Here is a 70,917-nt window from a genome sequence, read left to right as displayed (position 1 = left end):
CATTTTTTATCCTGATCTTCCTGAAATATTAAATTACAAGAGCTGCAGTAGCAGGCTGCCCAGACAAAACTGTGCCATACATACAAATTAAAAATAAATTAAAAATGGCTCTGTACAGGAAAAATGTAATTCTTCCCATCAAAGCATTGAATGGACTAAGGAGAACATGTCTTTTATGGCTTATAGAGACACTTAAGAAGAGAAGGCTACCATTTGTCTTGCTAAAGCAATAACAAGTAATATTTGTGGCCGAATTACGCATTACTCTTTGCAAAGCAAGAAAGCCAGCTAGGACTTTTTAAACCAGTAACGTGGAAAAATGAAGATGATCCTTAAACCCAGATTCCAGGTACAAATGGGTATGGTGTGGAAGGCGTGGGGATCCAGACATGAAATTGCATACGCTGAAATTTGGTAGCTCAAACCCACCTCTGCGATAATAGCAGGGGGTCCGATAACTCGTCCCACTCTCAGAATACCCCAGGACTTCACACCCAGAAAATGCCAGGAGCAGGTGCAGAGTGCCCAAGCACTGCATGCATGTTCACCCATTTAGGTATGCAAGTGTGTATTTCTGAGAGCACGTTCTCCTGATCTGAATGCACTCGGGGGGAGGAGAAGGTGCTTGGAGTGTTATGTGAGTAGTGCTCAGCAGTGTACAAAACTCAAAATCCTTTGGGGCCAAATTCAGAGGTATGTCAAGCACCTGTAGCTCCCCTCCACATTCTCTAGAAACTGCAGGAGTCTGCTGGATGGTCAGATTTAGTTCTCTCGTAACAACGATTATTCACAAGTGTCTGGGAGAAATAAAACCTGTAGCAGTTTGTCATTGTTCCAAACAGACAAAAGGACAAAAATACTGAATCCAAATGAAATTGCTGGCAGGATTTCCTAAGATAAATCACAGCCTGGTACCTGTGCAAAATACCTACATACATAGTTCTTGTGGGGTAGGAATTCTCAGTTCTTTAATGACCACAGATAACAAGGACCCCCTCTGGACATGTTTTGAATGGTAATACCTGTAGTAACTATAGTAACTGTAACAACTATCAACAAAGTACCCCAAACACCTAGCTCAACTCCTGCTGTAGAAATGACTCAGGGGTAAGAGGGATGATTCAGAAGGTGAAATATTACTTCATGTAGCATGTGGGTGTTCTAAGGCTTCCATCTAAGGATCGACCTTGTTTAGTTTATGAGCTCTGACAAGATCACAGCCCTTGCTAGTAGACTGTAATACAAAGCACTGCACTAATTCACAGATGTCAGATCTGCCTCCTCAGATAAAATACACTGGTAATATTCAGATTTCTTACCGAACCCTCAGCCTCTTCAGTGGGTACAATTTAAATAGGCAAAGGGAGAATAAATCCAGGTTACATATTGAAAATGCTGCTGAAAATAGTTTAGGAAAAATAATGTTAGTAAATAGCAATGTTAGTACTATGTTAAAGTCTATTAAAATAATCAGACTTACGCATATATCACACCTAGTCTCAAAGCACCTCATAAACATTAGTTAAGCTAAATAACCAGCATTCCTGTGGTATAGAAGTGTTGCCTCTATTTCTCTGTTTTAAAGAGCTACATCAAACTTCCAAGGAAGAGATCACACATTTAGAAAGCAGCAGAAGACAGGCTGTGACCCTGGAGTCTTGGTGACATTTGTGCATCTGGAAAAGGTTAGGTCTCCTTTCTGACTCCTATTCTCCAAGTGAGGAAAACAGAAAAGTCCCCAGCAGAGCAGCTCCACAGGAAGGCTCGGGCTGGACACAAGCAGTTGAAGTGTGGCTCTTACACACCCCAGCCACATTCCATGAGCACCACAGAGACTGTGCAGGCACAGACATTGATGGGAAATTCCCCTTCCCCCAGGAGAGAAGGAGCCAGGCAGCTCTGGGATCCTGTTTGCACGTTGCTGCAGATTCCAGCTATGTGCCCATTACAGTGTCATCTTGCAGTGTAACTCCCAGTAGGCTATGGCTGTTCCCTGCAGGTGAACGTGTCCCTGAAATAAGTGACGTATCTCTAGTGGTTGGATGAGAAGTCTGGCAGGTAGCTGGGGTAGGTTGGCTGCTCCTGCCAAAGAGCTTGCTGTGGAGCCACCGCATTATTTTTTTCAGACACTAGAATCTGGCTATCATCATATTAGGGAGTATCCATGCACAAGTAGTGTCTTAATCTTACAAAAAAAAAAAGTTGTCATCAGGTACAAGAGCATAATTTCATGATTAGGGCTGTGCAAATAAGGTAGTTGAGGAGATGGACTTAAAAGAGCATCAAAGACATGTACAAGCAGCTGGATTTTTCAGCTGGAAAGGTGCTTGGAGTCAGCTGAGCCCAATTCCTGGCTAAGGTATTTGAGTAGGGCCCTGGCTGAGAGGGAAGGGTGGGAACATGTGGATGGCACTTCAGGGTGGTTTCACATCACAGGTTGGTTTAAGAGCTGCCAGCTAGGGAAGGGGGTCTTCTTCCCCCAACCTCTATGTTGTTCTGTGGCTTTCCTTACACCAGCTGTGGAATTTATGTGGCTACAGAGAAATTAAATTCAGGTGGCAAAGCTGGCAGAGACCCCAGATCCACAGAAGAGGAGAAAAAGATTTTCACTGGCTTAGCTTTGGAATCCGGTTTACAGTGACAACAGGAAAGTGGTAGAGCAGAGCTGGGGAAGGGCTGAGAAAGGAATGGATCAGGTCCAGCTCTGAGCTGTGGCTGGTTGTGAGATAGGCTGTGATTTCGGGTCCCAGATGTGCTAAGTCCCCCTGAGACTCTTGTTGTTGTTGTTGTTGTTGTTGTTGTTAATATATTTTGCATTTGGAACCTTTTTCTTAATTTCTTTCTCTAATCAAAAATACTTCATTTGACTCAACTTTGCTAATGCTTTGCTGTAGCAGAAATGACTGTCAGGTCCTGTGAATAACTACTGCCTTACCTGCAAAGGTCTTTTACTTCCCCTAACAGCCCTCTGGTTAAAGAGAGATGTGCTGGAAATATGCTCTGGAAATCGTTTTTCCGGAGATTGAAGTCTTTGATGGAAACTTGCAGCTCTTAAATGAATGTCCTTTTGTTATGCTGAGATTGCCTACAGAAATGCTAGCAGAAAGTCTTCAACTACCACTGTGTTTGTAGGGTAGGAACAATTTATTTGCAATAATAACAAGGTGATTCTCAAAGAATAAATCATCTCTGCAGCAAGCTATGCCTTAAGTGTAGATCATTGTTGCAGCAACATCTCCAAGTGATTATTTACCATAGGAGAAGTCAGTTAGCATAGCCTATGGAGCTCAGTGGCCCAGCAGCTGGAACATGCTGGGAGTAGTTTTCTTGTTATATTTTCTACCCTGACCTTTTCCTGGGGGTGAGGGAGAAACAGTGCTGTGAAAACTGAGATTATTTGTGTGTGGTTACTACAAGCAAAATGGCCTTTTCTGAATGAGCTGGGTAATTATTGGGGAAAGGGGAGAGCTTCATTAAATAACTATCATGTATGACTGGGAATGGGACTTGAGTTATCTTGCTGATAGACCGCCAGCTTGAAGCAGCAGTCACTGCAGCTTTTTGTCTTCCAAGACCTATGGGGTGGCTTTGGCAAAGTGAATCTGAGACTCTTGAATCAGCATAATGACAAGCTGGGAAAAGAAAAAGGAGCCCTCACAGCATATAAGTATGGAAATGTTCACCCACCTCATAGATGCTCTGTGGGCAAGTGAAATGAGGCATTCGTTTACTTTTTTTTTTTTTTTTGGTGGATATGTAACTAAAATGAAAAATACAAACTGCACTTGAATGCAATTGTAACATACGTTTCTGGAAAGAGTTATTAACTTCTGGAAGTGAAAACTGTACAAATCAGGAAAGATTTCAGTCTATAGTTTGGTGTAGTAATACAGTTGGTTTCTTATTAAGGCAAATCTTGCCTTCTACGTAAGCCTACCATTTTCTTCTTGTCTACTGTGGAAAACAGTTCTGCTATGAATTATGTCATTAATAAGCTGACTGCTCAGTTTAAAATGACTAGTTTAACTGGCAATTCTTGCTTTCTTTTCCACAAATTGAATAAGTAGTCCTCTTGAAGAAAATCATGGAGGGAGTAAAGAGTGATTTCTTTTTGGGTGTGTGTGTGAGACTATTCTTCCAGTATGATGTTTGATTTCCAGGTGGTTTGTCAGCTCTCTGAACTTTGGAGGGGGTGGAGTTGATGGGACTTGGTGATCCAAGGGTAACTCTGTTCCATTTTGGTTGATCATGGAATTTAGTTGTTTGTCATGAGTCTGGATTCACTTGGATGAGTTAATTTAAAATGTATTGTGCCTGTGCAAACGTATACTAAGAATTTAATTTTCTAGAACACCAATAAGAGAATGGAGAATGAATGAAGCCAAACTAATTCACATCTTCATTCAAGCAAATACCCAGATAATATATTTGAGCAAATGACTTAACAGTAAACTAAGCATATATCTAGGGACTAATAATCATAGATTCTCCTCTTAGTCTGCCAAGTGCATATAGCACTATATATACTCTGAATAACCAACAGGGACATGTATTACATGTACTAAAATAAAATTGAGTTGCAATCATGCTGCTTCCATCAGCTGCTGCAGCTGCAGCTTATTTACATAAAGGAAGGAAATGTTTTGAAGCTGTTTCCTTTCCTACCAGCACCAAGAGGACCAACTCTTTCTAAAGCACTGAAATAGATCAGCCAGTTCAAATCAACTGAAGCAGGCCTGAAATTAGGTGTTTGGATTCACATCTGACCCTGACCTTGGGCCTGTCTTGATTAAGGAAGCCAATGTAAATTCATTGTCTTATGCTGACTTGTAGAGGAGCAGAGTGGAACTCTGAGCTATTACAGAAGAATGCAGAATGGATCTTAATGTTTTCTTTCTTTATAGCGATGAGCAGATTTTTTTTTTTTTGTAGTTGTGAGTACAACTTTGCTGTGCCTTTGACCTGGTGGGGACCAGATAGCAAAATGCAAAGAGAGGGCTAAGCAGGCACTCACAAGCGCGCTTGCCTTGCCTTTGGGAGACCAGTGTTCAAGTCCCTGCTCTGCCACTGCTTCCGTGTGTCGCCCTGCTCCTGCTTAGGCCTATAGCCACAGAGGTACTTAGGCTGGTGACTCAAGGATGATGGGCAGAGCCTGCTAGGTCAGCAAGGTGCTGATGGGTACCGGGGTGGGAGAGACCAGCTCTGGCCACAGCAACTGGAGCTTCTTAAGGCAATATGTTGCAAAACTGCCTCTCCAGCCCCATCTCTGCAACTGGCGGCCTCGGTGGCAGGGTCGGCAGCAGGGACCGTGGGTACTTTCCTCCCTCACCAGCTTTTGGACCCATTCCAGCAGGGCACCAGTGCCGTGAGGGTGTACTGGGCTGCCAGGCCAAACGCAGTCGCTGGCGCTGACCCCATCAGTGGATGGGCAGGATCTGCCTGCAGAGGCACACAGCTCAGCTGCTGCAGCGCAGAGCCCCTTCACTCCCTGTGCCCATGGCTCCTTAGGGATCCTTGGAATGGGGTCAGCAGCGCCGTCTGCCCTCACAGAGAAGTTGTGAGGATAAGGGAATTAAAGGTCACAAGAGTACAGAAACTAAGTTAACTGGTGACAGACAATTGCCCAAGACAGATATCAAAATATAGCTTCCCTTTCTCTCATCTCCCCTAATTACACAAAGCATTTGAAAGACCTTTATTATTCTCTGTATTACACTGGAACATAATCTATGATGTTTGTAAGTAGGAAGTGACAGAAAAGCCACCACAGCAACAGGCTGATGAAAGAAAGATTGGGGGGTTTTTTTGTTTTTTATTTTGTTAGGGTTTCCATTATTTTGCAAGAAATACAAAGGCTTTCTCACATTTATTCCTGCTGGATTCCTTCTATGTGGAATTCAATGCTTCTCCACTCAGACATTAGTTTGTTAGATATACTTCAGCTAAACAGAAGGCCAGAAAGGTCTCGGGTTCATTTACTGCCCTAGAGATATTCATTCTCATGAACCACGGTGCTCATACACATGATAAAGCAAAGATGGAGTCTTCGTCTATGCAGCAGGGACTTCTGCCTCCCCAGTCTTTTGGAAGATGAGACATCTAAAACTCCAACTCAAATGTTAAGAAAATCAGGAAGTGAAAAATTACTTCCTAATAAAAAGATTAACTACAGACCCTGTAAATAAAGATGCGCAGTCAAGCAGCTGCTTCACACATGCACGGTACAACTGTAGGACCATAACTAAGTCTGTCTGCTTGGGGGTTAGCTGAAAAAAGACTTCAGCATAATAGCTACCATTATTTTTAAACATTTATTTTGTGATAGCACTCCAAAGTCAAGCAGGTCAAGTCCCATTGTCTGAGGCACTGTACAAACATGCTGCAGAGAGCTGATAGTCTGAGACGTGAGACTTTTAAGGTGGGTAAGACAGATCAGAGAGACACAGCAATATAACAGCAGCAGCGGTTAATGTCATGGCTGTATTCAAAGTGATGGTCTCTGCTCTTTCACCCCGTAAGAAATACTGGAGCTGTGTGAAGTCTCATGTGGCTGGCCTCTTGTTCCTTAGGCTTCTCTTTGTGTGGTTGGTTATTTTCTATGCATCTCATTTAGGGGAGTTTATGCCCACAGCATAATACAACCGCTTTATTCAGACACCTTCTTACCTCATTGTCTGAATGATAAGTTGACCCAGAGGTAGGCATTTGACACGAAAATCTTAAATCTGCTCCATGGAAAATTTTTCCAAGTTGGAGGCCACTGAACATATGGCCTTACAAAGCAGAAATAGTCAGGACACATCATTATAAGCAGTGCTCGTTTCCTCAGCAATAAGACGCTGTGTGCACAGTGCCTTCTAGTCTCATCATGATTCTTCTGCATGTATTATTGATTGTCTCTGGCAATGCATGTGGAAATGAAACAATTTTTCTGTTCCACTTTAAAGAGGAAAAAAAAGCACAAAGCTTATGCTTTCTTTTTCTTGTACTTTGTAAAGACCCTATTTCTAATAAAACAAGACATTCTGGACTGACAAGTCTTCCACTTACAGCATTTGGCTAAGCTCTGTAACTGTTAGCTGGGGTATTTGTTCTACTGCCATTTGACTTGGCCAGCTGTTAGGACTGCCTCTCAATCACACTGTTTTAATCTTCAGTCTCATTTCATTTTTTCTTGCTGCTCTGTGCTCTTGTTTTGATAATTCAAAAGGAAGGATTTCCATCAAGTGTCCAAAGTGTGACCAAATGCTGTTTTAGTGGTTTTTATTGTCGGGGTTTTTTTTGCAGTTCAAACTTCATTCTGCTTCTCTTCTGCAGGATCATAGGTCAAGATATGCAATGGCCCTGATTCATTCCCGTTTACTTCACTAGGAGTGTGTCTGCTAACTGAATGTGGGTCTTTCTTTACCTATTGCATTTCTTCCTACCTTTTTTTTCCCATGCACACACTTCCATCCTCTCAATTTCTCTGCACCTCTATTCACTTCTGATTCGTTTCTCTGTTTTATGGCCACTCCTGGTATAGGCCCTGTGACCCAACAGCAGTTACAGGATTTGGGACCGAAGAAGCCTAGATGAAAGCACTTCACCCGATACAGCTGTATTTTGTCACACCTGCACTGGTGGCGTGAGAGGGCATTAAAAACATTAAACTGGATCCAGACTGAAAGACCTGGCAGTTTTGTGATTCTCAAAGCTCAGCTGCCTGGGAAGATTTTAGTAGTTGCTCTCAAGCTCTCAGAAAGACTTGGGTCAGCTGAGTATCTAAAATTCAGCACGGAAACTATTTGTGCAGCCCTTAGTCCATGTGCCAGCCTCCTGAAGGAGGGATGTGTCAGCCCTTTGCAGACCATGAGGCCTCTTCAGTCCTTCAGAATGTCACAAAAGTGGCACCTGGTCCCTTTCACAAAGACAAGAGAGTTGGAGAACGTGCTCTCAGATTTAATCTGGGCCAGCAGCTTTAATGGAAATCAATGTTAATTAAAGAAAACTCATTCCTGTTTAGGATGAAGCAAATGCTGGTTAAGTTGCAGGATTAATCACTCCAGGGGCAGACTGGCATTTCCCATTCTCTCTTGCTCATGGGTAGAAACCACCCACATGTTTATAACTTCCAGCTCCCTCCTGCTGTGTGATAGCACGAAGGTGCAGATTTGTCAGTCTCTGGGGACCAACCATATGAAACTGTTTTCTTTGCTCAGTCATTTGCAGAGGGTGTTGGGAGCAGAGGTGTGTGGCTGACTTGCGCCTGGGAAAGCCAGCTGGTATTGTGATGGCTGCTTTAACAATTAGGAAAGAGTGCTATTACTGCTGTCTCTTGGGGAGTAATCCATCAGAGACAGCAAATATCTTTTCACTCGGTGCAAGTGATCCTCTCTATGTGCACGGAGCCAGGAATACCTTCCCAGCTCGCTGTAGAGGAAGTCAGGGCCTGTGGGAGAAGCTACAACAAACCACAAATATTGATTCTCCTGGGGAGCATAAGGGTGGAGGGGAGAGAAATCAAAGCCTCGGAAAGGACTTTTCCTTTCACTCCTGATAGATAAGGGCATGCTCACCTTGATTACAGCATTAGCGTAAAATCTCTGTGTCCAGAAACCCTTCAAGAAGTAGTTCTCCAACTTTACCAGTGATGCCACCTTTGAGCCCAATGCTCCAGCAAAGCTGATTCTGGCCCTGTTTTCCTCTTGCTCACCTCGTCCCCTTGGGCTCAGATTAAATGTTATGCTCTTCATGCCACGGCCAAAGAGAGTGGGTCTCAGTAGGGGTGAGAGGGAGGAAAGAGGTGAGGGCAGGAGATGACTTTCCTGAGGCTACTCCAGCCCTGATGGGAATCAGTCAACCCTCTCCCACCTGTGAGCAGCAATGCCTGAGTGAGCAAGTTTGGTTATCCACCCAGGAAAAGGACCAGCTGGCAGCTGTGAGGGGTGGAGAGGAGCCCTTCAGGGAAGGAAGATCTGTCAGTATCTGCTGACAAGTGGTGAAAAATAACTTACTAGGGCAGACCTTTTCAGGTACAATGAAGTTTGGGGCATTTTGTCAGCTAATGAAGGGAAATGGCCACACTGACAAAGCTTCCGCCTGAGGCTGCCCTGTAAAAAAAAAAAAAAAAACCCTGAAAAAAACAAAAGGAGAAAGGAAAGGAGTTTGAGTGTTTTGTTTGTTGGTTTGATTTTTTTTTATTTTGGTTTGATTTTTTTTTTTTTGGTAATTGCCTTTTTTAATTACAAAACCTCTGTTAAGAGTTCAGATGGATACGTGGGTGGATCTGAGGAAGTGGACAGGCACCTGGACCAGAGCAAGTGGCTGTGACAGCTTTGAGGAGGTAGCCACAGCTGCTAGGTAGCAAGCATTGGAGGTGCTGCTGGGCCTGAGGGATGAGGCTGTGTCTAGGATGGCTGGGGCTAAGCCGTCAGCCCTAGGCAGACGTGTCCAATTTTAAGAAATATGCACTAAATTGCTTCTCTGGTGGGAATAAAGGAAGGCATCCCTGGGGTAGAACAACAGTCAGGACTGGTGGAAACTGGAGTAAAAAGTGAGGCAGTTAAAGGAGGCAGTTAATGCAAAAACAGGTCTCATAAGAGCACCTTCACTGCAGGAGAACTAGGATTAAGAGGGTTGTCTGCTGTCTTCTGCCCTTCTTTTCCACTGCCTCCCCCAGTACAGCCGCCTGCTTTAGACCCTCGGTCTCAGCTCCCCAACCTGGGAGGGCTCATGATCTGGGCAGCAAGCCGAACTGATGCTGCTCTTCTGTAGAGGGCGAAGGGTAACACTGTTCAAATTTTCCCCTGAAGTGCTTGAACCCTGCCCCCATTAGAGCCTGCCAGAAAGCCTTCAGATGCAAATTCAGGTGTATTCACCAAACAAACTTTTCCCCATCCTGCCAAGATTGTAGTTTAATCAATATAGTGCAAAACCAGGTCCGTCCTACGGCTGCTTTCCGTGGTGCTAGTTTTTGCCAGGAGCAGAACAGCTCTGTATGGTAAACTCTGTGGTCTCGGAGGCTTGTTTGTGCCTAGGCTCCCTCTAGACTGGGAGGGGAAAGAAAATAAAAGCCAGGTGCAGACAAGGCAGACAAGCAAGGGCTGCTGATAGAACTGAGCACAGAGGGAAAGCAATGCAATTGAAAGTACTCCAGGGCTTACTTTTGATCCAGTGGAGTTTGGAACAGAAGAGATAACACCCCGTGGCCTGTCCTTGGCCTCTTATCAAGAAGAGATTGATGACTGTAGGAGTGGTGGTGAGCCATGGGCGTCTGAGACCCCGCACACTTTAGGCTTCATGTCAACTTTCAGGCAGTTCTAATCAGAATCTGATTTAAGGTGCAAGATTTTTTTTAGGCTATTCCAGGTATCTCTCAAGTTTTGTTCAGCCTTTAAGTGTCCTTTTCCAAGTTACACATTTCTTTGGATATTTTTCTACCAGCCCAAACACAAAAGGTCTCTCAACCTGGACAGAAGTGTCAAGATATTTTCTGGATGTCTCACTTGCAGCCTCCTCTGTCTTATAGTGAAGGCAACTTTCCCCTTCATGATACCTACAATGGATGATAAATTAGACTTGCTTTTGACCATTTGCTTGCAGCTGTAGAGAGGCTGCAAGATCTCACGCATTTGATATTAACTGAATTATCAAACCAGCTTTTCTGTGCAGCATAAACTGATATGCTAAGGAAGGGTGTGCCTAGTAGTCAAGCATTTTCTAGATTACCCTTCCATTTACTAAAAGCAAGTGATTGCTCAAAAAAAAGCTAGATTTTGTCTTGCTGTGCAAGATGTGCATTCCAACAGCTGCAGGTTTCTCAGAAGGCTTTTCAGAGTTATTCAGCAAAAGGGCACGCAAAATCTGGGCCAGGAAATTTTCTTGGTGGATTTTCAATGTCCATTAATAACAGCTCAATCACTTGCGGGATGGGGGACCAGACAAGATGGGGGGATAAAGGCAGAAGCGCTGAGCTGCTGGAAGGAATGCTGAGCTTCGTTGCACTGTGGTGGGTGAGAGGAAGAGGAGTCGAGTTTCCAGACTGACAAGACCACAGCACCAGTATGTGGCACAAAGCACTGAGCAGCTGTTGGAGAGGGACAGCATTTCATCGCATGCATTTCTGTGCCAGTGGCAGCCTGTGGGTGCCTCAACCACAGGATCAGGGTCTGTGACCTGTGTCCAACCCCAAGGATGACAGCAGGGAGCTGCCACAGGAGCCACTGTCTTGCCCAGGATTGCTGTCTCCTCCCTGTCCTGGCTTCTCGCTCCAGCTTAGCACGGGCGGAGAGGCTTGTCTGAATCATTTTTATGTTCACTTCTCTGCTTCTGAGAGAAATGGGGCACTTGGACCTTTGATTCTCTCACCACCTCCAGCACACGCCCAGCTAGGGGGGTCACTGGTTACCTGTGCCAGGAGCCAGCAGCGCATTGCTGCTTGGGAGAGCTGCTGAGCGGTCCTTGGGAGAGGTTTCCTGGCCCATTAGCAACACAGAGATATGTCTGGGAATGGCATGGAGAGCAGCTCCCCTCTATGTCCATGTCCCTTTGCACAACAGGAGTGTGCTGGGGCCAGCCCGCTGGCTTGTAGCACCCACTCCCTTCAGCCGGGCCCAGTGCTCGCCAGCTGCTCTCATGCCAGAGTCCTGAAGTCTGTGCTTCACTCTTGCACTGGTGTTTGTGTTGGCAGAGGAACCAGGGAAGACTTTTTGATGCCAGAGTGCATGCGTGCACTCTGGATGCCGCTCCAGACTCTCCTTGGCTGACTCCTTTTCTTTTCTGGTGGGTCAGGAAGCCTCCCCTCAGTGATTAGCGAGGCTGCAGCCTGTGTGCCTGCATTCAACCCCTCGCTATCCCCCTTTGCTATGTGCTGTTGACAGGGGCTGGGAGGATGTTTTCCTAATTTTGCAGCATTGAAGTGCTAGGAGCAGATGGGTTAAACCTGTAGCTGAGTTTGCTTCCTCCCCTCACAGCATATTTGGCACAGGGGATGGGGTGCTGGGACCTCAGTCTCTTGCTGGGCTTCTGTTGGGGCCAGCTCCCAGCAAAGGGTTGGTGCTTGCTGCAGATCCGCAGCCGAGTTTGCAAGTGGACTCAGCCCCACGCCTCACACCGAGCTGCAGCGTGAGAGCGGGCAGGGTTACACAAATCTGGTTCTGGCTCCTAGGGACATGGGCAGGGACATAGGCAGGGCCTGGGGTACATCGTGTGCTGTCCATGTGCTTGGCGTGCTGGTCTGCAGTAATGAAGACTTTGCACGTCCCTCAAGAGCTGAGGTTGCTGTGCCCAAATGGAGGGAGAGAGGTGAGAAGCTGTGCGAGAGCAGCTATATCACAGGATGCCAGGATGTCCCAGTCAGTGTAACTAGAGGAATGGCACTAAATACACGTTTATCCCATGCTTTTCTGTCTTTCACGTGCAGCCTGTGAAAGGGCTTCCCTTGCTGTTGTGTTTGCTTCCTTACAACTACACAGTGCTGTCACAGTGCAGAACAGGTATGGCAGAAAACTATTTTTCACAAGAATGAGCACTGCCCCTGGAAAAAAACCCAGACCTTTAAAATTTATAAAATAACAGAAATAGGTACTCAAGATTACCTTCTATGAGACAAACTTTCTACCTTGCTTGACTCACACTACATAAAGCAGGAGTAAGTCAGTAAGATTTAAAACAGTGTAGCTATCTAAGCCCTCTCTGGCTACTCCTTTCTTAACCAGGAAAGGCTGGAGGAAAAACTAGCAGAAAAATCAGTTTGTTAGAGTGAGATCCTTCCTTTCTCACCCACATCACTGCCCACAGAGGATATAGGCATAAATAAACCAGCCATGCTACAGCAGCTCAGGTGAGCAAGCAGAATCGTGAGGCACCCTGAGGTGATCGCACATGGACAAAATTTCTCTCAAGGATAGGCCGAGCCTTTCTCCTGACAAGATGGGGAGCCTAGTCTTCACCATAAATATCTCAGCTGAATGTCTCAGATGGGATGAATCCACACAGAGGACCTTACACCAAGCATGTGTCCTCCAAAGTATCTTTCCCCAGCAGTCTTTTCCATGGTGGGTCCTGCACTACCCTGCAAGCGCTTGGCTCACCCTGCCCACAGCCAACCCTGTTCACAACACTTCTCTAGCCCTGTGGCACTGACTCCAGCTGCCATTTAGGGATCGTGTCCTCCAGCTTGTACAAGCCCTCCCTGGACACCATACCAGCATTCTTGGTAGGCCAGCCTGGAGGCAGGGGCTACAACAAACACAGAACTGTTATTCACCAAATTGTACAGTACTAGAGTTAAGGTGCACTTGACGAAGCTTGTTGGGGATGGGTTTCATAGAGCAATATTGTGTACCTCTGTAGACAGCAAGGAGTGAACCTCTGCAGATTTATAACCTGTAGCATCCCTAAGTAACAGCTTTGCATCCTGACAGACTAAGAAGGGAGCCGGCTGCAGAAAGTGGCCAGGCTCAGGTGATCTGCGGCAGGGTGGAGGGTCTGGATGCCCGTTAGAGTATTTCTTTTATTCTTATGGTTGTTCAATGAACAAGAGAAGTAAAACACATTTTTGTTGTTCAACAGCTAGTCTAGATGATATTACATTTCATGACTGTCAGATTCAAGCAGTTTGTTAAAATTAGAGATGATAGATTTATGGCCCAGAAGGGATTACTACAGCCTGAAGCAGACCAGACTTCCCTCTTTCATTTTGGCATTTGTTTGCCCTCTTCTACACTATTGGTGTTCTCCCCTCTAGGGATAAGGCCTTCAGGCACAACCCTAACATAAGGAGAGATGAGCAGTAGCCCAAAGGCTACCACTTTGTGCCAGATTTGGCCATGGCCACCATGATGACAGTAGTCCCAGGGTGCTGTTCCCTTCCTCCTCTGATGCTTCTGGGTCAGAGAGCTGCCTCAGCACCTTCCATTCTCTCCATGTCTGTGGGCCAGGACAGAAAAACAAATATTTGAAGGTTTGAGAGGAAAATGAGGACAGAGACAGACATCTTCACTGTTCTTTTGAGGAAGATCTGGCTCGCAGCTTTGACTTCTAGCACCAAGGATTTTTCTAGAGTGCCAAACCAGGATCAGAGCATCATTCCTCTAGCCCACTTCTAACACACTTTCTTCCTTCTTGAAGAGAATTTGGTTTTCCTCACTTCCCCTGGCAAAATGTGTATCTCGGTATCTCATCTCCCATTGCCACAGCCCTTTCCCAGGCTTCTTTGCTCTACTTTGCACTCAAATTGCTGTCACGTTTTAATTGCAGTCCTAGTACTTGACACAGTTATTGTCCAGTGGGGTGAAATGAGGCATCAGGCAGTACCTACTGTCTCTTCCGTGGTGTCTGAAGTGCACATGCTGTCACATACCTGTAGCTCCTTTGCGGGTTACACAGCCTCTAATTGCTGTGTGTCTACTTTTTTTTTTTTTGAAGCAACGTTTCTACCATAATTCTATGGGGTAAGAAACTGATTAAAATGTACCAAACTATATCATCTTTAGTGCTTTGAAAAATCCCTGCAGTCGGTGGGTGGCTGTGGGGGAGGGAGTGATTGATGCAAAATGTCCCCTCTCCCCAGGAGATCTTTCTCCCCCACACCCATAATCCTACTACTTCGTACTTATATAATGTTGTCATCTCATATAGCACATATGCAATTGATTTGTCACCAGAAGGAAGTTCAGCCAGAAGTTGGAGCAAAGGACTGAGAGTCGGGGGGTCCTGACTTCTGCTGCTGGAATGCAGTGGACTGTTGGCTTCAGTTTTCCTCTCTGCAAAAGAGATCCTACTGGTTTTTGCCTTGCCCACTCAGCTGATGTGAAATAAAGTTTATGTTGATAGAAATGTTTTGAGATACCTTGATGGAACATATTAATTTATTAATGGAATCTTCTCTAATCATCAAATTTCTTTCAATTAACTAATGAAACTCCCTTGCGAGGGTGCAGTATGCTGTTCAGCAAGCAAAATAAAAACCCTGACCCGGAGGCAGCTCTGCTAGGTGTGCACAGAGAGGCAGTGCTGCAGTCATAAAGGGTGGCAGGACCAGAGTTCTGCTGGTGCTGTACATTGCCTGACTGCATTGGGGCCTGGTAGCCTGCAGTACGTGGGATGGGCTTGTAAAGGGTGGGTAACTTTAGGGAGGAGGGATTAGGCAATATGGACAAAACAGGTTCCAGCTGAGGGGAAAGACTTGAGTGATGCTTAACATGTGTATGTGCATGATGCATGTCTGTTATTTTAGGTGGTCGAGAAAGCTGATCCATCTGTCCCCTGAAACACATGACAGTGCTGGGACGCTGCTCTTGGGATCCGTCAGCTGCCTTGTGAAGCACGGGGGACCACAGCCCCAAACTGAACTGGGGAGAGTTTTATTCAGCCCCTCAAAATCATAGATGTTCCTGTAATTTTGGCTCAAGGGGGCTAAGGGAGCTGGTCAGCACAAACACGTCTATAAAAAGTTTTGCATCAATGTAGCAGCAATGGGAGTGTTAAATTACTGGCCCAATGCCACATGGCTGGGATATGACCAGATAAGGAGAGGCTGTTATCCTGTCAGAGAGTGCAAGGGGCAGTAGGGGAGGGAGAGAGTGTGTGCGGAGTCGCTGTGAAACAAGTCAGGACTGGGAAGGCACAGTTAATTTTTGCCTGCTGTACAGTTTAAATGTAACACCACTGAATTAATCTCTTGAGCTTAAATATTTGGGTCTTTGTATTTCTGTATATTAAATCTGAAGAAGCTATACTTGAGGCAGCAGCAGGGTTTGTTTGTGGTCCTGCAGTGCCCTGGTTGGGTAGTTGTTGTATTCAGCTAGCAGCAACAAGTATCATTAGGTTTTACTGGTGATCAACATGTCATTTCAACTAATGTGAGAAGGTTTGCCAGATAACAGTGCATTGGATTTGCTGGGACCAACACAAGGAATGGAAATATTTCAAGAACCCTTAAAATGGGTTCTTGAAAAGGCTTATCTTCATGGTGTGGAAGAGGGATGTGCCTATGACACTTGAGCTAAGCCTTAGTGCAGGGGTAGATGGGAGTTGTTGGTCCTTGGCTCCCAAATCCCTTCTCCTACTGCTCAGCAAACTCACTTGCTAGCTTTCTAACTTCCTTCTTGAATTGTTAGGGTTTCTTACTTTGAAATACTGTCCTATTAAGGTTAACCCATCACTGTTACAAACACAATGTCTCCTCAAATTTAGCCTGTTTTTTAGCAGAAATTCCTCTCCAGCAAGGCTCTCTGCTTCATCAGAGCCATTCCTCCTCCCAGTCCTACACGCCACGCATGCACTGCCTGTGGTCCTCATGGCAGGACCTCTGGGAGGGCAGCAGAAGCAGCTACACACCAGCCAGCCGCAGTCACAGCACTGTGAGCACATCCTTTTCACAAAAGCTCCAACACACAATTTCAGCACATGACTATGTAGCAAGTATGTCATATCACCACATCCAGCATGAGCTTTAGTGAGTCGGACTTATTTTGGGCTTTAGGTTAATGAACAGCAGTCTTTTTTTCTTCCTTTCCCTCCATTCCCTACCTTGGAACTGGTCTTTACTTATAAGAGAGCATCTCTTCAAACTGGGTTTTTGGCTCCCATGAAATAAATAAAAACTTGCGCTGGATAGAACATGAGGAATTTCTTTCTTGGTTAATGTAGCATGCATGTTTTGTAAATTCTTTCTTTCTTTTCCCCTAAAACTTTACTCTGTAGTTAGATGTTGGATTGTGATGATATCAAATTTACAGATATACCTGGCAGATGCACTGAAGGCAAGAAAATGTCAGATTAGGGGACAAAAGAAAAAAGGTAGAATGAAAAAAAGAAAGAAAGATGTGTAGTTCAGTTGTGAAGACCACACTGTTCCTTTGGGCCATCGCGTTACATTGGTCTGACTTTAGCTCTTTGCTATGTCCCACTAAGCAGTTTCCATGTACCTTTGGAAACTAGCACAAACTGGAGGAAACAACTTCTTGCCCTTGCTTCATAGGGAGAATCCGGAGGGTTACACCTTGCTGCCTTGCTGGCCACTATCCTGTACTTCTGAAAGGCAGCAGAACAAAATTAGATCTAATTAAACAGGACAGAGAATAGCCTCTGGGTCTGGTATGTTTTGATTAGTGTGCCTCTTTGGCTGGCACATCCGAGCAGCCAAGGTTAACAGACATGCTTCCACTGACAGCTCCTTGGGTCGGGCTTGCTGGACCCTCTCTCCAGGGACAGTGCTGGCACCTGGGTCACCTGTGGTGCTGGGCCCAATTTGATGCTCTTCAGAGCACAGGAAAATCTTGTATTTCCATGCCAGCATTTGCTGATTCAAAGAAAAATTTTTAAATATTGAGATACAGTTGTAGGTTAGCAAAAGGCTATTTGACCGTCACACACAAAGTGCTTGTAATGTTTTTGCTTTAAGGCTATCAGTGTATCTACACTCTCGTGCAGTGGGTGTATTGTGTGGACACATTCACACCTCTTATGTCCTATTCCAGCTGAACTGTTTTAAATATTCTGTGAGCTATGCATTCTTCCTCCGCTTTCCAGATCCATAAATTCAAAGTACAGCTGGCCTAACACGAAATGTTTGACTTAAGAGTAACTGAAACACAGCTACATCATGGGTTTGGATTTAAAAAGCACTGCACTTGCACTTTTTGCATGAGTTCCGTCATCCTGAGTAGCAGAAAACAGCTGTTTTCAAAAGCTTCCTGCTAATGTTGAGTGAAAATCGCGTCCTCCTAGCATTTCAAATGTTTCTCCCCAAAAATACAGCAATCTTTTGATTTTAGATTAGAAATGGAGACATTGTTTAAAAATTGGATTTGTAGCAGGCTACCCTCTAAAATCTAAAGACCTTCCACATATTTATTAAACTGTATTATAACTAAAATATCCCAAGCCATCAAGCACTAAAACGGCAGTCATTGGTAGGTCACAGTTGTTTTCCCTTACCAGTGGAGAACACCCAGCCCAGAGAGACCACTGGCTGTCTGGACTCCTCCAGCATATGTGACTTGCTGCTCTTCTTCATTAGCAGATATCAGCAATCAGCAGGTCATTTTTGTGGCTTCAGACCACCAGGCTTGCACACCACAGGAACCAGAAGGTTCCTACCTAATAAGAAGTAACATTTTGTTCATGTCAGCCTAGTAGTCAGAGATATGTCCTTAAATTGGACTCAAAATATGCAGAGCTGCAAAGAAGAAACCCGAGGCATAAGGTACTTGGTTGATACTGCAGTCACATTTTTAGACCTTGTAGCTTACCTACTTCTGAGCTGTGGGACCCACAAGTCGTGTCACATGTTGGAGGAAATCCCGTCCAGGGACAAGGCAGTCCCACTCACACTCACAGCACGCACAGGTGGCAGCTCTCTGCTGAAGTCATACTAAAGCAGTATTTTTACCATGACTTGAAAGAACTGCCAGCTCTTCTGATGCTGAAAATGGGACTATTTTTAGCAATTAGCTGTATTCAAATGTTCCTTTCATGATTTGCACAGGCAGCAAATGGTTTAGTAGATTACCAGAAAGGATCATATATTTCCCTGGATTTTACCATTTTTAACACAGTTGGAAATCTTCACACTTCACAGTACAAAGTGACCCGGAGGCAGGGTTGGGAAGGGGTACAACCTTGGGACAGCCTATTAACATTTGTTTGCCCCCATTCTGAGCAGAACTTGACTATTCATCTGTCTTGCCTAGTTCATTATAGCGCTTTGCATTACTATAGCTTCTTTCAGCTCATAATCTCAAAGCTTCCCTTGAAACATCATGGAGGTGGACAAGATACTCAGTAGGTGAGTGTGATCTGTTCCCATCTGGCAAATTTACTGTTGAATGCAATCCTTGATAAAACCCATTTGAGCTTCCTGGCATGTGGCAGGCTGTGTTTTCCATAAACTATATTGCGTTGTTAATAATAACCAATTAATATCCCCAGGATTCACAAAAATACATCTGAGGGGAGTTCCAGGGAGGCAGGGGGCTGCAGTACTGGCTCTAGTCTCAGATTAACACAGCAAACTTTGACATAAGGCCTGGTGCTGCAGTATGAGGGTTGCAGTGGCAGCCAGAGCCAACTTTCTACTTGCAGTAGTGAAAGCTTTCTCCTGTTCCTGTAGGTAAAAGACAAAGGAAGGGGCTGATGATAAGTATCTAGCATTTTGCAGGTCAGGCTATTATTTCATCAGCCTTTTCAGAAGACACAAGTGTCTGTCTGTCTGTCTGTCTGTCTGAAGCAGCAGCAGAGCCTGCCATAGCCTGTGCTGTGGGTTAGTCAGTGTGTGCTTCGGGGTCTGGGAGAGCATCTACTGCTGTGACGGTGGTGGCAGAGACCAGGGCCAGGGTGGCTGGCAGGTCATTTCTGAACACATGGTCATCCCTTAGAGCTCAGTGTGTCATATTATACGTGGCACTTCACTAAAATTAACACTGGTTTCTTAAATGGGTCTGGCACCAGCCATCAGGCTGCCATGGAGTGGCGGGAGATGGCTGTGATCTAGCTGTTACATAGACTGTTCATGTAATACGAACAGTGCCTCAGATGGCCCTGATTCTGCAAATATTTGAATCGCTATTGCGCAAAGCATATGCTTATGCTTTAAGTCTGCAGTCAAGGAGTTTAAGCAGAGACACAAAATTAAACAAGTGTTCAACAGATTTGTTGTAATTGTAAGTCCTCTGTTTGCTTCAGAGGGCCTGGTGTGCAGTATTGCAAAGCAATTTTAATGCTTCTTGCTTGATCTGTAAAGCTGGGGAATTATTCTGCTGGGGAAAAAATGCAAAATATTGATTGCATGCGATTGGCAGGTTTCCCTGACTTCTGGACAGGAGCAAGCCACAGGCCTGCCAGATTCAGTGTTTCTTTGAATGGAGTGTGCGGGTGCTGGAGGTAGTGGGTGCTGGAGGCAGTTTCCTCATCACTCAGAGCCCTTCAGGAAGGACTGGATGGAAAAAGCTCCTTTCAGACATAATATCACCTATGCAATCGCATAGCAGAGCTACACCAAGACAAATCCTTTCCTACGTATGGGCAGGGAAGGGAGACAGGGTCTGCCTCTTGACAAGCATCTCTGTGAGTCGAGATTTCCTCTGCGAGCCAATATGGAAACTATTGCCTGACATTAAATATTCCTTTTTAAAGCGAGTACAGCTTTAAAGCTGGAAAAAGAAGTCAATTAGAGCCTCTTGCAAAGGAAAGAAAAAAGTATATTAGCTAAAGCAGTGACATTTCCTTTTGATAGAAAGCTGGTGTTTTCCAAGAGTCTGAGATAAAGGCTAATAGGCAGTAACCAAAGAACACAGGAACCAGTCCTTATGCAATGCCTCTCCCGTCTGTTCAGCACAAATCCATGTGATCTTTACCATTAAGCAATGGAATTTAGCTTCATCCCACAAAAAAAATCTCTTGAAGTACATGAGAATTGTGTCCAGGCCACAAGCTTTCTCTCTGGGCTCACAGGAACATTGCCCCACAGTCAAGCTACATTCAGATGTAGAGTTTGTTTTAGCCTGCTGTAAAACCAGCCACCAGCCATAACTGTAGATGTTGGAGCTTGAGGAGATCTTGGAGCTTGAGGAGGTAATAGAGCCTGAGCCCCAAACTCAAATTTGTTTCTAAGATGTGGAGAAAGTGCCACTCTGCAGCCCAGGTCCATATCTTAGGTTGTCCTTCATCTTTCTCTTTTCTCTATGTTCCTATTATGTTCCTTTTTATCCTCCTCCTAGTTCTCCACTTACTTATCTGCTGGTATTTTTTTCTGTAGCATCTTATTCTTTCACAATTTCATAGAACCATAGAATGGTTTGGGTTGGAAGGGACCTTAAAGATCATCTAGTTCCAACCCTCCTGCCATGGGCAGGGACACCTTCCACTAGACCAGGCTGCTCAAAGCCCTGTCCAACCTGGCCTTGAACACTGCCAGGGAGGGGGCAGCCACCACTGCTCTGGGCAACATGTGCCAGTGTCTCACCGCCCTCACAGTAAAGAATTTCTTCCTCATATTGAATTGAAATTTACCCTCTTTCAGTTTAAAACTGTTACACCTCATCTTATCACTACATGCCCTTGTAAAACATCCTTCCCCATGTTTTCTGCAGGCCTTTATGTACTGGAAGGCCGCTATAAGCTGGAGCCTTCTCTCTGAAGCCTTCTCTTCCCCAGGCTGAACAACCCCAACTCTCTCAGCCTGTCCTCATAAGGGGGGTGCTCCAGCCCCCTGATCATCTTTGTGGCCTCCTCTGGACCCACTCAAGCAGGTCCATGTCCTCCTTATGTTGGGGGCCCCAGAGCTGGACACAGCACTGCAGGTGGGGTCTCACCAGAGTGGAGCAGAGGGGGAGAATCCCCTCCCTTGACCTGCTGGCCACACTTCTCTTGATGCAGCCCAGGATACAAGTGTCTTTCTGGGCTGTGAGCGCACATTGCTGGCTCACAGTCAGTTTCCATCCACTAATACCCTCAAGTCCTTCTCCTCAGTGTTGCTCTCAATCCACTTTTTGCCCAGCCTGGATTTGTGTATGGGATTGTCCCAACCCATATGCAGGACTTTGCACTTGGCCTTGTTGAATTTCATGTTGCCAATACTAAAACACCTATTTCTAAAAGTCAGAGGTGACAATTTCTTACTCCAAAAAGCATTGCATCTAATGTAGGAGGAATGCTGTATTAGAACTGAGTTTTCTGGACAAAACTCACTAGATGAAGTAGAATCTCTTGTTTTGGTGCCAGCACTGACCTTTTGATTACACTTGTTATGTGCAAATAGAAAAAGTGCAGAGCACAGCGTCCACAGGTATTGTATCACAGATGGGGGTCAGGTTCACAAAGGGAAGCAGCTTCTTGAGCTAAGTGGGCTCCATACTCCACTTGGATGCAAAGAAATGTTTGTAGTGTGACCCAGTGCCCTGTTGATGGGGGAAGAGCTCAGGCACCAGCTGCCCTCCTGTCTCACAGACAGTAAGCAGAGACCTGGGAGTGAAGAGCTAATCACCAGCATCCTTAACCCCTTCAGGCCTGGCAGACACCTCTTTTTCAGTCACGGGTATGGTATTGGCACTTGTCTTTTGCTGTCAGATCTCTGCTGCTGCCCAGCAAATCAGGCCTTGAAAAATTGTTTGGCTGATTTAGTGCAGCACTGTGTGCAAAACAGCAGCTTCTCCCAGGGCTGTGACTTGTTATGAAACTTGTGTGTATATCTTCTTCACTTTGCATATGTAAAGAGGAAGCAGACTTACAGTCATGGTGTGCTGAAATGCAGAGAGGGTAAGGACTTGTAACTGTGCACCAGCCACTTTGACTTGAAGTGGGGGTATTGGTGAAGCCAAACCTTTGGTGAGAAAGGATTCACACCCAGCAAGACTCGTCAGATGTGAGAAACCAGAAAGAAATGCCCTGCCAGAGTCTTTCCTTGGCAATGCATCTGCTGCACTTGTGCAGTGCCTGGGGGATGGCCGGCTGTGGAGCCTTACAGCATGTCTTGTGCTCCAAGATCTCTGCCCACACTCTGAATGCTGGGGCGGGGGAGGCCGATATGTGTGTGCCAATAGCTACTTTGAACAAGCAAACACCACGAGGTTTATTCCTTTGGCTGCTTCGCTCATCCCAACGAGTGTTACACAGAGCGTCAGTGTCCTGTGCTGTAAGACTGTGTATTACAAAATATTTTCAGTGCAGAGTCTACCTCGTAAAATTGATCCAGCCAGTGGGATGCACTGGCTTCCTGTGAGGAGTACTATGGTTTTTCTCCTTGTGGAGCAGGTGCAGAAATTTGAGCTCAGAAATGGCAGGAGCCAGGCAAGGGCTCAGGACCACTTCTCTGTGCTGCCAACTGCAAGCAGAATGGGTGACTCCATGGTTTTTGAGGTTGCCTGTTAAGGGACAGCCCCCATCCCATAAGTTTGTAGAGCAGGACTGTGCCTGTTCCACTCAGTAAGCATGTGAGCCTGGGGTTAAGGTCTGGGGCAGTAGAGCCCACAAAGAAGGGGAGGACTTCAGCCCCCCACTGCCTTCTGACTCAAAGCCTCTTGGAGCCATCACAAGGCTGCAGTCCTGGAGCCTCCCCTGCTCAGAAAGATCGGATTAAATTCCTGAGTACGGCCACAGCTGCAGGCTACAGTAGGAATTCCTGAGCCTCATATGGTTGGTCTTCCTACTGTGAAGGTCAGAGGAGCTCAAAAGGGCAGAAACATACTTTCTCCAAGGGTGGGGATTATTTGTAGCTTCTTAAAAACAGAGGCTTCTGCTGCTTGTAAAGCAAGCTAAAGAAGCTGCCTTCAATGGGCTTTCCTCCTCACCCATGCATGAGATGTCCAAACAAACATTTGGAAACCTCTGGAGTTGTATCAGGCAGTCCAGTTCCTTCAGGCAACACTGCTCTGGTTGTGAGTTCAGGCAATTTCTGGTTTGAATACCCAATGGATTTTTTTTCTAATCTTCTTTATAGGAAACACTAATTAGCCTCAATCAAGAGTAAAGAATCTGATGCTTCATCCTCTGGCACTGCATGTTCCTTGATTGAAAAGAGACAAGATGGTGTTTGTGTCTTTCCTCCATGACAAAGAAAAGCTTGAGTGGGATTTAAAACCCGGTGTGAAAACACTTTGCTGAGAAAGTCACTGGAAGTCAGAAAGCCATCCAGAACAGCTGAGGCCACCAGGGAGGGAACTGAAGGGAAATGGTGATTTCAGCCTCCCTTCAGAAAGCAGCCACAATGTCACCATTGTGTGTGTGCTTTCTGGTTTTAACTATAAAACAGGATGGGGTGAAGCACTTCGCACAAATCTTTATCAGACTCCACTACAATGCGTATTCTGAGCTTGAAATCAGAGACATCCGTGCTTACATTCACAAACTTGCTGGACATTTTGCCATGCACTTTAGTGTAAAGATCTCATACTCATTCCCTTTCTTAAAAACTGATCTTACAAAATGATGAACAGCCTCAAATTCCATTAAGCTCAATGCATGTGCTCAGCTACTGGCAGGATTTGGTCCCTGTGCTTGTACATAGTTCATGACTCTTTCTCCTTGGTGACATGTCAAATGACAAATTACCCCATTGGTTCTCCACCAGGAATACAAGAATTACTTCTCCTTTAAAGAAGATGTGGAAATTACTACTTTTTTCCATGTACTGCTAACAGGCTTCATAAAAGAGTCAGAGATTGGGTAAGTGGAAAGGGACCACTGCTGGCCCCTGCTCAAATCAAGTCCAGCAAGAGCGGGTTGCTCAGGGCCTCATCCAGCTGAGTTTTTAATATCTCCAAGAATAGAGATCCTACAGCTTCCCTGGACACTGTTCCAGTGCTTCATCACACTCATGATAATCCTGTTTTCCTGCTATCAAAGTCATAATCTCTTGTGTTTCAAATTGTCTCTATTGCCTTTCATCCTTCTGCTGTACACCTCTCCGAAAGGTCTGGCTCCATTTTCTCTAAACATTCCCAATTAACAGAATTTGAGTCACAGAAGAAAAAAAGATGGGCAGAGTTGCAGAATGCCTTTCCAGACTGAGACTTCAGATACTACAACTCCAGGGGAATTAGTCTGAGCTACTGGTTCGGATGACCTTTAAGTGAGGAACAAAAATCTACAAAAGTCATGTTTGATCTGAGAGTCAAACAATGCTCAGAGCTTTGCACAGATCAAGGAATTCAGACCAGATGTGTCACTAAGAAGAGCCAAAGGGAAACTCCTCTCCAAACAAGTTTCCAAATAAATTGTCCAATTTTCTTTTGAAAAAGCCTGTGAGTGACCCAACACTTTGTGGTGGTCATAGCTGAGATGGCCTTTTGTCCTTCCAGGTGGATTTGATATGTGATGTTAAGTGCTGCTCCCCTCAGGAATGCAGATCCCCTTAAAACTGGTTGGTGTAATGAGTCAAAACCAAAGACGGAGTAAAAGGCTGCAATTCTGTCAATGTGTTCAGGCTTCAAGGTCAGGTCTGAATTTGCCTCACTGCATTGATCACCTGGTAGCAATGGCAGCAATGTGGGATCATAAGAGTAACATCTGTGAAAGAGGAAGCCTTAAAGAACTGTGAATAAAAGGTCTCTTGGGAACTGTACTCTCAAGTATCTGAAGAGCTGTAGTAAGTCTCTTCTCCTGTTGAAGCTCACAATTTGGGTACTAGTGTCACCTCAACAGATAACTGTGTAATACAAAGTTATGAAGAAAATATATGTTGGGTGTCAGACTTAAGAACCCACCAGATACATCAGGTGTATGTTTAAATCTAGACAGGCATATAAGACCCATGCACAGGAGTGAGTTCAGAAACATTGCTGAATCAGGACTAGGGAGGGCAGAAAGCTTTGCAAGCTGATCTTTTTTTTTAAATCAGTGGCATCTGAAAACTAGAGGATACATCAGTCTAAAGGTCTTCATTTTCCTTATAGGAGCTAAAAAAACACATGCCACTAACCACACAGGCACTGGAGAAAAATTCAGTGCCTGTTTCAGCAGCAGGGCTACAGTTCATCAACAGGTTTCAGTGGTGATACCACAGCAGCCTCAGTGTGGCCAGGAGAACTGATGATATACAGAAATGGCATCGGCTGCTTCACCATGGCACTGCCACCATCCGCCCTCGCGTGACAGCTCTGCCCCCGTGTGCCAGACGCTGCAGACTGGCTGTGACCAGCACAACTGACACCAAACTTCCTCAGAGCAGCTCCGGGCTCAGTGTGCGTATCCAAGTCATGCAGGTAGGAGCAACTGTGCGGGGCTGCTTCGCACCAGGATCCTCCCTGGCCAGGATGCTCAGACAACTGAGGGGTCAGGCTGCCAAAATAGAGATGCAGCATGAAAGCTGGTGTAAACCAAAGTGCTGCTATACTTTTTTTTTTTTTTTTTTAGTTTGTCCTGAGAAGCATACTCTGTCATGTACTGGCCTATTTTGATTCCTGGGGATGTGAATAGAAATATGACGCATGATAACTAATTAAGACTAGTTGCAGAACGATTAAACTAAACAGTGTTTTCCTTTGGGAGAACCATGAGTGTTTCATGCCCTAGATAATTGATTTTCATATGCTTTCCCTTGGCTAGGAAATGCAAGTTTCTTGCTACATGTTCCCTGCTGGTTTTGGTCACTGAATTCTTGATGTCAGAGAAGGAGATAATGAAAGCTATCATATCCCATTCACTCCTACAGATTCTTGGTTCTGTGGGGGGTCTGAGCATTACTTCCCATCAGCAGTAATGATAATGGGTCTCACTTAATGAGCAGCCATTGAGATAAGCATGCACCTGACAACAAATTAGCAACTACAGATGCAACCCTGGGAAGAGGAGACCATAGGACACCAGGATCTCTCCCAGAGGTCATTGATTTGTTGGTCCTTTAATGAAACAGAGGATTATTGGCACTGGTCCCTGCAACTAGCTGCTTCTGTTAATGAGACACTGTAAAGGAGGGAGGACCATGCTTTCCAAAAGCAGTTTGTGAAATGTAACTGTAGACCATGGGATCAGGCTGACACAGCAGAGGGGACATGACCTGAGGAGGCTGAGAATAGCAATGAGTCCTCTGCCAAAGCTGCCTCTGGGGCAGGCGGGAATAACTCCCTTATTCAGACAGAGCAAAAGCAGGGATAAGGCAAAGTACCTGTAAACAAGACCTGGTGAGCAAACTTGGAGCCTTCCACTTTGAGAAATGCCAAAGCCAGTTTCTCTGCAGCAGCAGCCACCGCCGGTGCCTCAAGGCAGGCAAGAGTTGCTTGTCCTCTGCATCACCCTCCACAGCACTGGACCATGGCCAGTGAGTGGTGTGGGAAGTCAGGGCCATATAAGCTCCCCCCGCCATAGGTAATTGAAAGTTGTTTGTAACCAAAATTAGCTGCCAGCAGCTGAACATGTGCTAAGCCTCATGAAGTGGGTACCTGGTCTCAGCTCACTTGCAGAAGGGACATATCCACTTCTCAGCACCAATGGCACAGCCAGCTCTGGCTGCCCATGACCTCAGCAAAGAGGTTCCCCTCCTACCCCTATTAAGAGGTCAGGGTTCCCAGGAATAGGATTCATTGGTGGCAAAACTGGCCTTGTACTGCCCCCATGCAGTTTTTCTCTGGGTGAACAGAGGACTTGTTTCCAGGGCTGCTGATCCTCTGTTAAAGCTCCCTTAGCAGCTGGAGAGATTGCTGCAGCTTTACTGAAAACTAACATCTTCCTCTGAAATAAATGTGTCGCCTTTGGCTGGACTGATGTATTTATCGAGCAGTCACTTTCATCATTGCTTTCTTTGATTTATGCCATATATTATCACTGTCCTGTATGCTTTAGCTCTCTGGTGTGCTTTATGTATGCTTTGTCTACAAACACAGTGCAAACAAAGTTAATCTGATTGTACCTGGTTTGCTCTAATTAGAGCAACACTGAAGTGTGGGTACTCAGTGTTGACATTGTTCTCTCAGATCAGGAGAGCAGACATCAGGACTCCTGGGTTCTGCTTCCAGCCTTCCCTCTCTATGCAATCACTACAGAGTAAACTGTGTAAATGGGTTCTCTAGAATTAGAACCCTGAATAAATGCAAGACACCTAAATTAGTGGAGGAATGTTTTGCAGATTTGTGAATCCAGCAGATGCTCTTAAAAAAGTTCATTTTTATTAGGGCAAAGAAACCAATTATCCTTTAAGGAATTCCCTAACAGTTATTAGTCAAAAAGGAAGACTAAGATTCCCTATCAGGAATATACAATTTAAAAGAAGACTGTCAAGATAAAATCCATACCTGGAGATATATATCGACATGAACTTGTGCGATTGTAATAGTCAGAGCTGAGAAATGCTTCAGAAAGCAAACTTGGTCAGATAGATGGTCAATGCTCCTCATTGTAGCATTTTATATAAGCAGTTCACAGTTTTCTGAAACCAGCCAATTACAGAGGAGCTAGACTGGCTTTTTACCAAGTTATTACCCAGGCAGAAATATTTAGCTCTTGTAAAGAAGTGTAAGCAATGCCGAGCTCTTAGCTAAACCTGGGGTCCTATAGACAGGAAGCATCTTGCAGCTTTTTGGCAACTGAGAAAAAAGAGCATACAAAGTTTCTGGGACTGGACACCTTTGTGTCTGAAGGCAACTGAAAATGAGAGTGAGCCTGTGAGGAAAGTGATGAGGACAGGTCTGTCCAGTGTAATAGGAAACCTCTTCATCAAGAGGCAAGGGAGATGAATTATGGTGTAGTGTAGCCTCCACTGTCACCAGTCATTTGTTGCACTTCATGAATTACTGAAATTAGTCACATAATGGGTACTCAAAGACCTGAAAAAACATCCTGCTGCTCACTTGGGCAGAACTGCAGAGTGGCTGAGCAAATGCATGTCTGGCCTTTGCCAGTGTGGGTACAAGCAAAGCAAAGTCTGTCTTCAGCTGGGCTGGGAAAGCAAGGTCTCAACTGTTTGTGTCCATCAAAATCAGATGGGATTTAGATTTTGGATAAATTAAAGGGACTAGCTGGGTCAGTAGCCTGACATGTTTCAATTCCATGTGCAGTTTCACTGCTTTTTAACAGAATGCAGGATGCTGTAAGAAATCACCATGTCAGAGATGCATTTGTTTTGGAGGCAGGTGATACCTGTGGAAGGGGCCTATAGATCTGTGCAGCCTGAATCTACCACAAAGCATGCACAAGACAGTGCAAATGTCATTTTCTTCTGTAACCCATTAGCGCAATGCTACTCAGAGTGTCATTGGCTACTCTATCCCTTTAGCCCTCTGGCTCTTCTTTTTTGCTTTTCTTTATTTGCTTTCAAGAACCCAAACTGGGAGCTGTATCCAGACTCTCTAGTTGGTATTTTGTGCTGCCCTGTCGTGGTTTAGGCCCAGTCATCAACAAAGCATCACGCAGCCATTCACTCACCCCTTTCCCCCCAGTGCTGGGAAGGGGAAAATGAAGAAAAAGACTTGGGAATCAAGATAAGGACAGGGAGGGGTGTCTCACCCATTATGGTCATGGGCAAAAAACAGGCTCATTAGGGGAAGAAAAAGAACATCACTTTAATTCAAAACACTAACGACAACAACATTTAACAGACAGAATGGGACAGTGAGAAGTGTTACCATATCTTAAAAACACCTCCCCCCTCCCATCCCTTCTTTCCAGGCTCAGGTTTGTTCTCAATATCTCTACCTCCTCCTCCCAGCAGTGCAGGGGCAGGGGATGGGGATGCAATCAGCTCCGCTGCTTCTTCCTGCAAGGGGGAGGAAGGGAAGCACTCTTCTGCATTCTTCACCCTGCTCCACATGGCATCCCTCTCATGGGAGACAGTCCTTCACAAACTTTCTCCATCATGAGTCCTCCCCACGGGATGCATTCTTCTCGAGATGCTCCAGCGTGGGTCACCCCCTCGTGCTGCAGTCCTCCCAGTGCTGAACTACAACGGCGAGGGCTTCTTCTTCCCACAGAGTCCTGGGGGTCCTCCACAGGCCACAGGTGAATCTCTGCTCCACTGGTGACCTCCACTGGTGACCACGGCACGGGGGGCAGCCCTGCCGTCTCACCACGGGATACAGGGGGATCTCTGCTCAGGGTCACCTCCCCCCCTTCCTCCTCTGTCCTTCCACTGACCTTGGTGTTTGCATCGGTGTCCTTCTCCTAACTCCTCCTCATAAGTCCCAACCCCCTTCCAGGTTTCTCTTCTTAAATACATTACCACAGAGGCACAGCCACCGTTGCTAATTGGCTCAGCCTTGGCCAGAGACAGGTCCGATTTGGAGCCAGGGGAACTTTTGAGAAGCTTTTCACAGGGGCCACTGCTGTAGCCCCCTCCCCTCCTACCAAAAACCCCACCACATAAACCCAACACAGGTCCAATATGTATTTTGGTAGTTGTGCTGGGCCAAAGGATACCCAGACTGCTGGCACAGGTAGGGCAGGTATTTGCCACCCCAGGGGTGCAGTTCTCTGCCATGGCACCAGAGTAGCATGGTGCTCTAGTCAGGAGTCACAGCTTGGTTTCAAGTCTATGTGGAGACAAGATGGTTTTGATATTAGATCTTCAGATGGGTAAACTGCCAGCCTTAACGAAACTCCTTCTCCATAATGCTATAGCTGGGGACTGGCATATACAGATCTCAGAGCATGAACTTTCCAACTCTCTCTCCTGGTTCCTGCTCTTGAACATTTCCACTGTTGCAGCTGGTGCTTCATTCCTTTGGCAGCAAAGGTTTTTTATGAGTGGCATCCACGCAGGCAGGATGCTTAACAGCCGCACTGCACCACATGGGGAAAGATGGTGCTTGGGAACTCGGGTGGGGGAAGAAGCTTCTGGGCAGCATCCACACAAAAACATAGCAAGGTAGCCCAAGAAGGAGTTTGCCGTGATTTTTCATGAACTCTGCCCAAGGCTGACCATATGGCTGTGGGATTACCCCAGGATTTGGGAGACCTGCAATCTGCTTTTTGCTTGGATGTGATTTCTTATTCTTGTTGGCAGGTACCAGAAATCAAGAATGGACCACAGCTGCCCATTCAGCGAGTGCTCATCCATCTCCAACTCACTGGACTGAGTGTTTCAAAGGAAGGCCCCACAGTGAGACTGAGGATCATCTCTTCTCCGTGTTATGTCTCCTCATGACTATCATTAATTAGGTATGGGCTTAATCTCCAAAGCTCAATGTTTTATGTCCCTTTTAACATTTGCAGTTAGGAGAACTCTAAATAATTTCTTTCAGCATTACTTTACCACAACATCTGCCTTTGGCTATATACTCTGTGGTTTAATTAACCTGCCATGAGAACAAATTTCCTTTTACCCTTTTTTAATTTCCCACTCCCTAATTTCATCAAATAGTCATTTGTGCCTCAGTTGCCACATGGGGACTGTAAAACAGGGATAATGGCACAGTCCTTCCTATACAGGGATAATGTCAGAGTGAATAACCTCAGAGCCTGGCAAGCACCCAGATACTAACTATGGCAAGTACTGTGGCTGCACTCAGCTCTCTGCCACTGACTTCAGACTATGATCTTCTCTAGACTCAGGATGTGTAAGTCACACCATTGTTACATTACCACTGAATTTACTGAGAGAAGGCTGCTCAGTTAAGCTCCCAGTCAGTCTGAAATGCTGCTTCTTCTCTATCACCCCTCCTTCCTTGCGTCTTCCCACATCTGTTTTCCCAGGCATCTGGAAAGCTGAAAAAACAGGTTTATTTAAAGAAGCTTTCTAAAGAATAGAGGAACCATCAGAACTGCTTCCCAGAGAGCTCTGTGCTGGTCTGTAATGCAAAATTGCTCAGGAGGTCTGAGAAGGAAGTCAGCTCTGGGTGCCAAAACCTCACCTCTGTCCTATGGGAACACTCTAAACTCAGTTTAAGAGATTGCATATGTTAATTATCATGCAGGAAAGAGGAGCCATGGGAGATTATTAAGCTATTCAAAACATTTTTTAGAACTCCCAGACAGGAAGATAAGCCTTCTGATTTATTCAGTGGAAAGAAAAGACAATATGACGCTCAGTTAGATGTGGGGTGCATGATCTTGCATCCCTTTCCCAGTGGTGTAGTGTTGCTGATGTCAATGGGATGATCACTAACATAAGTAAGGAGGGCACAGCTGAGCCATGGCAGTCGTTGCCCGTAGCCTACTGCCTAAATGCAAACAGGGCCATACCAGCCATACTGATTATGTGCAGTGGCATGAAAGAAGTGGATCATCAATATAGACAGGATAACCTAGCACTGAACACGGGTTTTTGTTACAAAACTCTCAAGCTGTCCAATATCAAAAGCCAGATAATATAAAGTCTCCCCCCGCAACAAATCCAGACTTGAGCAAAACCAGTTCTGACTCCCCTACAGGCTATAAGCAATAATGTTCCCTATATACGTACAACATTTTCTCACCCTTTATGAGATGCTCAGCGGGGTGGAAATGTTGTAGGAAGGCATCTCAAGCATGTGTCAGAAATGGAGCCCAAAGCAACACAGTCTGGAAGATTTAGCGCTCAGGGTACTGTCAGCACAATGTGAGGGGAAGCATTTGGTCCTGTGACACTGAAGAGATATCTTATGGCTTCCTAGTACTGGGAGTTTGACCTGTTCCCTCTGGCTTTCAGAGAAATCTAATGCAAGATGGCCCAGAAAGGAAAAGACAATTCTCTGTGGTGCCCTGAAGTCACAAGACAGGCACCTGAACGCTTGGCGTTGAGTTTCACATCGTGAGTTATTCAAAACTGTCAGAGCTGGGGTTTCTTGGGTTGCTCTTTTTTTCTCTGCTGGTTTTTTGGGTTTTGCCTCTGAAGGTCAGGAATTGCTGGGGGCATCATAAAGGTGAGATTCCTATGTAATCACATGACTCCAGAAACAGAGGCTTTAAGAAAAATACCAAATATCCTGACATTTATGATGCACCCTGCAAATCAGACCCTCTGATAAGGTCCCCTCCCTCACCTACGCTCCTGTCCGCAGTGCGGCCAGCTATGGGGGCCCATGGTCGCATGTGTGATATGGGTTTTTCCTGGCAAGTACCACATTGTAAGCACCAGCAGCCAGTTTGGCATCTCAGCGTCAGTATTTGGAGATAAACAAAACCCATCTCTAAGGATTTTTTGTGCTGTAACCCACGATTTCTGCTCTGGTAGCAGAGAGCTAAAACAAACCATTGGTCTCACATGTCTGTGCGGCACTTGTCATCCAACGGGATCCCAAAAGTCAGCAGTCCACTGAGATGGGAATATTATTAGAAAGGGATGTAGACAAGCCTGCATGGGATCATAAAAATCTTTCCTTTTTTAACTGCCTCTGCTCTTGCTACAGCTTCTAGTAAAACCCAGCAGCCAAATACCGGGGCTCTTGAAACACCGGATTTACTTAAAGGGATGGTCCCCCAGGAAACTGGCCTTGAAGATGCCATTTTTCACAGCTGCCACCAGAGCATTCTCTGCTTTGTAACAAAATCTAGCATCCTCGACACTGTTTGTGTTCCTGAGGGCCCTGTGTGAGCACTAACTCACTGGTCCCCCACTGCTCTGGGAGAGGGGAAGGGATGTGTTGTGATCCACATGTCACACTTGGGAAACAGACACAGAGCGAGTCAGGTCCGATGAGATCAATAGATTTATGAAAGGGATTAACGTGATTTGGCAACTCCAGCGCCACAAATCAGGCTGACAGTTTGTCTACAGAGGAAATTACATTGCAATAAAAAGAATCACAACAATGTAATTCCGTTTGTGTAGATATTCCTGTTTCAAAGCGAGACTTACAGCGGTGATAACCATACAAACTCCTGTACACATTCTCAAAGTAAGGTTGAAAAGGTAAAGCACGCAGAGCTTTGAACCTGATCCTTCCAAGCAGTGTGTTTGAGCCCATTCATACAGAAGAAGCACCTACCCCTTTTAAAAAAGAAAATCCACTAAACACCATTTATTCAGTGGTTTGCATTCACAACCAAAAAAACGTGGCTAAACTTCCAACAGCCATTTGTTACTGTCATTCTTTGCTTCTTTTCATGCTTGCATGCCTGTGAATGTCTGTGTATGGTTCTGTAGACTACTTCATGATATCTTACAGATCCCCTGCTGGTCTCTAGGCTGCAGGCTGTGGAGCAGAGCTTTGGTATTTAGACAGGGCTGCTTTTCCTTAGAAGTGGAAATGGCCCCAGCCGGAGGAAACACTAACAAGAAGCCATTTCTCTTTTGCTCGAGCCCTATAAATAAATACCATATAAACAAAAGAGTATTTTCAGAGAAACTGGACAAATTCTTGGAAGAAAAATTCCCCCCAGGCTGATGGCATGCAGGAAATCCCTGAGCCACAAATCTCAGGAGGCTGGGAAATATTTGGGAGAGCAAGTACTGCTTGCTTGGCCTTTCTTATGTCAGCTCCTGTCAGACAGTCACAGGGAGAGGCAGGACCCGAGTTAAACAGGCCATTGACTTGACTCTTGTGAGTCAACCCTTATTTGTGTGTAATTTGCTTTTCTCTTGGAAAACCTTGGACGGAGCAGGGTGGCAGTAGGTTTGCTGAAATGGGTGAATGCAACTCCACACTTCACTGCTAGTCACCTTCAAACTGGGGAAAGTCCCTGGCAGACCTGCCGGGCAGTGTGGGGAGCAACCGCCTCCGGCCCCTGGCCAGGTCATCTAGATGAGCTCTCCTGGGACTTTCACTTTTCTCCAGTGTGAGAGTAAAAGCGCCGATCTGCCTCTGAACCACTGGTGTCTGGTTCAAGAACTCCTGTAAGACATAATTAGAAACAGCGAAGACGCTGCTGTATAGAGCATCTGCATCTGACTGTGTGTACGCAGCACCATCTAGTGCTTTACAGAGATTATTTTTTCTTCCCTCCCTGCTTCCCCAGACCTGTAGTGCCGTATTCAGGGTACACCCTTTCACCGCTGCTGGTCTGGAGGCTGTTGGAGAGTGAACGCTGCGTACGCTCATAGCAAATGTGTGCCAACCTGGGAGAGGGGACGTGCAAGGTGAGCGGAGCAGTAACATCCCAGGTCATGCAGGTTTGCTGAGATGCCGGTGAGCAACTCCGACCCATACCCGCGAGGTCTCTGAGGCCCACCCGCGATGGAACATCCTGCTTTAGTTGAACCCTAATGCCAGAATCACTGTAAAACTAATGACAAGGACTCAGCAAGGGTTTGGAATAGCTTCAGTGATCTCCTCTTCCTTTCTCCAGTGAAGCTACAGAGCCAATGCCCTCTGCTGATACTAGAGGATATTACCTCCTGTAAGCGAGAAAAAGCCAAGATTTAACTAATCGAGGAACTCTTTTGCTTTCTTCAGCACCCATAGTGTTATCCCAGGGACTGGAGGAATCTCCTCCCGGGGAGTGAAACCACCCGGCCAGCCCCTGGCCGAGGCACGGCTGCTAAGCCCAGGCTCTCCCGGGACCTGGGCAGCCCTCGCCGCGGGGGGCTCTACCCGGGCGGGGCGCCCACTTCAGGCAGCGGCACCAGCCCGTCCCTGTCCGGACACAACCGCCCCGCTTCCCTTCTCCTGCGGGGCTCCTCCCTGCAGGTTCCCCACAGACGGGGGGTGCCGGGCAGAAAGCTGGGCGCCGCCTGTCCTCAGGGGGGCGATTGCACCCCCCCGCAGCCCCCGCCGCGGCTCTGCACGCCAGGGAGCGCGGCCGGACACGCCGCCTCCGCACTGGGGGGCCGGGGCGGGCCGGGCCCGCGGGCGGGCGGCGGCTTTGCCCGGTGTTCGCTACAGGCCCCGTCCTCAGCCTTGGGCGCTGGCGGGTCCCTGCAGCTGCGCCAGATACACTGCTGGGCCCGGGGCGCCCTGAGGGACGGGGCGGCGCCGGAAGAAGCCGGTCGCCGTGCTGCGCCCCGGTGCTTTTACCGAGCTGGCTTCTGGCGGCGGCTGCGGCCGGGGCGGGAGGCGGAGGGGCCGCACGGGCCCAGCCCCGGGGGCAGAGCGGTCCCGCCGCCACGTGACCCGCCGCCGCCCCCCGCCCCCCATTGATACACTGTAGCAAACCGGAACGTTCCAGGCGCCGCCAGGCGCGCCCAATCGCTGCCCGAGCGGCAGATCCGGCCGGGCCGCTGAGGCGGGGGTGGGCGCTCGGCGCTCGGCTAGCGCTCCCGCCGGCGGGTGCGGTGGGGGTGGAGCGCGGGGCGGCGGGTGCGCGGTGCGGGGCGGTTCCGTGGCGGCGGGAGCGGCGGCGGCGATGGCGGAGCCGGCGGAGAAGCTGTACCGGGCGGAGTACGCCAAGAGCGGCCGCGCCTCCTGCAAGAAGTGCGGCGAGAGCATCGCCAAGGACTCGCTGCGCCTGGCCCTCATGGTGCAGGTACCGCGTGGCGGGGCCTGGGCCGGCAGCGGGGGGGGCTGGCCGCTCGGCTCCGCGCCGCACCGCGGCTCCCCGCGCCCGCCGCGGCGGACCGCAGCCCTTCGGCCGGGCCTCTCTCCGCCGCCGCGGCAGCGGGCGCAGCCCATTTTTAGTGCAGGCGCCTTCGCCCGCCGCTCCCGGCGGTTCCCGCAGCCCTCCCCGCCGCCCCCGGGGTGGGCGCTGCGCCCCGCGGCGGCCGGCGCTGTCGGCAGCCGGCGCTGCAAAGGCGCCTGGAGGTGAAGCGGTGCAAAGTTCAGCGTTAAGTGCCTTAGCGGGGATTGCAGAGCCGGAGGGGTCGGCTCGGGGGCGCTCACAGAGGCTCTTTGTTGTCACCCGCAGAGGGGGGGAGCAGGAGGTGGGCGGAGGAGGGAGGCGAGCTCAGCGGTTCGACTTTCCTGTGCCCCGGGAGGCGTCTGTCACCCGGGGTGTTGCGTCGGGTCGGGGAAATCTCCGCTTGGTGCGCGCTTTGCATACGAGAGGGAAAATCTGAGCCCCGGAACGTGGTAGAGGTCGTGGGTGTCCTCCCCTCCTTTTCCCCTTCCAGCTCGGAGAGCTGCAGGGCTGGCGGTCCGGCTCGGGCTGCCAGCAGCGGGAGGGGGGCTTCCTACAGAACCCCTGGCACCCTGCAGACGTGAGAGGGCGAGCTGGACCGCGGTTAGCGAGCGGAACGCGGGGGGCATGTTTTGTTGTCGGCTGTCCTTAAATTATTTGCCTTTTGGGGAAGAGACTTGCTCGGCTTCCTCTCGAGAGGAAGGGGAGGGCCCCGTCTGGTGATGGAGGGCCGGGAATTTGTGGGGGTTCGCTCGGGCAGGGCGAGGAGCTTCCTCCCCCCAGGCTGTGGGCCTCGGCGAGGGCGAGGAACAGGCGGCCGCAGCCTCCGGGGGGGGTGCAGGTGGGCAGCGGCCGGGTTGGGGGTGCTGCTGCGTCTTGTGAAAGATGAGCAGATGCGCAGAGGTGGAGTTACGGAAAGCGGGCGAGGGCGCGGGGGGCGAGCGCTGGAGCTCTGTTGTGCCCCCCCCCCCCCCGCCGCCGGAGGAGCCGTTTCTGCGCGGCCGGGAGCCGCTTCTGCCCCTGCGAGAGGCGGCGCTTGGAGACCGGGCGAGGAAGGGCCCGGTCGCCGCTCGCCCGGGGGGCGGGGGGGCGCTGCCGGGGCAGGGCCGACAGCTCCCCCCGGGTTGGAGGTAGGAGCTGGTTCCCCGGAGGGGAAATACCTGCCTCTGGTTTTGTTCCCCAGAGCTCCCGTCGCCTGGGAAGGATGTTTCAGCGTGCGGTGCCGAGCCGCAGCGTTCGCTCGCACGTGTTCCTGCTGCCTTTTTCTTTTGTTTCTCCTGCCGCCCTACGTCGTCCGCCCGAGGTGTCTGCTCTGCTCCGCTCCCCCTCCCCTGCTCCGGCTGCTTCTCCTCCGGTTCCCTCACATTTGTTATTCCTCCCTTTAAGCTGATGCGAGGCGGGTTGGCCTTCTTCAGCAGGGGGGCCTGTGGGACAGCAGCGTCCCTTGGTTCAGGGAGTGTGTTTGGTTTTGTAGGGTTGGGTTTATTGAACCATCTCCTGGGGACAGCTGGGACCATGGCATCCCTCACAGAGCTGCTGCCTTTTAGCCAGCCATCTGCCCAAAACTGCTGGTCTTACACCAACCACTTGGATTTTTTTTTTCCCCCCCACAACCTCTTGAATTTACTTGATCTTTCCTGCAAATGGTTCCCTCTCCCCACTGCCAGTTTTGTCCCAACAAAGCACTTTTCACACCCTGCTGCTGAGCACAGGCCCCCCCCACCCCCAAGGACCCGAATTTCACCAGAGCACCTGGTTCACTTGTTTCCTCTTGGGGAAATCCCCTGCAGAGCAGAAGAAATTAGAGGGAGGCCCAGACTAAGTCATTAGCGGGATACCATTTCTGCTATAACCGTCCTTTTGTTTTGGCTCTTTAAGTGAAGAGTTCTGAATGAGGGTGGCATGCTCTGTGTTTGACACAGGGTGGACACCCAGGCCCTGCAGGACCAGCGTGGCTTTGACTTTTGTTTCCAGGTGGAACTGAGTAGTTTCTGTTACCTGCATGTGCTGTGTGAAAGCAAATCCGTCTCTCATTTTTCCACAGTTTGTTTAGGAAACTGTGGTCTAGAGATAGGTGAGCTGAGAGAAGTTGTGTAAACAAGGTCTAGCTCGCCTGGAGATTTCATTTCTCTCCCACACAGAGAAGTCCTCCTCCAGGTGCACAACTCCATGTAGTGAAGATCTGCTCACTGCTTTCATGGTTGTCTTAAAGATTGAGCCAACTCTGCCCCCTTCCACACGCCACAGTGCCTTGTGCCCACAAAGCCTTTGTCTTAGGGACAGAGCCATGAGGAGTCCTCCAGGAAAACTCCACAAATACGAGCCCAGAGCTTAGGGGTGACCAACTTTCAGTGCTAGAGCTGCGTGTGACTTCCAGACACATTGAGAGCAACCCCAGGGTGGCTGCTGTGTGGCTGTGGTGCTGTGAGAGTAACTGAGTCATCTGAATCCCAGCCTGTGGGAAGAGTCCAGCTGGCAATATAAATGTCCTCTTACAGTTTTGGTTGATGGTTGTAATTGGGGCTCCCGGCTCACCTAGTCCCATGCTGTGGTCTTTGAAGCCTTTTCTTCCTCCTTCCTGATCATGCATGAAACTCTCTGCTGTTTTCAGCTTGGAGATGTCCGTCCTGTTGGTGAGTGATATGTAGAATGCTTTCCTAGGTCGTTAATTCTGTATCATCAGTAATAATCATTATACAATGCTGAGTATTATTAGTACAGCAGTTCTCTGTGTATGGTACTTGGAGCCAAACCACTATACGGTTATTTTGTCTGATGGGTAACCGAAATGATGCCAGGTTGGTACTTAATGTGTCTGAGTCATAAGCAAGCAAAGCACTTCCACGACGAGGCTGGTGTGAGGCAGGGCATTCTGGAGCTGCGCTTTGGGGAGGACTTGGGTGATGCTTCTGTCCTGATTTGGGCTCTGGTGTTTCCCTTAAATTTTGCCTCTGCCTCTTGCAGCCCCCTCAGGAATTTCTTCAGACCACAGTCCTTGGAGTCGCCCCTCCTGGGCTCTCCAGGGCATGGACAGTTTGTGTGAGGAGTGGCTCTCAAAGGGATTGTGCGTTGCACTCGGAGGTCTGGCAGAGCAAGGCCCGCAGCCTCTTGTGCTGCAGCAGTCTCGAAGGAGGTTGTAGCAGATGAGCTGCGTGCTGTGACACGTCTTTTTTGGCAGCCTCTGTTTTGCTTTACTCATGGCTACAGATGATCTGATTCTCATAGAGCAGAAACCTCTCCTTGTCTGCTCAGGGTTGGTATAGCCATGCAGAGGCTATGACCTTTCTCTTTCGAGTAAAACAGATGGGCTAAGCAACAGGGTGATGAACTGGTTAAGCTAGGTAAATGGTCCTTCCACGTCTATCCCCTTTGGGACCTCTCTCCAGCAGCTTGTCTGTCATACTAGATTTTCTTCTTAGACTTTGGCCTAAATAGTATTCATATTTAATTTAAAAAAAAGATGAAAAAAATCACTTGTGTTTACCCAGATGCTCCTTTTATCTTGTTTTTTTTTCCCTTGATTCTGTCCGAGTTGCTTCATCTTGGCCTAATGTGCTTTCTTCCTAGTCGCCCATGTTCGATGGCAAAGTCCCTCACTGGCACCACTATAGCTGTTTCTGGAAGCGGGCTCGAATCGTGTCCCATGCGGACATTGACGGCTTCCCTGAGCTCCGGTGGGAAGATCAGGAGAAAATCAAGAAAGCCATTGAAACTGGAGGCCCTGGAGGAGGTAAGCAGAGGTCTCCTGGTGTTTGGAGGTTCAACTGGAACCATGCTCCCTCTTCTCAAGCTGTTATTGTGGTTATTTGATTGCTGTGTCCCTTCAGCAAGCTGGAAGAATTGTTGTGGCATCTCTGCACTCTAGGGCTAGGACACTGGCAGTGTGATACGTGTTATATCAACAAGGGAAAAAGCCAAGTCAGTTAGCAGATGTATTGCCAAGTATTTCTTGTTATCATGATTGGTGTATTTTGCTTTCAATTCTTTAATATTAAAATAAATGCTGTTGTAGTACGTTGTTTTAATGATACCTTCACTGGTTATGTGTGGTTATGGTGGTGTATGGCCATGGTGGCTCTTTGAAATTGTTACACCGTGAACTAGTGAGTCAGGGGAGCAAGTGAGAAGGGTCTAAGTACAGACCAGTCTAAACTCGCTGCATCTCTGTAAATCAAGGATGCTGGGCAGTTTTAGATTGATGTCTGCCCATTGAAATGTAGTATACAAAAAATAAAAGCAAACTGGCAGTTGGGAAGAGGAGTTCTGCTTTGAGGCAGAGCTATTTGTGACTCCTGTTACAGTCAGTTCTTCAGTAAGATCTCACTTCATGAAAGAAGTAAAAAGGGTCTGCTCTGTGCACCTTTGAAAATCTTTTAAAATCATTAACTAAGCAATCCTGTACAATTGCTACTTGGCTGTTTAAAGAAGTCTTTCTATTTTAAAAGTGCTTTTGAGCATGGACTTCTTAGTTTGCTCTGTATTCAAATTCTTGACAGGTGAGTTGCTGGAACACAGAGGTTTATTAATCCAGACTGCTAACAATCTGGGACAAAGAATAAGAAAATAAGGGAATGCCTTTTAAAGCAGAACTCTATATTTGCTTTGTTCTCCAGGAAAAGGAGGGGAACAGGAAGGAGGTGGCAAGGCTGAGAAGAGCCTAAATGACTTTGCAGCAGAATATGCCAAGTCTAACAGAAGTACTTGCAAAGGCTGTGAACAGAAAATAGAAAAGGTAAAAAGCTTTTCTTAGTTCTTCATCTCTTTGTCTTTTCTCCCACCGGTTCCAATTCAAACAGTGACTTTTGTAATTGCTTCCTGTCTGTCCTGCATATGGAAAGCACTTGCAGAGCTGCATTTCTGTGTCTGAGGAGCAGCTGCATCCTGGGCAGCTGACAGTAAAGGCATTCCTCAGGCATTGTAGCCTGGGCTTCAAATCTTCTGATGCTTCCTTTCACTTGGGTCTTAGAGCAGGTTGGAACACTGCTTGCCAGCTGTGGCAAGAGAGCCACCACTAACTGTAGCCTTTCCTGCTTGTGGCAGCACTGCAGAGGTGTTGGCCTCTTCCTACTCCTCAGCCAGACCAGCTCTGTTTGTGTGCAGTGTATCCTTATTAACTCCATGAAAGCAGACAAAACCAGCAATGCAGCCCTGTAGTTGAACATGCCTTGGTGCACTGTTTTTAAAGACAGTTGGCAAAATGAGGCTGTGAGCCTCTAATCGATATGAATAGACCTGCCAGTTGGGTAAGGTTGACAAGGGCCAAACACCAGTGCTGGTGTGCTTGTATCTGAAAAATAATTTGCAGTAAGATGGGGTGAGATCATATTAGCACTGATGCTTGAGTGGTAGGGACATAAAGTTAATTTATAGAGTTGCTTGCATGAGGTTTGGTCATGTGAGTTTTGCTCGTTCAAGCTTACTAGGAGTTGGAGTAAAGACTACAGGATTACCCGTTTTGAGTGGCTTTTGAACAGAAAACCACCTAAAAAGATGGGGTTTTTTTCAACCTAGAAAGAGTACTGAAGAAAGCAGAGGAGCTGTAGTGAAAGGGTTTGAACAAAAGTTGCAGGCTTTGATAGAGGAACTGTTGGTATTTTAGAGGTGTTGGTAATGTTAACATCCTGCTCTTTCCAGAATGGCCTAACTATTGCTCTTGAGTTGCTTTAATCTACCTCAGGGCCAGATCCGGATTTCCAAGAAGATGGTGCATCCTGAAAAGCCACAGCTGGGAATGATAGATAACTGGTACCACCCGGACTGCTTTGTGAGCCGCCGAGCAGAGCTGGGCTTCCTCCCGGCCTATGGGGCCACCCAGCTCCTGGGCTTCAGCATCTTGAAAGCTGAAGATAAAGAAACTCTGAAGAAGCAGCTCCCGGCTACCAAGACTGAAGGGTATGTAAGAAATTGCGTTGTCTAGAGGAGACGTTGCTTGCCTTCAAATACATCCATGATAAATGTTTTGTGACATTGTTGTCTCTGTTAAAAGAATATTGGTCGTAGGAGCATTTGGTCCTTCTATGACCTTAGGCAGATGACAACAAACAAATTCCCTGTCCCTGGGAGCATGCAGTCCTCTTGCCCCCTGTGATTGCCTTGAGAAAATGCAGAGACCAGCAACTGTGACTTGGAGGACTGATGTAGGGCTTTCAGCCATAAAATAATGCATGCTTAATACAAATGGATGCTGGGCTCTGTGCCTCCTTGTGTGATGCTGTTATCAGTGATGGCTTCTCTGCCTTAACCACTTGTTAGGGAATTGACTTGACATCTCTTATCTATGAGCTACTGATCTGTGACAGACACTGAATCTGATAATAGTGTTTATTGGCCCTGTAGTGCTTACACTTGGATGCCTTTGTTTGCTAAGTCTTTTATGGTACGTCTGAAATTTCATTGACTTGCATTGAAATTTCTAGTGGGGGCTTTTGACAGAACTTGTACTGACAGAGAAGCGCTTCCAGGTGACTTGCTAGCTTTGGTCAGCCTTTCTCTGTTAATGAAGGCTTTTGTTGTTTGTTTTTGAGGTGACTTTGCCTAGAGTCGTGCTTCATAACACAAGCCAGTGTTGCATTATTCCCATGGAGGAAGGAACTTAAGGTGTTTCTGGGTCCTACAAATAGGAGTGATCTTGTTGTAAAACATCGGCCTTTTCTGTGTACCTTTTAGACTGAATTCAGCTTTACTTTTGCAAGGATTCGCCATGAAACTGTCCAGTGAGATTGATGTCAGGTTCTGAGAAGCCATAGCCAGGTCAAGTCTGTGCAGTCTTTGTCAGTATTGGTCCTCCAGATATGTGGCGGCTGGGTGTGGGGTACTCTTCAGAGCCTTGCGTGTATGTGAATGCCATCCTCGGCCATAGGTAACAGAGCAGAGCGTGCATAAACTGATCTGTGTGCTGTTAAGAGGCTGCAACTTCCACGCTTTAGTCTTGGTTGGCAAGCAGTTGCTCCAGAAGCGTTCAGCAGTGGTGTGGGTGCTGTGGGGAGGGTCCTGCAGTGCCATGGGTGTGGGTGCTCCTGCTGGAGCCTTGTCCGGTTCTGCACTGTTCACCTCGCTTGGCTGAATGACTGGAGGCTGAGACGAGCTGTCTGCATCTGCCCAGCAGCCTGCTGTCTTTTCACACAGGCGTTTTACTTCTGTGTGTATTGCAGGATGTAAGCAGAAGTACAGTGTTTTAATGCACTTGCAGCTTTTCAAGTAGTCCTTTGCTTTTTGTGCCAAGGTGCGTGTTCTGCTTTGTCCTAGAACAGTGTGTTAGTTTAATAAGGTTATTTGTAGTCTTCTCCCATGTCTTCAGGAAAGCTCTAGAGATTTGACTAAGTGTTTCTCTTGTCTGCCCTGACTCTGCTTTTCTGGGCTGCTTCTGGGATGCTATGCAAAATATGAAGGCTTTGTGAAGATAGGCCACAAGAGTAGTTTGCCAAGTCACTGTGTAAATAAAAGCCTAGAATTGCAGTGGAAAAAAGCTTAGATCGGTGATGTAGGGTAATGTGAACCAAGACCTCATGCCAGAAAAGCAGCAGGATGTCTAATCTTTCCTGCTTTCTAAGCACTGCATGAACAAGCCCCTCAACCGTGAAGGTGCTGGCTGGCTCTTATGCTCCACTACCTTTCTTCTGCTGTTTGGACTGTGTGCTTGAGCCAAGGGTATTAAGGGTCAATTGTAAAAATAGTTGTCTGTCAAACAAACTGAATGAGTGAGAGTGTAAATAAATAGAATGAGTGGAGAGGTGTGGTGTGCTTCCTACCTGGTGATTTTTCTGCCAAGAAAGCACAGAAGTTCTGGAGAAGCCAAAAGGAAAACGCGCCAGAAGCTTTAATGAGATGCAGTTACCTCCGATAATTCATCTTGTGCATTCAATCAGATAACAGAAATTAAAGACAGAAATTACAGCATCTCACAGAAATGATGTTGCAGATCTGCTGTAGGTGAGATTCTCAAAATGATCTTTAAAGATCTTTCTCATTGTGCTGTGTCCAAATTATATGTTGACTCAGATGTCTCTGCAATTCAGATGTGACGCATCCAAATTCACGTGATGCTTCTGCATGTCTAGCCCGTACTCTGAGGAGAAGCTCAGATTGGGACTGCTCTGACAGCCTTTTCTGTAAGGGTGGCATGTGAGGTGCCGAGCAGGGCTACCAAGAATAGGTTGGAAAATCCCTTCCCTCTGAAGTGCAAAATGGGAAGGTTTCCTGCAAGGATCCTGGCTCCTTTCCTTGGTCAGCTCTGGGTGAGCCATGCTGACCCTCCCCTGGGCTATGGGCTGTCGTGCTCAAGCTCCAGCACTTTGCAGGCCTGGTGAAGGAGGGTCTTGTGTCCTTGCCAGCAGCTTCTCTGTGGAAAGAGTGCTCATACACTGATGTAGGAAATGCCGTAGCAGCTTGCAATCTGCCTTTGACTGTGCTGCTTCGGTAGCATGTGTTACACCCTCCTGCTCTGAGCTGTAATACTTTTCTGTATTTTCTGCCTGGCTTGTTTGGGTAGAATTGCTGCCCAGGACAGGAGCAGTGTCATTCTGAAGATGTCATGCAGCACTGGATTAACTGCGGAGGTTGCCTGAGGCAGAGGCTAAGTACTCAGGTCAGCAACAATTTGGCAGTGCTTTACTGGGAGGAGGAGAGTTCTTGTTCCTCCCTGCCTCAGCTTCTTGCTTTATCCAGGGTTGCTGTGACTGTCCTTTCCACCCTCTATTTTCACTGTAGGGAAGGGAACATGAAAAATAGAGATTAGATGGTAAGGAAGGGCCAGGCTAGAGTGGGACAGTTTGCCTCCCTCTTTATCTTAAAAGTTGGAATAAATCTTGTAGTTGTGTATCCTCCTTGAAGCTGGGAAGTGATTTGTGGTGTCTGGTAAGTACCAGTCCTTCTATGCAAGCCATACCAGTTGAATGTGGGAAGACTGTCCCTTCCCCAGCAGGAGAAAGGGTGGACACAGTAGCACCAGCTGCTGTTAGCAACACAGTGTTTGGTCCCAAGGATGGAAGATAAAATTAATGTGTGTGTCAGTGAGCGTGTATTTTATCGATTGTTTTAAAATTTGCTGCCTTGGGAGATGGGTTCAGCATTGCCATTCCCTTCTCCAGGCTGTGTAAAAGGACGATTAGTGTTTGCTTTAAGCCTTGGACGTAGCCAGGGACAAAAGTTAGAAGGTGGTAACTGACAGCTTTATGCCCCTCTGCAGTCAGGATGATCTCTCCTGCTCTGTGGTTCGTTCCAGTGGCTGGAACAGGTACAGTAATCACTCTGTCCGGCAGAGCAACCTGCTGTCTGTCCCCTTGAGGAGAAACTGCCAAAAGTGTGAGTCCCTGCTGGAATTTGGATGCTTTCCCTGGGTCACAGGGCCTCTCGGAGGGTGATTGCTTTCCAGCGGTTGGTGTGCTGGCTTTCCTCCCTTTGGAGACTAGGAGACAAGTTACAGCCTAGGAGTGAGCGCTGGCTTGCTGGAGGCAGCCTGACTGTCAGCTTGCCGAGGGAGAGGCACTGCACATACACATACACAGCGTTTGGGCACCCATCCTAAGTACTTACCTTATTAAGCCCTCTGGCTTGGGAAGGTGCAGCAGAGTGCTTTGCACTCAAGCTGATACGTTTTTCCCAGATTTTGTTGTGTACCTGTGATTCTGTTAAAACTTACAGAAGTCATTATCCTCGTGACAGGGCTCAGTGGACACTCTGGTCTTGCCCCTCGCAGGGGCTGCCTCCAGGGAGGAGAGGGGACTTGCTTGGCCTGGGGACTTTTGAAGGCATGTCTGTGTGTGCTGTAACCAGTCCTGCCACACTGGTTCCTGCTTGCCTGATTTAGAAAACAATATGGAGTTTTTCCTCAAGAAATGCAAGCAATTGCTGGTAGCACAGTGTGGCTGTTGGCCCCCCTGAGACAGTTGTGCCTTACAGCATAGCCCCAGCTCGAATGATGGGACCTTGCAAGGGGGTAGCTGAAAGATGAGCTCTTCTGCAAAACCAGCCCCTTAAAGACTTGCAAAGTGCTTTGAATCATGGTTTGGTCAGAGGTGCTAATGATGAACTAGTGGTGGCCACTGCAAATAAAATGAGAACTTGGCCTATTTTAGGGCCAGGACAGTTACTAGAACTTGCAGATCTCTCATGCATGTGTCTCTGGGAGAAGAGTAACTTTTGACATCCTTCTGCAGCTTTATAGCTAATAAGCTGTCATACAGGCTTAGTCTTAACAGTAGCAAAGTACTAGAAAGTGAAGTGTTTAAAATTGTAAGTAGGAGAGCAATCAAGAATGTCAACTTTATGGCTTAACCATCAGCCACAGCTTATAAAGTTAAGACAGATGCTCTCTTAAAAAACCTGGCTGATGTTTCAAAACCATAGCAGCTCTGTCAAAATGAAGTGTGAGATCCAAGCTGTGTTCGTGCTCTGCCTCAAGTTGCAGGCCCATCCTGCCTCAAGTGGGACAAAATTTCCCTTTGTTTCCTCACAGGGAGAGCACACGCTGATTTGATTCGTTGATACTGATGTATTTTGAAGCAGGCAGACCAAGGGGATGACATGACTCTGGAAACATAAATGATCTTCCTCTGAGGTCTCTTATCGTTCTGAAGTCTGCCAAAATCCCCTGGTTTTCATTTGGCTGCTTCTTTCAAGTCTTTCTCAAGCAGTGTTTTCTGTAACTTCTCCCTGCACAGCTCTAATAACAATAAATTTCCTCACACACAACTGCACAGTAGTATATCACGAAACCACTATCAGCCTGGGAGCACTTTGCAAGTAGAAACTTCCTCCTGTCTGATTTCAGAGACCTGACTTAATTCCAGTCTGAAGAGAAACTAGCTGGGAGATACTTAGTTTCCCAGTGTGTTAACTTATTAAAGTTATCATGTTTTCTGTCCTTTATTTCAGTATGGACTGTCTAAGCTGAAAAATCAAGCTGTTGGTTCAGCTGAAAGACATTATAGTCTTTTAAGCTGCATTGCTACACCTCCTCAGATTTGGAGAGGTATGCTTATATTCAGTGATTCTTAGGTATGCCTTTGGTGTATCTAATACAGGTGTAGATGAATATGCCTGAAACGTTGCAGTATTTCATGTGCTCTTCTGCCAGACCATACAGTTACACTCAGAGCTTTTTCACAGGGTACCTGACCTGATTGAGGCGGCTTGCATTGCAGAGCCAAGTACATGTCTACAATCTAGCACTGAGGAATGTGAAAAATAGGTTTGCCTGCCAAAACTGAGGATATTCAAGCCTCTGCAGATATCGGCAGTCAGTAAACTGAGCTCTGGTAACTGTTGGACAGGCTTTTAAATAACTTCCTTTCATGTGTGTGTGTTTTGTTTTTCTCTGTTAGAAAGAGAAAAGGAGAAGAGGTAGATGGAAATGTGACTGCAAAAAAGAAACAAAAAAAAGAAAAAGAGAAAGAATCAAAGCAGGAGAAACAGCTGAAGGTGAGTTTTAGCTGATCGCATCCTAAAAACTGCTTTGTTAGAAGAGTGCAGTGTCAGGCACTAACTGAAGAGCCGTGGCACCTAGAGAGGGGCTGTACCTGGTGCCCAGACCAAGCAGAGTTGCAGCACAGCCAGTCCCTCATGTCCTGGCACAGGAGATGCCCTGTCACTTAGGCTTTGCTGACAGCAATTCACCCTGCCGATTTCTCCTGAAAGACAGGAAGGAACTTCTCTAGGACTTGTGCTTATTGGATTTAAATAGATTAGGTTAAATGCCTTCTCTCTCAGGGAGGCTGGTTCTGTGGCCCTTCCTGTGTCATCTGGTTCTGGTGGCTGAAGCTCTGAGCCCGAGCACTGTTGCAGAAATGCTTGGAAACCGATAAATGGCTCATTACAAAAATTAAGCAGAGGTAAAGTGTGGAACTAGATTAATGAGAAATCCTATCTCTTCCACTCTCTGGGGACCTGTGTTCAGTTCTCGGATACAAAGTGTGATAGATCACAGCTTTCTACCTTTCAATTTCTAGAATACCGTGGGAAGAATTCCCAATAGAGCATCAGGAATTTTGTGTTTATTGAAAGTTTGGCATAGGTACTTTCCAATTAAAAAAATTAATAAGCTGCTTATGCTGCCATTGAAGTTTTAATGGAGCTGTAGAAAAATGGTGTGCCTGCCTTTGAAGAAAAGTTTTCTTTTTTGTTGTGTGGCAATACCTCGATTTTCAACAAAACTTAGCTGAGATGTTATCAAGGCAATTTGTTGGTCAGGGTTAACTTAACTTACTGATTTTTTTTTTTTTAACAGCATTTCATCAAGCATGATCATAAACACTGAAAATTAAACCATTTAACACAGTGAATCAGTTCTTCCAGGGTAGACTGCATTTTTTTTTTTACTGTAGCCAGTGACTACCATCCAGAAAGTATCTGAAATATTTTAGGACGCTTCTTTGCTGTCCAACCATTTCACCTTTTGTAGAAAGGCCCAAAAGAATGTGCAGGCTCCTCCGTGCTGCTGCAGGTGACTGATCTGGTAGCAATTCCTCTTATGCTTAAGTGGCTTAGAAGAGCATTGCCTGATCAGCATTTCTGATTTTTGTTTTAATGCAAGGCCCAAATGCAGCCACATCCCTGCTGTTGTCAGTGTCATCTAGTTAGGTGATATTTGTAAAGGCTGTTGAGAGCTTGCTAAGGGTGGAAGTGTGATAGAAACAGGGGTTCCACACTACCTAAAAGCTAGCTGTCTTGTTAGTATTGCTTGTACCTTCTTGTGTGGGATAGTGCCGTAAAGGTTACTCTATGGCCTTTCTTCACATGTATGTGATGGAGAAGCCTTGGTTTATACAGAATCCATAGGGATGTCCTTCTGTGTATAATCTTGATAAGAAAGACTATTTGCTGAAGCCGTGATGTGTTCATGTATTCATACAGAAATCTGAAGCGTGTAGCTTGAAAGACCTGGTCTAGGTTTTTTGGGTAAAATGTGTGAAGGTTTAGACTAGATATTAGGAAGCATTTCTTTACAGAATGGGTGGTTAGGCGTTGGAATGGGCTGCCCAGGGAGGTGGTGGAGTCCCCATCCCTGGAGGTCTTTAATAAGAGTCGAGTTCACATAGCGCTTAGGGATATGGTGTAGTTGGGAACTGTTAATGTTGGGTTGATGGTTGGACTGGATGATCTTCAAGGTCTTTTCCAACCTAGACAATTCTGTAATTCTGTGTGACTCCCTTTTGATAAAGCTACTGGTTCTTGGTGCTCTTCATCTCACAGTCTGCATTTAAGATACCATGGGCTTGATAAAACCTTGTCCACATACTGCGGTTTCAGGAGTGTTCTTAGAAAGCAATCAATTGCAAGTAGCTAAGCTGCTGGGTTTTGTCAACAGGAGCAGACAGAGCTGATCTGGGGGATCAAGGATGAGCTGAGGAAGGTCTGTTCCACTAACGACCTGAAAGAGCTGCTGATCGCCAACAAGCAGGAAGTTCCTTCAGGGGAGAATGCCGTGAGTTGGTCTGTAGTTGCTTTGCATGCCTGCTGGGTCTTTTGGTCGGTGAAGCTGACCCGAACCAATATTGCTGCAAGGTCCACAAGTCTGAAGCATGTTCCTAATGTAACATTCAGAAATAAATTCATTGCAAAGCCCAGTCCTTTTGTCCCAGGACTCTGATGATAGTGCTGTTAGCTTGCTTGTGAAGGGCTATTGGGTGGTGTGTGATGCTGAATTCAGCACCTTAGTCTCAGTGATGTGCCTTTATTCTGATATGCCCAAACTGGTCCATGTGGGTTTTTTGTTGCTGGCTCTTCAAGAGCAAGTTAGTTATGGCACTTCAGATTGCTTCCCTCGACTGTTAAATTATGCAAAAAGAAGCGAAAACTGCACAAATCCTTTCCTGGTGTCTTCTAAAAACAGTCAGTTTTCAGTCTGTGTAACTTGTGAAAGTCTTCTCTCTTTCGGAGCCACACATCACTTTAAGTATTTGTATTTATTAAGACTCTTTGTAAGAAGTGTGGGCTGGGATGTGGGAAGTGTCTAGACTCAAAATGGTCAAGAAATACTCTCTAGGCAGGAAAATCGGGACTTGTCTGAGCCTACATTCCTACCTACCTACTCGTGTGCTCAGATGCAGTAGCTCGTCTCCTCCTGGGCTGTTCCGGCACGGCTGCCTGGTCAGGTGCTGTGTGGTAGGTATGCTCTCCTGAATGCCGAATCCAGATAGGAGAGACTGCGAACCGTGGGCGTGAGCAGATACGGTGTGACCGGGGAAACTTCATGTCATGTCTTTAAGGTGTCGTAAATCAATCGGTGCTGGTAAGAGTCTTGATTTATGTGCAGCGTATGCATGACAAGCGCTGGAAGTGTCTACGTCTGCGTGCCAGCAGCCTGACAGTTACTTTTTTGTGCAGCCCAGTGTAATGTAGTGCGTGGGCTTCCAGCCTCCTTCTGCTGTGACCTGTTTTGTATTCTTTGTTGCTTTAGATTTTGGACCGAGTAGCAGATGGGATGGCATTTGGAGCTCTGCTTCCCTGCGAGGAGTGTAAGGGACAGTTTGTGTTCAAGAGTGATGCATATTACTGTTCAGGGGATATTACAGCCTGGACTAAGTGTGTTGCTAAAACGCAGACTCCCAACAGGAAAGACTGGGTGATCCCAAAGGTGGGTGTTTCCTACAAATCTGATGATCCGAAGCACATTTCTTAACTGATGTTACTTCTTATAAGGAGACTGAATAAACAGCAGTGTTGGATGCCGGAGAGCAGAATGTGCTGCAGTGCTGAGCAGCTGTGACAGTGGGGAAGTCCTGTCACAGCTACGTCCCTCCCAGGGCAGGCAGCTAATGCATAACTAAATCATATTTTTTCCAGTAACACTAAGTTGAAAGATGTTGCTGATCTGATTTGAAACTCATTGTTTACCCTCATCTAGCTTTGTTTTCCCAGTCAGTAAAGTGGATATTTGCCTACCTTTGCTTACTGAGACCCGAATGTCTCAGAAATCCTTTCCAAGACCTGCAGTAAATGCCAAAATCTGGCCAGTGCTCAATTTAGCCTTTAAATCTAACAATAATATTTGTTGGTTTTAAACTCTACTTATGTTTCCATCCCACAGGAGTTTCGGGAAATTCCTTACCTGAAGAAATTTAAGTGTAAGAAGCAGGACAGGGTATTCCCTCCAGATGCTGCGACTGTGAATTCTGTGCCTCCTCCCTCTGCATCCGCTCCTTTGACAGAGATGGTGTCTGCACCCAGAGGTAAACAGCTGACAGGACATGGGTCACTGGAGTTCAGGATGATGTGTAATGCTGTTCCCAGCCAGACAAACATGTCACCCTGAACAGGCATGGTGTTCTGCTGCCCCCAGTCAGGCAGAGCTCTCCTGGTAAAAAAGCAGCATGGCAGAGTCTCATGTGCTTCATCTTCTTAGCGTAGGTAGACCCTGATATGGTGGGTTGTCTGGGGACATGGGCTTGAGGTCCCAGTTGTTTTCTAACAAACTGGTTTTGGTATTTGTCGATGGTGAGGAAATAGTGAGTTTGCAATGGATCAGAAATTTAAAGGCCTGTGTTGCAAAATGTGTCTCAAGGGAGACCTGCTGTGAAATGCCTTCTTGCTTGGTTTCTTGGGGAATATCCAGGGACCTCCATAATGCCAGATATTCCACATTGTCTTAGATTTTAGGACCGGAGGTTTTTTTGGGGTTGTTTTTTAAATCCTCCATTGGGATTTGGCTTTACCAGTCATTGACTCCCCTTATGCAAAATAGATGTGCTGTCTACCGCCCACAAATTGGCAAAAGGTTGGACTCCAGGAATTCCCTGTAGGCTGTTGGAATGAGTTGCATGCTTTGGTGATATAGCCTGTCTACTAAGCACTATGCTGATGTCTGTCTTATTCAGCCTTTTTTAGCCCTGGCCATAGTTTTGGAAGCAGGGGATTATTGTTACTTGGTGAAAAGGGTGGGAGTAATTCTCTCCAGCTAATTTTAACCAGATCATGTTATTTTAGCAATGAAGACCAAGTAACCCAGGTCTTGGTTCTGATTGGCAAGTTGATTCCAGCCCCTGCGTGCCCTGAAAATAAACTCAAAGCATTGACCAGAATTAAAGTCGGGTTACTTTGTTTGCCAGCAACCTGATTAATCTGAGTTGCAGGGAGAAGAGGAACCAAAACCCTCAGTTGGTCAACCAGAGTTATTAAGCCTTTATCTTTAGCAGTGCAGATATGCTCTTAGACACTTGACATGTCCTGGACCCACCTGCATTGCAAGGTGTTAACACAATGATGTGATGGAGCCTCAGATCGTTAACAGTTTGCTCCTGACTTGTTACAGGGTTTGCATAATACAACCCTGTACTGTCGATAAGATCAAGAGACTCAACTGTACTGTAATGTAGGAACACTGTTGCTTGGGAGACAGTCCTCTTTCTCCAGCCCCTCAAAAACAGATTCCTTTTTGAAGAGGCAGGAGCTTTCACGTTATAGTGATTTTCTCTCATGCTGTCCAGGCATCAAAAGAACAGGGAAGCTTAGCAGAGTCTTTAGTAGCACAATGCTGAAGCAGGCCGATTTTGGTTTTTTCATTTAAAAAACCAAAAGGCAGGCAAATAATGTGTCTACATATCAATCTTCCCTGTCTTCCATCCCTTCTGTTTTGTTGGTGGGTGCTGAGCTTTGTTGCCTTTCCTAGGTGAAGGGGAGCTTCCTCCCACTTGCTTAGCGCAGGTGAGACCTGCGTGAACCCTTGTCTCCCTGCCAACTGGGCTGAATGTACAGAGTGTGGGGGATGCTGTCCCTTTGTGCTTGTTATTTGTCTGGCGGGCTCTGTGCCTGTTCCTAACATGCTGTGTTATTTCTGAACCCCTAGACAAACCGCTGACCAACATGAAGATCCTGGTTCTTGGAAAGCTGTCAAAGAACAAGGAGGAGGTGAAAGGCATTGTGGAGGACCTGGGAGGAAAGATGACGACAACAGCTAACAAGGCCACCCTGTGCATCAGCACACAGAGTGAGCAGCTGTGCCTTGGTTACTGGTAGCACTGGTAACAGCTGAGCAGATTACAGAGGACATACATCCTCGGAGCTGTCTGGGGATCAGTGTTTGGATTAGGGCGAGTATTTTGTGTGCGCACGTGGACTTAGTGTGCTTTAGAAAAGTAAAGACAGATGTGTGCTGTTTGAGTTTTACTTACCTAGCAGGTTGTGCTGTAAGACTCTGTCAGGTCTGCAGCAGCTGGTGCTCGGGGCTGTATGCAGACCATGGTGGTGTGCAGGCCACCCTTGTTGGGATGACAGGTGCTGGGGGTGTGTCCGTGCTGGCCTTGGAGAAGCCGCAGAGCTGCCTGTGGGTGCCTGAGGGCAGCTGTTTTCTCTGCTGTCGACTTAGGGTCTACTCTAGCTCCCTGTTGGAATGGAGGTGCAAACTGAGTGCTGAGGTAGGACATCTGCTCCCACCTGCCAGGAGGACCAAGGGGGACTGGTACAGCCCCAGCTTCGGGAAGGGAAGGGCTGGACCAGCCAGGTAAAACAGGACTGTTCCCACTCTAGCCCAAGCTGGAGCTTTGAGCCGATGGGGATTTTGCTCTCCAAAGACCATGGTGAATCCAAAATGTGGTGGAACTGTGTTTCCACAAAGTGTTAGAGAGCCCTGAATAATGGCCAGAGGGAGGGGCTAAAGTCTGAAACCTCACTGATGTGGTTTTTTTCTTTGTTTCCTACCCTGCCTCTGTAGAGGATGTGGAGAAGATGAGCAAGAAGATGGAAGAAGTGAAGGAGGCCAAAGTCCGTGTGGTCTCAGAGGAGTTTCTTCAGGATGTGAAATCCTCCAGCAAGGACTTTCAGGACCTCGTGTCTCTCCATGCGCTTTCGCCTTGGGGTGCGGAGGTGAAAATGGAGCACGAGGAAATGGCTGTGGATGGGAAGTGCAGCAAGCCCCCAAGTATGAAGAGTGCTGGGAAGGTCAAAGAAGAACAAGGTGAAAAACAAAGCAGTTGTTTCTCCACAGGCCTGTTCAGTGCTGTGCATGCACAAAGCAAACCTGGGTATAGTCTATCCTTGCCCTTTCCTTGAGTTCTCTGCCCTTTTTCTCATAATAAATTTAAATAATGAGACCTCAGGGCAGAACTAGCTTTAAGTAAACATGAAGCTGTCTCCTGAGCTGGCTCTTGTTTCCCCTAGTCAGCTTCTCTGCTAGTTTGGGTCAGTGTGCAGCTCCAAGGAGATGCTGGGTGACGGACACTACCGTGACCCCCGAGGGGTGTTAGCACGTGAGAAAATAACTGGTGTCCAGAGCGATGGGTCTTTGTTCTACTTGGTTTAGAACATAACACTTTTTTAACGGAGGAGGAAAAATATTCAACACCAGTTGGCATTCGTCGCCAGTGCCATAGAGAGCTTGCATTATTAATGCTGGACAGTGAACAAAACCATTGGATCCGCTCGCCTATCTTCAGAACCCGTTCTTCTCCATGTCCTCCAAGCGTAGGTTTCTGTCATACAGTTGGGTATGTTATTGCCAGACTATCTCACAGCAGTAGAATCTCCAGGGGACCTGAACACCCCCCACACCCTATGAGGCTTTTAAATCCTACTTAAACACAATTACAAATGTGACTCCTACCTGCTGTGCAAGTGAAAAAAATTACATGGCCCACCCCTTGGGGCCAGAAGAGAGGAGATGGAATCTGGGGAGATCTTATTTTTCATGTAATTGATGGGGTGGGGGCTGTGAATTGGCTGCTAAAGCCAGGAAAAAAACGCCATTGAAGTCATTGTGCTCGTTTACTGGGAATCTGATTTGAAGTCTCCTTAGGGTGATAATTATGCAAATTGAGAATTTAAATGTTGATTCAAGTCAGACTGTGTTGCCTGCCTAGGAAAAAAATTAACTCTCTCTCCCTGCAGGACCTAGCAAGTCTGAAAAGAAAATGAAGCTAACAGTTAAGGGTGGAGCGGCAGTAGATCCTGATTCTGGTGAGTGATAATAATCGCTGTGCCAGCACCACACGCAGTCTTCAGGATGCTTGATCATCTGCAAAATGTTTTTCTGTGAAAGGATAAGGGTTCCATAAAAGGAATGTATATTTTTAAACCCATTTTTTTTCTTCCTATCAAAGGAAGGATTTTGATTGACATCCAGAACTGGGTATTCCAGGATTTTCTAGTTCAGCTTCCAGAAGGACCACTTAAACTAAGGCATGCACCTTGTTCAGCTTCAGGAGCATCTATCAGTGGGGTGAATAAAGACCCAGCCAGCAGAGGCCACAGGTCTGGCATGAGCATCTGCCCCCAGACTCTTTACGGGGCAGCTGATGCTACTGTCCAAACCTGTGGTGTGCAGACATCGTTCTGTGAATTCATACTTCATCCAAGGCCAACCTTTGGTTTTTCAGTCCGTTTGCTAATGTGAACACCTGCAGAGCTGTACCTCTCTTGAGAATTCCTCCAGCCAGTCATGCAGTGTTAAATACTAGATTTTAGATGGTCCTTTGTCAAAAGTTACAATTTTTTTCTCTCTAGTTAGGATTGAGCATCACTCCAGTGTATCTAAAGGTGCATGCTCACAACTTATTAAAAAGAAAATATGCTTCCAGTAGTCTTGAATGAGCACGTGGTCACTGTTCTTACGGGATTTCTAAGATTCACACTACTTCATCAAATGTTTGTGTGAGCGCAAATGTAGGAAGGAGACCTAAAATGGTAATGTCCTCTGTGTTCTAATTTGTTACTTCTCTGTAGGTTTGGAGGATTCTGCTCATGTCTTTGAAAAAGGTGGAAAGATTTTCAGTGCAACCCTAGGCCTAGTAGATATTGTGAAAGGAACAAATTCCTATTATAAACTGCAGCTGCTAGAGGATGACAGAGAGAACAGGTGAGTTTAGTTTTCCCTAGAAATACTCTCATTCACTTTTTTCCAATGTTGGATTTTTGGCATCTACAAAAGCAAAGTATGAGTAAAATGTGAGGATATATGGATAGGTATATTTAGTTAAAAAAAGAAAGCAACAACCTAAACAAAACAAAACAAACCCCTCCCCAAAACCACCAAAAAACCCCCCAAAACTCCAAAACATCCAAACAGCAAATCACCTGTGAAGAGATCTCTGCACCGCGTGGAGATGTTTCTTTGTGGTGTTGACAAAACTTAAGTTGGGAGGTGAGTAAGTTCACAGAATTGCACCTGATCTCGTGTTCATTCCTGCATCCTGGGATGAGGCACGTACAGTTGGTTTCTTTAGGACTGGGTTAATTGACTCACAGTGTTCTGAGGGGCAATGCTCTGTGACTGATGGCTGCGCTTGAAAATACAGAAGCAGAATAGGTGGAGGTTCCTCTGTTCTAACATTAGGACCCCACACTTAGTCAGCAATGTTGGGAATCTTTTGCGTATTCTCCAACTTGTCTTCTAATAGCAGAGCTCTAACCTTGGGAAACAAAACCAGATTCTGGCTATTCTACCACATGTCGTCCTGGATAGAGTGCCCTGAGGCTTAACAAAATGCACTGAATGCATGGTCAGGGGTTGATCATGTTTTTAGCTTTGCAGTCTCATCAGATGCATGGCAGAACTGTCCAATGGTTGCATTACTGAATAGATAAAGAAATTGAAAGGGTTCTTTAAAATTAAACTCCCTCCCCCAAGCATGTAAGGGACACACAGAAATCCAGGGGAGCTAATGGCTGTTAGCAGCGACCCTGGTTCAGCTCGGGATTTATCGCGCTTTGCCATGTTCATAGTAAGCTTTTATTGCTGGCTCTTGTACGTGGGGTTTGTAACTGGATCTGTGATTCAGTACACGGAGGGATCTCAGTGCCTACATTTTGTACCTGACAAATTGGAGAGGTTGATTGATTGTATCCCTATAAATATAATGGAAGCTCACCCAAGGTGATGCCAGTAATACAAACAAATACTTAAATTACTTGATTTCTCTAAAAATCCGAGCTCTAGGACTTTGAGTCACAGGCTTAAAGGTGCATGGTGTTTGGTTTTCAAATATATGACTCCAAATAGTCTGAAGATTTGTATTTGTGAAACATTGACTGAAGAGATATCCTCTCTGTTGTGCACTCATTCGTCCTCAGTGTTGGAGGGTTTTTTGGTTGGGTTTTTTTTTTTTTTTTTTTTTTACACCAGTCCTTGGACATATGCTCTGTAGTGGCTCTTCTGTTGCTCTCCTGCAGCTGCTGATAGGGAATGTCTTCCATAAAAGTAATGGTATGAAAATGGCTGATTTGCATGAAGTCGCATGGTTGTTGCAGGATCAGTTTCATTTGGACTGAGATCTAGAGACAGAGTATCTTATGTCTGTTCTTTTCTCATGTTTCACTTCTCCAGATACTGGGTATTCAGATCTTGGGGTCGCGTGGGCACTGTAATTGGGAGTAACAAGCTAGAGCAGATGCCATCAAAAGAAGATGCTGTTGAACACTTCCTGAATTTGTATGAAGAGAAAACTGGCAATTCTTGGCATTCAAAGAACTTCACTAAATATCCCAAAAAATTCTACCCGCTGGAAATAGATTATGGACAGGTAACTGTGAAATGTCCCTGTACCAGGTGGAGCACTACTCAACTGCTTTACTATAGCTGTTCTGTTCAGTGCTCACTGTTGGATCACTTACACTTAACAAACCTGAGGAATGAAGTGCAGGTGCAACTATTGCATCTTCTCTGCTACAGAAATAGAGCTGTAGATTGATGAGTGTCATGCATTAAAATAGATGTGTTGGGAAACTTAAGTAGTTTTCCTTTGTCAAGTCTGAAGTCCCTTTAGTGCTCATTCCTGTTTACTCTGTAATTTTAAGGATGTTAATTTGAACTTAATTCAGCAGTCATTTCACATACATCCTGTCTGAAAACACCATTTTATTTTATTTAAAATAGGTACTTCTCATATGTGTTCTGCATCCAAAATTCTCCCAAATGGTGAAGCAACTCCTATGCAGCATTCTGCTTAGTGCACACATTGAGCAGGCTGAGAGAGAAATTATTCACTGCCAGGGAGATCTGGCTATTTAGACAGCTAAGCTAAATAAGAATTCTCTTCCTTCTGCCCAGCGGGGGTTTGTATGTTTATTTAAAGGCATACCCATAACTTAAACTATTTTCAGATTAAATACTTGAATGCTGTTAATAGCTATAAAGATACCAGAGAACATATTTTCAAGCCATTGCATTATTCTGTGGCCAAATTACAGGATGTCATCTTCCAGTGTGAAGCACTCGATGCATAGCTTTATTTCTGGAAATGTGAATATTGCAGCAAAGTGTCTGTTACGCTGCAATGTACAGTGATATTCTGAAGCATCTGGCAGATGCCTTATTGATGCAGTGTTCTATCCATGAAAGCATCCAATTAGAATTGTGGCTAATTGATGAATCCTGTGCTCATCTATGACAGTTTTTATTACAAAAAACTTAATGAAACTAGTTACTACATTTCTATTTTGTCATAAAAGCAGCAAAGTAAACAGTCACCTTTTTCACATCAAGGTGTCTATGCAGCAGCAAGCTTGCAGAAAAAGTAATTACTACTGTTGATGGAGGTGAAGCACAGAGTTCCTATTCCCTTAATTCTACTTATATTTTACAGTGCCACGTCTTGAAAGAATGTCTGCCAAATTACTGAATAGGTGGATTTTTAAACCCACTTTGTTCCAAAATGTCAGAGCAATGTCCCACGCTCCCCATGAACTTCAGGCTAGTCATAGCATGCATACACTAAACTGGTTTTGAGTTGTTACCATGGCAGCCAGCCTGTTACTTTTATCCTTTGTGATTTTGCTAATTCTGATACTATTTTTACTTTTCAGGATGAAGAAGCTGTCAGGAAACTGACAGTGGGTGCTGGGACCAAGTCAAAACTTGCAAAGCCAATCCAAGACCTTATTAAGATGATCTTTGATGTGGAGAGCATGAAGAAAGCGATGGTGGAATTTGAGGTGACCACACACACGCTCATGTTCTCGCTTCTAACCCTCCTTTCTCTCTTTACATCATACTTATACAACCAGAAGCAAGTTCTTTGCAATCCAGGGCGCATCATACTCCCCAGAAGTCAGCGTGAGTTTTAGATCAGCCTTAAAATAAGGGCAACAGTCTGACCAGAATTTGCCAAGCACTGGAAATAGTAACTTAGTTACCATGCATGCAGTTTTTAAAACATTCGTGCATTCTTTGTTCTTCATTGGGAAATACCTGTATCAATATCTTCAACTTAACAAGCCTATGAGAAACTCATTTGCCAGTCCTGGTGTCGGTAATCATTCTAAGTATTTTTTTTTTTCCAGTGACACATGCATCCTGACCACTGTTTGCTGAATGCTTTTAAAATACTAACACAGCCAATTTCCTGGTGATGGGAGGCAGGAGTCACTTTTTTTTTTTTGTGAGCAGTGAACCACGTTTGGGGGGGCAAGGGGGAGTGGGCAGCACTACCACTACTTTTATGCAAGTAAACATGCAGCTCAGACTTGAGAAATGCTGCCAGCTGATACATGCACTAATGAAGTGCCTTGGCAAAGTCCAGATACCTCTCTGAACGGGGCCTAACTTGAGACTGATTTTTTTTTTAATTGTTTTATTTCTCACCCTATTTTCATCCATTCTTCTTGATCCATGCTTCTAACAAGCTTTCAGAGAGTGTTCTGGTAGTATCACCTGTCTCTCGTTGCTTACAAACAGTCTTACTGGTGTTCAGAGATCCTGCAGTTTGTTTCAATACAGCCATTCAAACTGGGTTAATTCTAGACAACAAATTTCAGTTTTCTTCAGCCAGCTTAGTTATCCTGCTCTAAGACTTCATATTTAAGCAGCTGTTGTTTGCTCTCTTGTCAGTATATTGTGTCAACTTTTCAGAGCAGGCTTTGCACCATTTCATACAGCTTACCTGAAAGTTTTCAGATTGCTTGCCCAACATTTGGTTAATTGTGTTCTCCTTTATCTTCAGTGGTTCTTTACATCAAAGTCTTTTAAAATATTAATAATTTGTTGTAATTGGAACTGGCTAAAGACTCTGAACTGATTATCTGATGTCATTTGGTTTTGTAGGACTCTGTTGGAGCTATGTTAATTCACACCATCTGCAGATCTTTAGGAGACCTGGGGGTCCAGATGGGCTTGTCTTACTATTAGATTTATCTTCCTGTACTGTTGCTGCCAAACAGCTGCTTTCCGTTAGAGGAAATAATGTTTTTCCTAGTTAGAGGTTTTTGTGCATCCTCCGAAAACGGCTGCTTGGTTCCTTTAATCAGCCTGATCTCAAGTATTTAATTCCATCCAGGCACTCTTGCTCTGCCAAAACTGTAGCAAATTCTTAGTCTTTCTGTTACATGACAACAGATTTATCTAATGCATTTCTCTTCCTGCTTCCAATTTAGCTTTTGAGAGTTTTACCTCACCAAGCATACAGGAGTTTATTACAATTATCCATGTCATTGCCTTACATGACATGGCTAGTTTAGAGGGCTGAGTCTGCTCTAGTGCTGTGTCCTCTCTTGCCTGGGTGGAAGGCAAACATCTCCCTTGCCTCTCATAACATCTTGGTGCACACGTCTGCGATGTGGAATTAAATCTTCATGTTACCCTCAGTGCATCTGGCAGTAATTGCAGTGCTCCTGTTTTAGACCCAACCCCTTGGCTGCTGTGCTCTTTTGATGCATCTGATGATAAAGCTTTGGATGCAGTTTAGCTTTATATTAGCTCTGCAGGGCACTGTTTACCTCCCATGACTCACAGGAGACACAAACTCCAGCCCTTTGGCTCTGTGTGGGCTCTGTAAGAGATACATTACTCAGTCACATTGTTGAGGGATGTGTTAGTTTATAGGTGTTAGTGTTTATGTGTTAATGCTTATATATGTTAGTTTATAGGTTTATATAATTTATAGTTAGTATAGGTGTCTGCAGCTATTCTGCACACCCAAGTTAAATGGCCCATTTTACTTCTACATGTCCTTCATGATTTTTCACCTAATAATTAGATAATATGGATGGACGGTACTCAACAAGAAAGTATTGGCCCCAAAAGTGTGGGAGCTACAAATCTATTGCAAGTTGTTTTTCATTAGGTTATTAATCTTGGCTTTGTGACTCTCGTGTCACTAAGACATGATCAGTTTTGAAGTCTGTCTTCTCTCTTGCAGTCCATCTTGGCTTTTTTAGTATTTGGCTTCATGTATGCTGAGCTGCAGCTAAAGGTGAGAGGTCTCCTAAGCCCAGTAGGTGGAAGTCTCCATACAAAATCACTTCAGGGCTCTCACATCAGTCTGTAGCTTGGAAGAGCCTTCTGAGTTCAGCTTGCAGAGAAGATTTTCTTAAAACTGAGTTTCCTAGCTCCATTGTAAATAAATAATGTGGAACTTATCCAGGCAGAATGTGATATACATGGTTTCACAGGATCTTCTGTCCTTGAGCTGAATCTTAAACCCATCGAGTTAAGTAAAAGCTAGTTTGACCTGCAGGGTGTATGGTGAGTACTGTCAAGTCCAGAGGGTGTACATATGATCTTTGTAAAAGATTCCATTGGACCTGACTTTTGTCAAATGTTTTTGTGTTCAGATGGTCCTTAACTGTGCAAGGATTTAATGCAAATCTGAAACTCTCCCAAGATCAGTCAACACACAAACAAAAGTAACATATAAATTAAATCAGACACTGAGGTGAGCAGCTCCAGTGCCGGCACGACCTTCAGCGGAGCACTCCAGTGTGGTGCACAGGGGGTTTCCCGAACCAGGGCAGAGCGGCCCGTGGCTGTGCCACAGTGGCTGGCAGGACCTGGAAAGGCCAGGAGCAGCGGTGGCCAAGCCCCTGCCATGTATAAAAGAAGCCCTTAGGCAGCGCGAGCAACCACGGTGTGGCGCAGCAGTTTGTGCGGAAGGGCGTGCAGGAATGGTGCTGAGGCTCTGCCGGCTCAACGAGGGAGCAGTGGTATCCACCCAGCAGAAAGCCATGGCCTCTGAGCTCTGCACCTGCCCAGCCAGAGCTGCAGTGGGAACACGCTGACAGCCTGGTGCCAGGCTGCAGGCTGGGCCCTGCTCTCACGGCAGCACTGCTGTGGGGGTGCACCCGGGGAGAGGAGCTCCTCCGCTGAGTGGCAGAGCTCCAGGAGGGGTTGAGTAGGTTGAGGAGTATCAGGGAGCGAGAGAGAGACTACTGGAATCGTACCCTGCCTTCCCAGGGACAGGCCCAACAAGCAGACAGGACATGTGATATGGAGGATTCCCTGCCCTCTCTGCACCTGGCCGAACACGGTGACTTAAGGAATGCCGACAAGTTCCTGCCCGGTGCAGCGAGCGCCTCTCCTCTGTGACTGCCCCACCTTCCCAGGTGCCCCTGCGTAATACGTGTGAGGCTCTGCAAGTGGAACTGAACAATAACAAGGACAATAGTTCATCTAGCATGGTTAAGTTGGCCTGTGTCAAAACTGCCCAGGTGGCCAAGAAGGCCAGGAGCATCCTGCCTTGCATCAGAAAACAGCAGGACTAGGGAAGTGATCGTCCCCCTGTACTCAGCACTGTTGAGGCCACACCTCAGACACTGTGTTCAGCTTTGGGCCCCTCACTACAGGAGACACACGGGTGCTGGAGCGCATCCAAAGAAGGGCAACGAAGCTGGTGAAGGGTCTAGAGCACGAGTCTTATGAGGAGCAGCTGAGGGAACTGCGGTTGTTTAGCCTGGAGAAAAAAGTAGGCTATTAGACCTTATCTCTCCCTACAACTACCTGAAAGGAGGTTGCAGCAAGGTGGGTGTGGGTCTCTTCTCCCAAGTAACAAGCAATAGGACAAGAAGAAACGGCCTCAAGTTGCACCAGGGAAGGTTTAGATTGGATTTTAGGAAAAATTTCTTAACCGAAAGGGCTGTCAAACATTGGAGCAGGCTGCCCAGGAAAGTGGTTGAGTCACCCACCATCCCTGGAGGTATTTAGAAGACATGTAGACTAGATGTGGTGCTTAGGGACATGGTTTAGTGGTGGACTTGGCAGTGTTAGGTTAGTGGTGGACTCGATCTTAAAGGTCTTTTCCAACCTAAACAGTTCTATGATTCTAAATGCAGGCAACCAAGACATTGCTTTTATCTTAGTTGCCTTTTTTTTGTTTGTTTGTTTCTCATTAATGGATATGAAGCATCTTATAACCTCTTTGCATTTGACCCTTGATAACTGTAGGGTAAAGTTGGAAGAAGGTGTCTAGGTTGTACCTAGAGACACAGATGATCTTATGAACAAGAATTATTTCATTCAGTTTGCTGCTTTGCCACCCTCAAATATGTGGGTACTGAAGTGATGGAGGAATCCATCCAGGTCAATACTAGACTTCTAGCCAGACACTTAGTACCCTATTTTTGTGTTGCCCTAGCATGCATGCTTAGTTTCCTCTTGCAGTATTCCTTTGTTTATAGGATGTCTTCTCAGTAGCGTGCACTGTCTGTCTGACATCACTCCTCAATCCACAGAGATCAATACCAAGTCTGAAATGCTTCCATTCTTTGTGTGGCCAGTCCTACCAGGATGGAGAGATTTGTTCCTTAGAAACCAGAGAGGGAATGTTGCAATGGTTTCAGTGCAGTGAAATCCTGTTTTAATTGTTTGAATCTTCATCAGATTGACCTGCAGAAGATGCCATTGGGAAAACTGAGCAAGCGACAGATCCAGAGCGCATACTCCATCCTTAACGAGGTTCAGCAGGTGAGCGTGAAAGACATGTTAGCATGAGAGGGGAATTCAGAAGTTTTTCTGGGCTCGTCGTGGGATGAATGCTGAGCTGTGGTATAAAGATCTGTACTCTTTCACTGGAGAAGAGGATGTGACTTCCATGGGTAACTAGTTAGTTCTCTTTGCTGTTGTACCAGTTTGGGCAGTACTTGTATCTTTCACGCTTTTGTAGCACAAACTTTGGGCGGAGCCAGATGTAAATGGCGGTTGAGCAAATGAAACTGCTGTCTTGATCTAATAGCAAGCTGGTGTTTCCACCCCAGAGAAATCTGTTTGAGGATGAGAATAAAGGTTGACACAGGAAAGGGTCTGGCTTGATGACATTACTGTATTTACACATCATGATCTGGACCGTTCCAAGAATCACTACATAGTACTGCCTGAACAGCTTGCAGAAGTGTACCAGCATAACCCATTTTTTGTCATGGGCTCCCTGGCAAAGCATAGAGAGTTTTACTTCAGTTGTTAGAATAGACCAGATCCTTGCCCCTTGCATATCCAGAAGCCTTTATTTTTGCCGTCCAAAAACATAATCCCCATTAGATTTTTCTTGTATCAGAAATTCTGTGTATTTCTGTGCAAGTATTGTGACTTACTATATGCAAAAGAATTAAATAGAATTGCCCTTTTTAGTTCTATGAGAGCTTCAGCATTAACACTATTTGTATAGCTGCTTCTGTGTATTAGTCCTCAAGTATCTTGTGTGTGTCTATTGCTATGGAGACTTAATCTTACTTAATAACTTTCTTTGGTGCTTGTTGTCTTGTTTAGGCAGTTTCTGACAGTGGTTCAGAATCACAGATCTTGGACCTCTCCAACCGCTTCTATACTCTGATTCCTCATGATTTTGGGATGAAGAAACCACCTCTCCTAAATAACTTGGAATACATTCAGGTATTGACTGGACACAGTATGTTGTTTGCAGGTGACAGGTCTGATATCAGATGTCTAACAGAAAGAACTTGTGAGGTTTTAAGACTTACTTTAAACTCATCCTTTCATGAGGTTAAGCTTGTTTTTCTTCAGAATATCTTCTTGTTTGTTTATGTGCATATATGTGTGTGTACATATACAAATAGATATATGTTATACGTTATGGTCTATGTATACATGCATGTGTATGTTTTAATATATTTAAGTGTGTGTGTGTATATATATCTCTTTTTTTAAAAAAAGACAGTGGTATTGTGGTGTTAGATGGTAGTGTGTGGCCAGTGATTCAAGATACTTTTGTGATTGGGGCTATTCCAGAGTTGTTCTGAACATGTCAAGGGCACAAGTGAGATAACCTCTTTAAATTCTTCAGGCTAAAGTGCAGATGTTGGACAACTTGCTTGATATTGAGGTTGCTTACAGCCTTCTCAGAGGTGGAAATGAAGATGGAGATAAAGACCCAATTGACATCAACTATGAAAAACTTCGAACAGATATTAAGGTAGAGGAAATAAAAGGAATTGAGTGACTGAATACAAGCTGATGTCCTGTTAGTTTGGAGTGTAACAAGTCAGATGGACTCAGCCCTTGGCAACCTCCTCCAGCTGACTTTGCTTTGAGTAGAGGAATTGGAAATCATCTCAATTTCCAGAGGTGCTTTCCCATCTCAGACATTCTGTGACTGAGTGCTGTCTGTATACCTGTACACGTTCTCTAGCTGGGAATAAATTTCTGCCTAAATGATAAAGGAGGCTTAAACTGGGGAGTTGCAAGCATAGGGTAGATGGCATCATATTATAAGAAGCCTGCTAGTTTGTATGCTAAAGAAACTTTTCTTGTTTGCCTCTTTGCAGGTTGTTGACAAAGATTCGGAAGAAGCCAAGATTATTAAACAATATGTGAAAAATACTCACGCTGCTACTCACAATGCATATGATCTCAAAGTCGTGGATGTAAGCTGGGCAATAATGGGATTTTAGTTTGTGAAGATGGACTCTTCTAAGTTGACTTGTTTGCAGTTTCCTTTTATTTTTGAGCAGCTTATCTAGCTTCCATTGTTGAAGGGATGGTTTGATAGACCAATTGCTAATTAATAGAATAGCAAAAGTCTAGGCAGAGATGAGTCTAAGCTTACTGAGGTGTCCTTGGGCCGTGTTTTTATTTTAATTTAATTGGCCTCAAAAAGGAGGTGGAGGAGTAATCATCTTCTAAAATTGAGCCTTAGTTCATTGAATGATTTTTCAGAAGACTGTGGTCTCATGAAAATACAGAAGGGAAGGTGGAGAAGTAATCAATAACAAGTACTGTGTGATCAGTGCTACCTTTCTTTTGCTAGCATGACATAGCAAGCTGCAAATACTGAAAACCATCCAGATCAATTTTCGTAGCAGATTAGTGTATATTCTAGGCTGGGTGATTTTTTTTTTTTTTTCATCTGATTAGTTGCATGAAGGTAACGGTTTATTTGCTTGGTTGTTCTTTTTCTCCTACCCCTTTTTGCATTGAAGATCTTCAGGATCGAGCGTGAAGGAGAGAGTCAGCGTTACAAGCCATTTAAGCAGCTTCATAATCGCCAGCTGCTGTGGCACGGTTCCCGCACCACCAACTTTGCTGGTATCCTCTCTCAGGGTCTCCGGATCGCTCCCCCTGAAGCACCTGTGGTATGTTAAACAGCTTCTCTGGCTGCCTGCATCCCTGTGCCCGGAGATGGCCACCATCGGAGACAACCTAAATAAGAGAATTTGTGTGGGGAGGGCCCAGTGTTACCTCTCAGCATGCAGACAACATTGTGTGTCCAGAGTGGGTTGCTGACTGGTATGCACAAGAGCTTGAGTTGCAGCTTTGCTCTCCTGGGAGCCCAGCCAGGTGGATTGAATGCTGCCTTTGTATTATTGTCCCAATTTTTTTTTTTTCCTGCTTGCAGACCGGCTACATGTTTGGGAAGGGCATCTATTTTGCAGACATGGTATCCAAGAGTGCCAACTACTGTCACACATCTCAAGCTGATCCCATAGGCTTAATACTACTGGGAGAAGTTGCCCTTGGAAATATGTAAGTAACTGATGAAGAGTATTTGCCGAACATGCTTAATATATTGTGGTAGAAAGTGATGCTAAAATTGAAAGCCTTTTTTTCAGTGTGAAGAATGAGTACATGGTATTTCTTAAGAAATAAGATTTCTTTTTTCTTAAAATGAGAGCTATTTGCTGGGGAAAAAAAAAAACCAACCTGTGCTGCGGGTCTAGAATCTTGTACTAAATGCCAGTATCATTAAAATTAGTAAATGAGACAAAGAAGGAAGGCTGTTTGGTTCCAGAAGACTAGAATCTAAATTAACTCTATATATTCACTCACCATAAGCTGAAGCCTGAAAAAAAATTGCTTTTCACCAAGATAACTTAAGACGAATGTCAAATTGTGTGTTTTTTGTGCTGTCCAGGTATGAGCTAAAGAATGCTTCTCACATAACAAAATTGCCGAAGGGAAAACACAGTGTGAAAGGTGAGCATTAGTAGTTGTCACTGGTAATGTGTTATTGATGGCAAACTCACATTGTGGCTCTCTGCTTAGCAAAGAGAACTATAGTAATTTCATAGCTGTACTTCCTTTAAGAGTTTGCATAATGTTGCCCTGTAGTTGTATCTGTACGTGTGTATGTGGTGTTTTGAGATGGGAGTTAGTACACTTGGAATGTTGAGACTGAAGTTAATGTGTTCACTGAAGCTCAGGAGGAAACTTTTATTTGATATTACACAAGAGAAAATGTAAGGTGTGTTGTCCAACTTCTTACTTGCTTTCATCATAATGATACTATGTATTTTAGAAGAAAGATGAGGGGTTTGATAGATCAGAAGAATAATTGTTTAGCTTTCAAAGTGCCTTAGAAGCTTGGAGAGAAGGGAAAAGCTAAGAATAAAGGTTCAGATGGAACAGCTGTTCTCATTACACTTCTATCTGCAAAAAGTATCAGTATATTGCACTGAAAAAGATGATGAGAGAAAAGACTTAGTGCTCTAATTCAAGCAAAAGAAATGGTAATCATTATCTTCTGTAACGAGATGGGAGAGTGGAGAACAGTAGCATTCAGTAACGAGTGGCTTTTCTTAAACTATTCATTTCGAGAGGCTTAAAAATCAGTTGCCTAAAATAGAATAAAATGTGATTTAGCATCTTTTTCAATACATACTACTCTATTACGGATGTCAAATCAGATTTGTATTGAAGAGTTCAAAGACAGTAAGAGTTGGTTTGTTATACTTCTCTGAAAATGCTGCAATGTGCATGTTTTCATTAATGGACCTAGGATGTGAGAGCCATAAGTCTGGTCTGTTTTAGCTTTGATCATACAGATTAGACAATTAACAGCCACAAGTCTCATTCTTGCTCTTAGGGTAGCAGAGTACAACTACCATTAAGTACGGTCATGTTGAATTGAATATACAGACTGTATTCTTTGTGTTCTTTTTAAGCTACTTTTGCACTTGGTCAGCATTTGAATATATATGTGAAGTAATATCTGGCTGGCTGAGTCATTTTATTTATGTGCAAAGTCTGTGTTTGCCTTCTAGATTTGTAACAAATGTCTTTTCCCTTCCTAGGCTTGGGCAAAACTGCACCTGATCCCACAGCCACTACCACCCTTGGTGGTGTAGAGGTTCCCTTAGGGAATGGGATCTCAACAGGAATTAATGATACTTGTCTTCTGTATAATGAGTATCCTTTGCTGTTATGTTGGCTGTATGCTGTGTTTGAGTGTTGCTGAGTTTAGGACCTTGCTAATGTTGGTCAGGAGTTTTGGCACACTGTGTTTTGTTTCTTTTAGATCTGCTTTGGAGTACTCATAGACAATTTGGAGTCTTTTCTCCAGGGGAGATGATTTTATAGTTGTCACATTTAGAATGTCATTCTGCAAAAAAAGGAAACGATGCATGTAGCAAATAGCTGTTGCCCTGACAGGACTCAATACCTGAAGGCATCGGAGTGTCCAGGCAACACTGCCCAGTGGTGCCTTGCCCAGAGACATGCCAGGACAAGAGGAGGGGAATGCAGCCTGTGGGTTCACATCACTCCAGTTGTGTTTCTTCCTTGTGGTGCTGTGACTGGCCAGCTTGGCCAGGAGGAGGTGGGGGAGCCAGCTCTGTGGCTTGATGGAGTCTCTCATCACAAAGAAGTCTTGTGTTCCCCAGGCCTTTTGCAAGTATTGAGGTAAACCTCAGATGCCCATCAGACATGTAGCCATTAAGCCTCTTTCTAGGCAGAATTGCCCCCAAATGAATGTGTGCTCAACATTCACCATAATGAATGAGGTCATAAGAATAAGTGATGTCTAAGGTCCCAGATCAATCTCTTCACTGCCAGTGAAGCAAATAACCCATTAATACAAGCTCTGGGTTGTGTAGAAACTGTCTTCTCTCTTGGTAAGCTGTTGCTCTTACAAGCAGTCTTGGCAACAGAACTCATGGCAGTACTGTTTTTATCTTGAGTTTTCTTAAATATAGCAGCTGTCTTGGTCAGATGATAAACTATAATACAGTTAATAATAGGTAATGGAGGTAACACGATGTGCATTCCTTTTGTTTTACACTGTTTGATGGGGATGCTTTTCATCTAAAATTTGGGTTAGAGGTAAGTTTGAGGCCTAAAGCATTGAGTAACAAATAGGCAAGCTAGGAATGTCTTCTGAAAAAATAAAATGGTGCGGTGTGGTCAAGCACTGCCAACAATTGTAGAACTCTGTGATTCCAACTTGAGTTTTTTTAGCGGGAAATTAAGAGGGCATTAATGACTTTGTGGTAGAAGGTAGCAATAGAGCTGCAATTACAATTGTAGATACCAGGTCTGTAACTACAGATGTCATCTAGCCTACATCACTGTTTAGATAGCAAGAGAGATGATGTGTATATGGCTCTGGCTGACAAAAACTAATATTCAAGAGCTGCAGCCTTGTATCTAAGTCAGTTCACCTGCCTGTCACTCAGGATTCCTGCTGCACCATCGTTAATTCTTCATATGACTGTTAGTTGCTTGTTTCAAACTGTTGTGTAAAACATTTTCAGATTCAAAGAAAAGTAAAATTTAAAGATTTGTGGTTTGAGCTGTTAGAACTGCTTAATCACACAGGCGTCTGTGTGGTAACTTAAGTTCAAAGGTGAAGTTTGACTGTGTTTTGAGGTTGTTCTGTGGTACTATTATCAACAACTATAATTATTCCTTAACATTCTTCCCAGATATATTGTGTATGATGTTGCTCAGGTAAATCTGAAGTACCTGCTGAAACTGAAATTCAACTATAAGACGTCACTCTGGTGAACAATATTTAGGAGCCCTGTTAGAGTTATACTGTAGTTACACTATAGCGTTGACTTCTGACATGCTTACGCATTGACTTCTCTTACCAAGATATCAAGAGCTAAACTGCAGAAGAGGTTACTAAATCCTATTTAGTACAACACTTAGTGAAAGTTTTATATAAATGTGTGGTAACACATGGACCTCAATTCTGATCAGAACGAGTACCTGGTTTTGTTTTATACCACTGCTAATTTCAAGGCTTTCAAGTATTTCTTTTAATTGACCAAACTGACAAAAAAAAAAATCAAGCTTGTGTTTTTAGCCAAACAGAGCTGGGCAATAGCAGGAGAAGGAACTTGAGGGTGTTTGTGATATTTGCTCTGTTAAGCTTCCTCTTGTTTAAGATACCCTTTTTCAGTTTTCATTTGAATAAATGATAAATGTGCATTTATTTTGAGGTAAAAAATAAAAGCTAATTTCATACTAACAGCTTTATGTTTCAAAACTTCCAAATTGTTTTGGTTTTGAGTCATGATTTAAATGTATTTGGTAGAATGTTCTTAAACATGGTATCTCTCTCTGAAGATCAAATGCCAAATATTGAAATCTGTAGTCACATTTCAGGAAGTCATGGTGAAATGAAAATTTGGACTTTCCACTGAGACTTCATCTGTCAACAGTTGGTGTGGTAAACATGGAAAATGAACTTGTGGCTGTTTGAATTTAGTATTAGCCCCAATAAACCTCCTTTAAATATCTACCTTCAACGTGATGTAAGTTGGTTGTTGTAGACTGAAGTCCTAACAAAGCCGTAAGTTGACTGTGGGCTCAAGCTTCACTCCTCATGACCTGGAATGAGGTCTGTTGCCACTCTGTGGGTAGTCTTTGAATTCCCTGTCTTGAAACATCAATATAAACTTATAATTTCCATGTTCGGTGATGTTTGTTACTTCTTACTTTTAGCAAGTCATTAAGCAATATGGGAATACTTGACTATATAGCAACATCAGTTCTTTCTCTTCAAAAATTGCTGAGTTGTTAGAGCAAGTTGGCTAATCCCCAGGGTCATCTCTGCATGGGAAATGTGTTCACTATCTCCTCCACTATAACAGTTCCCTTCCCAAGAAGGGACAGTTCAAGCTCATTCTGACAATTGCAGATTCAGTCTTTGGTGACCTGCACGGGGAAAAAAAATCCATTTCCTAAAACGTTGTGATGCTCCAGTGCCTTTTGGAAGAGGAGCT

At 45.6% G+C, this 70,917-nt stretch overlaps 1 protein-coding gene across 2 annotated transcripts; it reads left to right on the top strand.

The window, feature by feature from the left end:
* The first annotated feature begins 35,543 nt into the window (after positions 1 to 35,543).
* On the top strand, positions 35,544 to 70,440 carry PARP1 (poly(ADP-ribose) polymerase 1). 2 transcript variants are annotated; one of them, XM_074863855.1, is made up of 23 exons: positions 35,544 to 35,733; positions 39,391 to 39,553; positions 40,437 to 40,555; positions 41,501 to 41,715; positions 47,145 to 47,241; positions 49,127 to 49,243; positions 50,219 to 50,395; positions 50,849 to 50,990; positions 52,604 to 52,744; positions 53,468 to 53,710; positions 54,640 to 54,708; positions 55,474 to 55,606; positions 57,074 to 57,269; positions 58,552 to 58,680; positions 63,338 to 63,421; positions 64,220 to 64,342; positions 64,755 to 64,883; positions 65,236 to 65,334; positions 65,890 to 66,042; positions 66,306 to 66,433; positions 66,822 to 66,883; positions 67,981 to 68,095; positions 69,610 to 70,440. In XM_074863855.1, the coding sequence occupies exons 1-23, from the start codon at positions 35,614 to 35,616 to the stop codon at positions 69,689 to 69,691; spliced, it is 3,036 nt and encodes a 1,011-aa protein (XP_074719956.1). In that variant the 5' UTR covers positions 35,544 to 35,613; the 3' UTR covers positions 69,692 to 70,440. The 2 variants fall into 2 exon arrangements, with proteins under 2 accessions (XP_074719956.1, XP_074719957.1); XM_074863856.1 differs by lacking the exon at positions 35,544 to 35,733 and adding an exon at positions 38,340 to 38,456.
* The last annotated feature ends 477 nt before the right edge of the window (positions 70,441 to 70,917 follow it).

Source organism: Strix uralensis, chromosome 3 (assembly GCF_047716275.1).
Source record: "Strix uralensis isolate ZFMK-TIS-50842 chromosome 3, bStrUra1, whole genome shotgun sequence".
NCBI classification, from domain to species: domain Eukaryota; kingdom Metazoa; phylum Chordata; class Aves; order Strigiformes; family Strigidae; genus Strix; species Strix uralensis.
This window is presented reverse-complemented; position numbering and strand designations above follow the sequence as displayed.

Excerpts from the sequence above, each read along its gene's own strand:
- PARP1 (XM_074863855.1), top strand. The coding sequence starts at position 35,614 with ATGGCGGAGCCGGCGGAGAAGCTGTACCGGGCGGAGTACGCCAAGAGC. Across the intron at positions 53,711-54,639 it reads GAAGGTCAAAGAAGAACAAG|GACCTAGCAAGTCTGAAAAG; the intron begins GTGAAAAACAAA and ends CTCTCCCTGCAG. Across the intron at positions 55,607-57,073 it reads GAGGATGACAGAGAGAACAG|ATACTGGGTATTCAGATCTT; the intron begins GTGAGTTTAGTT and ends TCACTTCTCCAG.